Source organism: Nipponia nippon, unplaced genomic scaffold (assembly GCF_047370975.1).
Source record: "Nipponia nippon isolate SJK-2023a ecotype South Korea unplaced genomic scaffold, ASM4737097v1 scaffold_11, whole genome shotgun sequence".
NCBI lineage: Eukaryota > Metazoa > Chordata > Aves > Pelecaniformes > Threskiornithidae > Nipponia > Nipponia nippon.
Genome location: NW_028262302.1, coordinates 32,514,714 through 32,586,176, shown reverse-complemented (window position 1 = coordinate 32,586,176; position 71,463 = coordinate 32,514,714). Strand labels below are relative to the sequence as shown.

Genomic DNA, 71,463 nt, shown 5'->3' with positions numbered 1-71,463 from the left:
CCGAGGGGCCCCATGATCACCAAGAGCTACGGAAACATCAAGACCCGAGAAAGCCAGGGTACGAGACACAGAAGACAGACTACGCAAAAGCAGAACACACAGACACAGGATGGAACCGCCCTGCCCAGCCAACGTCAGCAGCGTGCTAAGAACAGTAACCCGGTCCTTTTCCCTTCCCAAAGGAGACTGCTCCTGGACAGGCCTCTCCCCGACACCAACTTTATAACCCCTCCCTGCAATTCCTATCCTTGATACCTCCTCAGCCCTCACCCCGCAACTGAGCTTTCAGAGGGCCAGGGATCTGAATCCACCCTCAAAAAAGAAAAAAAGAAAACCACCACACACCTAACTAGAACATTCCTGCACTTACTCCGCTCCTCCTCATCATGTCAAAAAAACCAAAAAAACAAAAAACAAAAAACCCCAAAACCTCCCAACCCAAAAACCCACAGCACACTAACCAACTAAAACACAGTGCTGGTATTCAGCATCGGTCTGGTTACTGCCAACCGCTTCTGCGACACCCTCCTCCTCAAAAGCACCGCACCGCTCTGCTCCCCTGCTCCACGCCTGTTCTCAAGAAAGATGCTCCGGCTGTCGCTCGGTGCACCTAGGATGCCAGGAGACACAAAGTTCCCGTGGCGCTCGGGTGAAATAGCCAGCCCCGTGTGCCTCCCCTCTACCACCCAGCTCACCTCAACTTCTCGGCCGATTCTCAAGGCAGCCAGCACAGCTCCCACAGAACCAAACGGGAAATGATTAACCAACATGCCATTTCATACTTTACTATTAAATGACGACCCGGCTGACAACCACCTCGCCTCCTCCAGCCGCTCCTCAGCGGGAAGCTACGCCCCCTCCGAGGCTGTTAAAAGGGAGGACCCTAAGGAAAGAGAACAACTCCTTGAAAACTAAAGACAGGGAACGGGATAAAAGCAAAAAACTTCAATAATGACGGGAATTAGGGCAACAAAGAGAAAAAAATGAAAACCGGGGACAGTGAACTAAAAGAGAGACGTAGGAAGACAATTGAAGAAGCAAAGGTACTAATAGAGACAAGGAAGAATTAAAAAAGGGAAACGGCAAACGGAATACGAGTAGACAGAAGCTTTTGTCGTGGTTTAACCCCAGCCAGCAGCTAAGCACCACACAGCCGCTACGGGGGAGAAAATTGGAAGGGTGGAAGTCAGAACACTCGTGGGTTAAAGGAAGAACAGTTGAACAATTGAAGGAAAAGACAACAGAATAGTAGTAATAGTACTAGCAGTAATAATAATAAACCAATAACAGTATACAAAGCAAGCGATTCACTCTACAGGTGCTCACCACTCGCCGACCGATGCCAAGCACGTCCCCGAGCAGCGATCGCTGACTCCTGGCCAACGACCCCCCGTTTCCCTACCGAGCGTGACGTCACACGGGAGGGAATAGCGCTTCGGCCGGCGCGGGTCAGCTGAGCTGGCTGTGGCGCCTCCCAGCTTCTGGCGCACCGGGCAGAGCACGGGAAGCTGAAAGGTCCTTGAGCGGTGTAAGCGCTACTTAGCGACAAACAAAACGTCAGTGCGTTACCAACATTGTTCTCGTCCTCAATCCAAACCGCAGCACTGTGCCAGCTACTTGGCCCAGCCCCATCTTCGCTTCATGGGTCCCACCTGGGCTGCCCTAGCTGGAACCCATCAGGAACTGAGGCCATCACCCCAGCCCCACAGCACATCACTGCGTCCCCTGGACCCAACCGCAGCCGCTCACCCAGAGGCCAGGGGCTGGAAACACATCTGGGGTCACAAAGGAGGCAGCAAATGTTTGTTCCTTCACGCCCATCAGAAATCCCAGCAACGAGCTGGTTACGAGGCTCGGTGCCCAAAGGCAGCGGGACAGAGGGAAAAGAGGGACGAGGAAAGCAGAAGGAAGGATGGAGGGAGGTAGAGAAGAGGGGTAGGACAGGGAGCCAGAAAACGGGATACTGGGAACAAGAGAGGGACGGGGAACCGCACAAGGGTGTTGAGAGAGAGAGAAATGGAGTGCAGCGAGGAGGAGGATGGGGAGATCCCACAGGAACAGGGAGCAACAGGGGGCAGGGGAGAGAGACAGAAGGGACCGAGCGGGACAACAGGAACAGCAGAGAGGGACAGAGAGAATAAGAGACACGCAGGCAGCGGCGGGGCGGGGCGGATAGAGGGAAGTACAAAAGGGGGAAAAAGCAAAAAGAATTAAAAAAAAGTGACAGGAAGTTGGATAGAGGCAGTCACAGAAATAGAAATTAAAAAGCAACAAACATAGGCAAGAATTAAAAATTAGAGAATGTAAGACAGAGCGAGAAATAGAAAGGGAACAGGACAGAGAGGCAGGACATGTAAAAAATTGTTAAAGGGAGCTACGTAGAGGGAGATTTGAAAGGGAAAATAAAAACCAATGGACTACAGGAAACACAGGAAAGAAAAATGGGACAGGGAACTAGATAAATGGAGACCTAGAAATAAGACGTTAAAAGCAACATGGTACGTGACAGGAAAGCATTAAGAATAAGGGAAAGGGAACTAGATAAATGGAGACATAAAAAGAAAATTGTAAAAGCGACAGGGTAAGGAAAACCAGAAAAAATTAAAAACAGGGAGAGCAAACTGCGTAAAAGATGAGAGAGAGAAAAATTCAAAAAGGATGGGACAGGAAAGAATTAAAAAACCAGGGATAGGGACCTTGATAAAAGTAGACCTAGAAGGAAACTTGAAAATGCCAAGAGGTACAGCACAGTCAGCAAAGAACTAAAAACAGGGACAGCAAACCAGATTACATATGGAAACAAAATTTTAAAAGCCGAGGGATAAAGAGAGGGGAAAATGAAAAAAATAGAGATGGCAATCTAAAGAGAGACATACGAAGAAAAGAGATGAAGTGAAGCACAGGCTGGAGGACAGACAGGAAAGCATTAACAAATAAGCGCATTGGATGGGATAAAATTAGACATCGGAAAAATAAAAGCCACGTCTCTTAGGAAAGACAAGAAAAAACTACCAAATAAAGAAAGGGGGACAAAGAGAGAGACGCATACAAAGTAAATTTTAAAAGCAACGGGGTACACAACAGACCGAAAACTATTAAAAAGTAAGGATTGGGAGCTTGATCAAAGTAGATGTAGAAAGAAAATTTCAAAAGCAACTGGGTAGAGGACAAACAGAAAGAAAATTAAACACAGAGGCAGCAAACGAGATAAAAGTAGACACAGAAACAAAAATTTTAAAGCCGAGGTACTAAGACAGGAAAGAATTAAAGAAATAGCAACAGCGAACCAAACAAATGCAGAGAGACAGAAATTGTAAAAAGCGACCGCGCTAAGGAAAGATGAGAAATAATTAAAAAATAATGACAGTGAACGGAATAAAGGTAGAAAATTTTTAAAGCAACAGAGTTTAGGGAAATAGAGGAAAAAATTTAAAAGTAGGGGCACTGAACTGAAACGGGGACATAGGAAGAAAATTGAAAATCAAAGGCACTAAGGAAATAATTAAAAATAAAGACATCGAAGGGAAAAATGTAGACAGGGAAAGAACGTTTTAAAAGTGATGGGTATGAGGGAAATAAAGGGAAAAATTAAAAGATAGGGACAGCGAACTAAAACAGATGTGGAAAGAAAATTTAAAAAGCAACGGCACGAATGAAAGAAAAAGAAATAATTTTTTAAACAACAGCAAAGGGAATAAAAGTGGGCATAGAAAGAACATTTAATAAGCAGAGGGGAACTAGGGGAATAAAGGGGGAAAATTGAAAAATAGGGACAGCAAACTCAGAGATGGAGAAAGAACATTGAAAAAGCGAGGGCACTAAGGACAGACAAGAAATTATGAAAAGAAAAGACAGCAAAATAAAGACTGCAAAGGGAATAAACGTAGACAATTTTAAAAGCGACAGGGATTAGGGAAATCAAGGAAAAATTATGAGATAAGGAGAGCAAACTAAAACAGAGATGTAAAAATAAAATCTTTAAAGTGACGGCACTAAGACAAGAAATTATTAAAAAAATTCAAAGGTAATAAAAGTAGGCATAGAAAGAAGATTTAATAAGCAGAGGGGAATTAGGGAAACAAAGGGAAAAATTATGAAATAGGGACAGTGAACTAAAATAAATGCAGAAAGAAACTCTAAAAAGCAAGGGCACTAACCAAAGACAAGAAATTATTAAAAGACAAGACAGCAACATAAAGACAGTGAACGAGGTAAAAGTAGAAAAATCTGAAAAGCAAGGGGGATTAGGGAAATAAAATAGAAAAATTTAAAAATAGGGACTGAACTAAAACCGAGATGTAGAAAGAAAAGAAATAATTAAAAAATAAAGGCATCAAAAGTAAGAAAAGTAAGCATAGAAAGAACATTTTCAAAGGGGGCGATAAGGGAAAAATTAAAACATAGAGACAGCAGGCTAGAACAGATTAAAATAGAACATCTAAAAAGCAAAGGAATTAAAGAAAGGCAAGAAGTAATTAAAAGAACAGCATAATAAAGACTGGGAACGGCATAAAAGAAAATTTTAAAAAGTAACGGGGATTAGAGAAATAAATGGAAAAATTAAAAAATAGTGGCAGTGAACTTAAAGAGATGGAGAAGGAAAATTTAAAAAGTGAGGGCACTATGGAAAGACAAGAAATAATTGAAACATAAATACAGGGAAATAATGACAGCTACTGGAACAAAAGGAGACAGAAAACTTTAAAAGAAACTGTGATTAAGGAAATAAGGATAACATTCAAAAATAGCATCACTGAACTAAAATGGAGATGATGAAAGAAAACCTAAAAAGCGATAGCACTAAGGAAAGACAAGAAAGGACAATCAAAAACTAACAGCAGCAAACGGGATAAAAGTAGAACATTTTAAAAGCCAAAGGACGGAGAAAGGAAAGAACTAAAAAATAGCAGCAGTGAACTACAATGCAGAAATAAAAAAAAAAAAAACGCACTAAGGAAATACAAGAAATCATTCAAAACTACAGATGGTGAACAGGAGAAAAGTGGGCAGAGAAAGAAAATTTGCAAAGCCATGAGCATTAGGGAAGAGAAGGGGAGGGAACTAAAAACTAGGGACAGCCAACTAAAGGCAGAGCAAGAAAATTTAAAACGGGAGGGCCCTAAGGAAAGACAAGAAATAATTAACTAGAGCACAATAAAGACAGCAAAGGGGATAAAAGGAGACAGAAAATTTAAAAGCAATGGAGATTAAAGCCATATTGAGCAAATGAAAAAACGGCGATGGCAAACTATAAGGAAAATAAGGAAAAAAAATTAATCGAAACTGTGAACTAAAAGAGAGATGTAGAATTAAAAAATTGTAAAAGCAATGGCAGTAATGAAAAACAAGAAAAAATAATTAACATCTCATGACAGCAAAGGAGATAAAAGTAGAAAATTTTAAAAACCAATGATCAAGATTAAGAAAGGAAAAAAGGAAAACCCAAATATTAAGATTAAGAAAGGAAAGCACTAAAAAATAGTGACAGCTAACTACAACACAGACATAAATAGACATTTTAAAAAGCAAAGGCACTAAGGAAAGACAAGAAATCATTAAATAATAAAGACAGTGAACAGGATAAAAGTAGGCATAGAAAGAAAACTAAAAGAAAAAGAAAACAAACTAAGAGAGAGCTGTGGAAAGAAAATTTTAAAAGGTAGGGCACTAAGGAAAGACAAAAAAATAATTAAAGATAAATACATCAAAATAAAGACAGGAAATGGTATAAAAACAGACAAACTTTTAAAAGCAATGGTGATTAAGGAAATAAGGAAAAAATTTTAAAATCCCATTGGTGAACTAAAATGGAGATGGAAAAGAAGATTTAAAAAGTGATGGCACTAAGGAAAAACAAGAAAGAATAATTAAAAGTTAATGACAGCAAACAAGATGCAAGTAGAAATTTTAAAAGCCAAAGGATTAAGAGAGGAAAGCAGTACAAAGTAGCAACATTGAACTACAATGCAGACATAGACAGAAATTTTTAAAAGCGACAGTGCTAAGGAAAGACAAGAAATCATTCAAAATAAAGACAGTGAACGGAATAAAAGGAGGCATAGAAAGAAAACTTAAAAAGCAATCAGCATTAGGGACAGTGCACTAAAACAGAGATGCAGAAACAAAATTTTAAAAAGCAAGGGCACTAAGGAAAGACAAGAAATAATTGGGAAAATTAAAAAACAGGACAGCGAACTAAAGGGACGGAGAAGAAAAATTCAAAAAACGAGGGCCCTAAGGAAAGGGGGCAACAGGAGACAGGAGAGTGCTTAAAGGAAGCGGCGATTAAGAACATCAGGAAGTGATTTAAAAGCCCGCCTCGGTGAACTAAAACGGAGACGGAAAAAACGGAAAAAGACAGAAAATTATTTTTGAATCATTTATATAATACAGCAGATATAGGTTTGTATTTGGAAATCCTTCTTTTTATATATATATATGAATTCTGTATATATACATATATATATATATACATATGAATATTATTTTTATATATATATATATATATATATAAAGGCGAGAGATTTTTCTCTACTGCAATGCCTCACACCCGTATTTACAGTTTTGAACGTTTTTAATCACACACACGAATTTTCGAGGCCGATTCCTCCTCTTTTGTCCACGTCTCTCCTTGGACCTGGCTCGCTTTTAGTACGGACGCTAGTATCTCAGTAAGCTTTTCAAGGACTACTCTAAGATATTTTCAAAACTTATTGACTGAAAAAGCACACAGCTTCTATGACGAAAACAAAGCCTGTTTCTTCTGAACGCCTGAACTCTTACAAACGGCGTCTTTCCTCTTTTAGGACGCAACTATTTTCCCAATATCATTTCCTAGTAAGCGCACAGAAACAGAAGATTGCGCTTTCAGGAAGGCAAAATAAACGGAGGGAAGTCGGCTTTGCACAGGCAGAACACGCTCCAGCGCAGACCTTCTTTTCCTTTTAGGATCTGCGTTAAAATAGTTCCTAGAAAAACTACAGAAGGAAGGAGAGCTGGCGCATTCTTGACGTTAACTTTGAAGTCCATGCTACAAGCGCCTTAGGAAAAACGCGGACACGCATCGCGGACGTACCTTGTACTCGCAGACCGCTACGCTGCCTTTCCGTCCGTCTTGCGCTTTCACGGCAGAAGAAAGGGCGACCACGGTGAAACGGCGGCAGCTGACGCTCTGCTGAGAGAGGAAAAAAGACCTGTAGCATAAAGCTGGGGAGGAGTCCCACGCTGCCCGGTTTTGTGAAGTCTTGCGAAGGCTACAGCCGAGCAAAGGAAAAAATAGCCGTTTGGAACATAGTGCCAAACAACACTCGGCAATAAAACTCGGAGGCGTTTGACACGCGCCCATTTTTTGGTAACTTGCTATTTGCTTCCTGTTATCGTTGTTCTTCCTTCAGAACCTCTACTTGGAGCCAACTTCTTTGCTATCCGTTCAAGCGTTTCCCTTCCTGGTATTACTAGCACACGGGCCCAGGCAAGTCCCTGAACTGCTCTTCCGAACTTCTCCAAACGACAATTACAGCCACAAAAGAGGACTTCAAGAGAGGAAAAGGAGAGGCCGGGAAGCAAAAGAGCTCTGCAGGCTGCCACCAGTCAACATTCCACTCTTTTTTTTTTCTTTTTTTTCTTTTAAATCCACCCCCCCGCCCCCAAATACAAACAAAAAAACCCCATGACCTTGTATTTTTTTTCCTTTGGGAGCTCACCCCTGTCTCAGCACAGTGTCCTCCACAGAGCAGGAAGCGCAGACGATCTGTATCCCGATTTGCACGCGACGAACCCGTGTTCAGAAGAAATAGGCCAGATCTGTAAGACCGGTGTTATTTTGGGGGTTTTAACAATCACAACGCAATTGCATCGACCGACGCATTTGTGAGAAAACTCCTTAACTTCTAAACGTAGCACCTCCTTGGGTAAAAAAACGTGAGCGAGATTGAAAAAAAGGGATGATTCAGAGCTCCCGCTTACAATGGAGCCGTGCGGGCAGGAATGAAAGTGAAGACAAACAGCAGCAACAGGAAGTGAAATTCGGCTTTAATTCTGAGCACGTGCTTAAGAGACTCTCCAAGCCCACACCTCAATCCTAGGAGCGACTAGCCCTTTTCTGGAAGGACAAACTTTGTTACTTCAAAGTCCTAGACCGAAGGCTCCACGGAACAGAACGTGCACCGAGCCACAGGCCACCGTGCCATCAACGCTCTGATGGCAAAGAAAAACCAAGGAAAACTAAAGTTTAAAGATCGGTTTCCATCGCGTTTCATTCCTTACGTTTCCACTGGCACCTAGGTGCTCCAAAATGAACTCTACTGACCCCGCATGTTACTAACAATTTAGTTCTGCGTATCAAAACAACAGGCTAGTTCCAGCTCGCCCATCAAAGTAGCACGACCGACCAGAAGAGAAACACCGGACCCTAAAGAAGGGAACAGGCAGCTCTTCATTTCTCCTAGAGGAAAGTCTGTTCTTTTGCCCGGAAGGCAAACAGCCGAAACTGCCAAGGGAGCACTGCAGGAACGCGGCGCGCTCTCTCAGCTGCAATTTGTCATCGGCTTTTCTGCACGGGCAGCGGCTTTGCCTTTCCTCTGGCTTTGATGTGGCGCCCCTGGAGCGTCCTTGACCCGGCAAGGGTTTCTCCCCGCTCCCGCAGCCCCAGACACGCGATTACCTGAGCGCCGAGCGGAATCACCCACGCGGGATTTTCTTCCCGGGACGCAGAAGGTGACGCTGGGAAAGGAGGAGGCAAAAAACGAAGCGGTTTGTCCGGCAGCCACGGCCCTAGAAACTACACCTCCCGGCATGCCCCGGGGAACCAACGTGGCCGACCAAAAGCCCCGGATGCCAGGGGACGCAGCCCTCCGTGCTTTGGGATCCTGCGGGGACACCGTTCACCGCGCCACCGCCGCACGTGGAAGCCCCGCCGAGCCCCCAGCGCGGCTCCCCACCGCCGCCCGGCCCCGGAGCGGAGCGGCGCGGCTCGGCGCGGCGCCCCCCGCCCCGCACCGGCGCGGCGCCCGCCCAACTCCGGGCTCACCTCGCCACCGGCCCCGACCCGACGCGCCCCCCTCGCCCGGCTCCGGGAAGCCCCGCCCGCCCGGCTCCCACACGGCACCGAACCCTCCCCGCTCCGTGCCTCCCGCCGGCCCGCCGCTCCCCCGCAGGCAAGGGAAAGGAGGAGGCAAAAAAGGAAGCGGTTTGCCCGGCAGCCACGGCCCTAGAAACTACACCTCCCGGCATGCCCCGGGGAACCAACGTGACCGACCAAAAGCCCCGGATGCCGCGAGACGCAACCCTCCGTGCTTTGGGACCCTGCGGGGACACCGTTCCCCCCGCCGCCGCCGCACGTGGAAGCCCCGCCGAGCCCCCAGCGCGGCTCCGGGCAGCCCCCGCCAACACCTCCGGCTGCCCGCCCCCGCCCGGCGCCGACGCGGCGCGGCGCCCCCCCGCCGCCCGGCCCCGGAGCGGCGCGGCTCGGCGCGGCACCCCCCCGCCCCGGAGCGGCGCGGCTCGGCGCGGCACCCCCCCGCCCCGGAGCGGCGCGGCTCGGCGCGGCGCTCCCCCGCTGCCCAACCCCGGCGCGGCTCGGTGCGGCGCCCCCCCGCCGCCCGGCCCCGGAGCGGCGCGGCTCGGCGCGGCGCCCCCCGCCGCCCGGCCCCGGAGCGGCGCGGCTCGGCGCGGCGCCCCCCGCCGCCCGGCCCCGGAGCGGCGCGGCTCGGCGCGGCGCCCCCCGCCGCCCGGCCCCGGAGCGGCGCGGCTCGGTGCGGCGCCTCTCCGCCGCCCGGCCCCGGGCCGGCGCGGCGCCTGCCCAGCATCGAACCAGTGCGGCTCAGATCGGCGCGGCGGCCCCCGGCGCCCGGCCCCAGAGCGGCGCGGCTCGGCGCGGCGCCCGCCCGGCCCCGGACCGGCGCGGCTCGGCTCGGCGCGACGCTCTCCCGCCGCCCGGCCCCGGCGCGGCTCGGCGCTGCCCCGCCGCCCGGCCCCGGCGCGGCTCGGCGCTGCCCCGCCGCCCGGCCCGCACCGGCGCGGCGCCCGCCCAGCATCGAACCAGCGCGGCTCAGCTCGGCGCGGCGCCCCCCGCCGCCCGGCCCCGGAGCGGCGCGGCCCCCCCCGCCGCCCGGCCCCGGGAAGCCCCACCCGCCCGGCTCCCACACGGCACCGCACCCTCCCCGCTCCGTGCCTCCCGCCGGCCCGGCCGCTCCCCCCAGGCACCGCCGCCCTTCTCGGGACTTTCCCCGCTCACCTCCTCCCTGCCTGCAGCCGCAGCCGGGCTCCCGCTGGCCCCTCCGCGGGGGGAAGCTCCACCCACGGCGCGATGCCCGCCCCCGATGCACCTCGCAGGCGCTGGCGAAGCTCCGCCCTCCCAGCGGAAAACCCCGCCCTCTGCAGCCAAGCTCTGCCCTGCACACAGCACGCATGCGCCGGTGAAGCTCCGCCCCCTCGGCAAAGCTCCACCCTCCCATGGCAAAGCTCCGCCCCCCCGCAGCAAAGCTCCGCCCCTGAGACAGCGCGCATGCGCAGACAAAGCTCCGCCCTTCACAGCAAACCTCCGCCCTCCCACGGCAAAGCTCCGCCCCCCCGCAGCAAAGCTCCGCCCCTGAGACAGCGCGCATGCGCATACAAAGCTCCGCCCTTCACAGCAAACCTCCGCCCTCCGACGGCAAAACTCCGCCCCCCCGCGGCAAGGCTCCGCCCCCGACGCATCGCGCATGCCCTGGTCAAGCTCCGCCCTCACCCGGCAAAGCTCCGCCCTCACCCGGCAAAGCTCCGCCCCCCCGCGGCAAGGCTCCGCCCCCGACGCATCGCGCATGCGCTGGTCAAGCTCCGCCCTCACCCGGCAAAGCTCCGCCCTCACCTGGCAAGGCTCCGCCCCCCCGCGGCAAAGCTCCGCCCCCGAGGCAGCGCGCATGCGCGGCAAAGCTCCGCCTTTCACATCAAAGCTCCGCCCCCACGGCAAAACTCCGCCCCGAGACAGCGCGCATGTGCCGGTTAAGCTCCGCCCTCACACGGCAAGCTCCGCCCACCCGCGGCAAAGCTCCGCCCTTCAGCGCAAAGCACCGCCCCCCCCTCGGCAAGGCTCCGCCCCCGAGACAGCACGCATGCGCCAGTGAAGCTCCGCCCTCGCACGGCAAAGCTCCGCCTTACCACCGCTAGGCTCCGCCCCCCCGCGGCTAAGCTCCACCCCAACACAGTGCGCAGGCGTGGTCTCCAGGGGCGGGGCCTGTCGCTAGGGGTGGTGCCCTTCCCCTGCCCGGGGGCATCCAGGGGCGGGGCCCGGCGCTAGGGGCGGGGCCGCTCCACACCAGGACCGGGGCATTCGGCGGGGCGGGGCTGCAGCGGAGGCGGACGCCGCGGGGCGGGGCTGCAGCGGAGGCGGACGCGGCAGTGCTAGCAGCGGCAAGCGCCTCCCGTGCGGCGAGAGCGGCGCTTCCTTACCGGGAGGCAGCAACGGCTGCGGCGGCAGCACCCCGCGGCCACCGCGCTGTCGCATGCCCGTTACCGGCCACCGGCACCGGCGACCACGGGGACGCCACCGCCCCTGCGCGGCTCCCGCCCTGCAGTACCCGCTTTTGGCCGCCAGGCGGCAGCACCACACCAAGCCCGGCGCTCCGACCGCGCCCCGCGGGGAGAAAGGACTCGCCCCCCGGCCCGCCTGGGGCCGCCCGCAGCCGCCGCCGCTGCCGCCGCCGCCGCCGCCTTACGGGGGGGCGGGGGGTGTCACAAGCCTCGTCCTTCTCTGCCCCTGCTCCCGCTCACAGCCCACGCAGCCACAGCCACCGCCTCGCCACCAAAAAGCACCCAAGCGGCTCGAGCATTTCAGTCCTCTGCACTTGACAGCTTGCAGCGGCTGCTGGCCCTTTCTCTCCGCGCCCCCCACCCCAGCACCCAGCCGGGGGACGCAGCACAGGGAACCTGGTCAATACCTTTGCCTTGCCTCGGCTTTTTTGCCCCCAGAAAAAGCCCCCGGGAGTGCTGGATTCATCTGCATGTGGCATCAGGGGTGGGAGAGTGACACCAGCGAGTCAACAGACCCTGGAGAGATTTTAGTAAAAAAAAAAAAAAAAAGAAAAAAAAAGAAAATAAAAGCGACACCGATGGCATCCTCAAGGCACTGAAAGCTGCTTTGCGTCAGAGGGGCAGCTACGATTATCAGGAAGCGGTGCATGCGAGCAGACCACGGGCAAGCGCGCGATCTGCGAGCGAGCGATACGCTGGCGCCCCTCGGGCTCTGCTGCGGTGCCCGCCCTCTGCTCATCCTGCACACGCACCGGGCTTCCCGCGCAGGGCTTGCCGCTTAAACAAGACGCTGCGCCATGTTACTTACCGCCCTGCCCTGCGGCGTGCAAAGGAATGAGACGTGAAACAGGGAAAGCAAAGGGGCACGGCGGCCCCTCAGCTGGCCGCACCAGACGGCCGTAGAGCCCTGCCAGTTCCCTCGCTGCTCTGGACGGCAGCGCAGCTCCGCGCTCCCTGCCGCTCCCGCCAGCACGCGCGGCGCCCGCGCTTGGCCGCCTGCAGCGCGCGAGACTCGGGAGGCTGGAGGGGCCGCTCGCCTCCTTCGGCTGCTTCATTTGCCGCCTTAAAACAATCGCTTCCACGCTCCCTTTCTTCATTTCAGACCCCTCTCCACATCTCCTGGCCTGCAAGCCATTTGCAGCAAGCAACACGGCTGAAATCCTGTGCTGCTAGACACCTAGCTGTCATCTTGCTCCCACGCCCAAAGGCTTTGGGAACCTGAACCCCCTGCTTGGTTGGGCATCGAGACCGCGAGGCGAGAAACACGCCTGGACTCCACCAAGCCAGGCGCCTGCCACATCGCTCAGCACGGTGCTACGCGGCTGCCTGACCGACACCTTCTGCCGCTAAAACCAGAGCGCGGTTCCCTTCTGAAGAGTCACCGGCAGCGCGGAGAGTCCCTCGCCTTTCCCTGCGCCAGGTCCCCCGGGAACAGCGTCTCAGTCGGACTGGAGCGTGCAGCAGCCTCCGGTCGTCCCAGCCCCTCGCCCGTCCAGAAAGCGCCTGCCTGTAGCAGCGGCAGAACCGCTGCTGCCCAGAGGGGAAAGGAATGGCTCGGGGCAAAGCTCCCCAGGCTGCCCGTGTCCCGTGCGGAGCTGGGGGTCCAGAAGCAAAGGAGCTATGGGAGGGGGGAGCAGGGGAGCGGGGGCACGAGACTGGAGGGCAGGGGACGCGGGGGGCACGTCACGGGGCAGAAAAAAGCCGCACGGGGGGAAAAACCTTGTGTGGGGGGACGTTTGGGTGGAGAGGACTTGGGAGGGCGCAGCGACAGGCAGAGGGGGAGCGGGGGGCGGAGACGGACACGGACGGACAGCGGCTGTGTGTGGGTAGAAAGGTGCACGGGGGGACACGGGTGGGGATGACCTGCACCAGGGGGTCCGCCCGGCATAATCCACAGCAGATAACTCACCTGGGATAAGCCGCAACGGATAGTCCGCTCCGGAGAAGGAATCCACGCCAGATAATCCCCAGCAATGCCCCTCAAACTGCCAGCGGTTCACCCCAAATTTGGCCCAAATTGGTGCGGGTTTTGCGTTTGGGTTTTTTGGTTTGTTGGCTTGTTTTTTTGTTGTTGTTCTTTTTTGTTTTTTCTTTTACATCATACAAAACTTGGGGGTTTCTGCTTTTCAAAACTATTCAGTTCTGGGGTTTTCCGGCGCTTTTCCACATCATAACAATGGGTCATTTTTGGTTTTCTGCGTTAAAATGTAGGGGGGGGGTGTGGGTGTGTGCGCGCGCGCTTGCTTTCCAGCTGCACAAATCCAGGCGGATTCGGCTTTCCTGGGAGCCCCAAACCGTGTTGCTCTTGGATATTTTGCTCTTGGACTTGGATATTTTGACACTTTGGTATCTTAGACTTCGGTATCTACTTACAATTCTGTCTATTTAGACTTAGTTATCTGTTTACACTTCCATAGAACCTTTACTTCCATTACACAGACAACCTACTTTGGCTTACTCGGTGACACACGGTAAGCGTAGATACCTCTACCTATCCAGACTTTCTTCTGTTTTAAATTCCTTCATCTACATCATCTCTTTTTGCATTTTAAACTCCTTTATTTCTTCACATATAGACAAGTTCTTTTTTATTTTAAAACCCTATCTATCTCCATTTAGATTTTTTAATAATTTCTAGAACGTAGCAGGTACAGGTTTGTATTTTGAAATCCTTTTCTCTCTCTATATATATAGAAATGAATATTATTTTTCAATATATATATATATAAAGGCGAGAGATTTTCCTCTACTGCAATGCCTCGCACCCGTATTTCCAGTTTTTAACAATTTTAATTACACACACACACACACACACACACGAGTTTTCAGGCATTTTGGGGCTGTGACCCCCTCCTCTGGGGGGAACCTCCCCGTGACACCTTCATCCCCCACTCACCTGCTCCTCTGTTTCATCATCACACCCCCCGCCCCCAGGGACGTTGGGGTGCCCCAAATGACATCATCACCCCCCAGGCCCCTCCAACACTTTTTCATCACCCCCCCAAAAAAGGCACAAAACAAGGAAAACAGCCCCGACCGGCAGCTCGCTACTTTAATAATGCCGTTTACATATGTAGGCGCCCCCCGAAAAGGGGAGCTCCGCCAGAGAAATAAAATGCGGGCAGCCCCCCCCAGCCCCTGTCCCGCAAGCCGGCGGCTGCCCCACGCCGCGGGGGGAGCCTGCCAGGGGACGGTGACGCACCTCTCGCTCAGGCTCTGCTCTGCCGTGCTCCCCCTCCGTTCCCGCGCTGGGACGGGCTCCCCGGGGCAGCGAACCTCCCCGCTCCCTCTTGGCCCGGCACTCTCCCCACCAGACAGCCCTCGCTGACGCACCCGCGGGGCACCCGCCGGAGACAGAGCCAGGAGCCTCCAGGCACGGGGCCGGCCCCTTACCCTCGGGACGCTTCACGACCGGCAGGCCAACCTGGGCCGGGGGGGACCTAGCGAGCATCACGAGACGCTTGCAACGAGACACCTGAAAAACAGAAATCCCAAGCGATATTTCCGCATGTGAAAAAAATAGCACAGCAGCGAGTAGAGGAATTCAGTCAGAGCAAGGGAGGGGAGAGCAGTTGAGCTCAAGGAGGATTCGAGGTAAGCAGGTCAGCTCAAAACACAAGACGTCCTTTAAAAGCTAGAGCGACCTGAACGCTTCCAATCAGCATGAAGACTAACCGGTACGATTCCAAACACGTTCTTCGCGTAAAAGTACGCGCTCTTGCCGGCGTTGGAAAACGTCTCACCCCTTCCTTACGGCACGGCTGCAGGGAGACAACCCTGCGAGGCTGCAGGACAAGGGCGTACCGCAATCAGAATCTACGCTTACAGATCCGCCGCAACAGCTACGGCCCTCGCGCTCCTGCGCATCTTGCTGGCTCGGTCGATAAAGCTGGAAGCGAAGCGTAACGCTTTCGAGGGTAAAAGGAAAACCAGAGGACAAATCGCAGCAATTCGCTTCCTACTAAAAAAGCTGTGCGTGTGCTTACAGACATCCAATAAAAATACTTCTACTGGAGAAGGGCTGGATTTTCCTTTTGCATTAATTTAACTTGCACAGCTGTGAATCGATACCAGCAGATTATCTGTCTCCAAGATACGCAGTTATCATTTGACCAGGGGTTTTTTGCGCCTTACGTCATTAGGAGCGACATCTGGCCAGCCGCGCTGCCCGAGAGAGATGCTACTGAACTGCCAGGGAAACGCACCCTTGAAAGCCAGACAGAAAGAAAAGTACTTCAGAGCACTCCGTCAAACGAGCACGGGGGGGGGGGGGGGAAACCCGTAACGTTCAGTTGCCTCTCCTGGTCAACGTTTAGAACAAATACCTAACGGCTCAAATACACCTAAGCAATTGTACGCCACAGCTAGTTGGCAGTTAAAGTTGAAACAACGCCACAGCTAGTTGGCAGTTGCAGGTGAAACAATGCAAGGCAGTTTGTATAGACAATTTTAACTTTTTTTTTTTCCTAAAGTTACATCTAGGGTAGAAAAATCAGTGAGAGAAGAGATCCCCCATACGGTTTTACTTTGCGGGCGGAATCCAATCCCCGGGGCTGCAATGCCTAAGGCTACCAGAAAGGACCGGCAGATTTGCTAACGCTTTTGGCTGCACCGAAGCACGCAGAGGAACGCGTGTTGATGACATCTCGGCTGTTGCAACTGAGAACCAGCGATGCCATCAACTTCCGGAAGACGTGCTGTGCTCGGGTCTTTGGAAGCAAACGGACTTTTCTTTCTTTTTTTTTTTTTTTCTTTTTTTTTTTTTTAAGAGAGCGGAAAGTCTCGCTGCTGCTGACTTCTACTGCCAAGCGCATCATCTCTGAAGATCCCCACTCTGATGGGGAGTTCATAAAACACAACTTCTTTGAATGAGAAAGACTTCCATTCTGGAAAATCTCTTTCCAACTGAAGTAAGAAACCACACGCTGTAGGTTAAGGAAAAAGGACGCTGCCGAAGCAGTAACTCACCAAAACCACGTCAGGACTCGCTGTCGCTACTTACAAGGCTGGCAATGCTTCTCGGGAAAGCGACGCCGATTCCTCCTCTTTTGTCCACGTCTCTCCTTGGACCTGGATCGCTTTTAGTATGGGTGCCAGTATCTCAGTAAGCTTTTCAAGTACTACTGTAAGATATTTTCAAAACTTACTGACTGAAAAAGCACACAACAGACGATCCCTCAGAAACATCTGTAACGCGACGCTTCCCGGACACGTCCGCGCTTTAAGCTACGACGGCAAGATAAGCAGGGCTCAAGAAACGCCATGCCGATGAGGCGACGCGTTCGAGACCCTCGGGAGGCTTACCGAGGGGCCCCATGATCACCAAGAGCTACGGAAACATCAAGACCCGAGAAAGCCAGGGTACGAGACACAGAAGACAGACTACGCAAAAGCAGAACACACAGACACAGGATGGAACCGCCCTGCCCAGCCAACGTCAGCAGCGTGCTAAGAACAGTAACCCGGTCCTTTTCCCTTCCCAAAGGAGACTGCTCCTGGACAGGCCTCTCCCCGACACCAACTTTATAACCCCTCCCTGCAATTCCTATCCTTGATACCTCCTCAGCCCTGACCCCGCAACTGAGCTTTCAGAGGGCCAGGGATCTGAATCCACCCTCAAAAAAGAAAAAAGAAAACCCCCACACACCGAACTAGAACATTCCTGCACTCACTCAGTTCCTCTTCATCATCTCAAAAAAAACCAAAAAAACAAAAAACAAAAAACCCCAAAACCTCCCAACCCAAAAACCCACAGCACACTAACAAACTAAAACACAGTGCTGGTATTCAGCATCGGTCTGGTTACTGCCAACCGCTTCTGCGACACCCTCCTCCTCAAAAGCACCGCACCGCTCTGCTCCCCTGCTCCACGCCTGTTCTCAAGAAAGATGCTGCGGCTGTCGCTCGGTGCGCCTAGGATGCCAGGAGACACAAAGTTCCCGTGGCGCTCGGGTGAAATAGCCAGCCCCGTGTGCCTCCCCTCTACCACCCAGCTCACCTCAACTTCTCGGCCGATTCTCAAGGCAGCCAGCACAGCTCCCACAGAACCAAACGGGAAATGATTAACCAACATGCCATTTCATACTTTACTATTAAATGACGACCCGGCTGACAACCACCTCGCCTCCTCCAGCCGCTCCTCAGCGGGAAGCTACGCCCCCTCCGAGGCTGTTAAAAGGGAGGACCCTAAGGAAAGAGAACAACTCCTTGAAAACTAAAGACAGGGAACGGGATAAAAGCAAAAAACTTCAATAATGACGGGAATTAGGGCAACAAAGAGAAAAAAATGAAAACCGGGGACAGTGAACTAAAAGAGAGACGTAGGAAGACAATTGAAGAAGCAAAGGTACTAATAGAGACAAGGAAGAATTAAAAAAGGGAAACGGCAAACGGAATACGAGTAGACAGAAGCTTTTGTCGTGGTTTAACCCCAGCCAGCAGCTAAGCACCACACAGCCGCTACGGGGGAGAAAATTGGAAGGGTGGAAGTCAGAACACTCGTGGGTTAAAGGAAGAACAGTTGAACAATTGAAGGAAAAGACAACAGAATAGTAGTAATAGTACTAGCAGTAATAATAATAAACCAATAACAGTATACAAAGCAAGCGATTCACTCTACAGGTGCTCACCACTCGCCGACCGATGCCAAGCACGTCCCCGAGCAGCGATCGCTGACTCCTGGCCAACGACCCCCCGTTTCCCTACCGAGCGTGACGTCACACGGGAGGGAATAGCGCTTCGGCCGGCGCGGGTCAGCTGAGCTGGCTGTGGCGCCTCCCAGCTTCTGGCGCACCGGGCAGAGCACGGGAAGCTGAAAGGTCCTTGAGCGGTGTAAGCGCTACTTAGCGACAAACAAAACGTCAGTGCGTTACCAACATTGTTCTCGTCCTCAATCCAAACCGCAGCACTGTGCCAGCTACTTGGCCCAGCCCCATCTTCGCTTCATGGGTCCCACCTGGGCTGCCCTAGCTGGAACCCATCAGGAACTGAGGCCATCACCCCAGCCCCACAGCACATCACTGCGTCCCCTGGACCCAACCGCAGCCGCTCACCCAGAGGCCAGGGGCTGGAAACACATCTGGGGTCACAAAGGAGGCAGCAAATGTTTGTTCCTTCACGCCCATCAGAAATCCCAGCAACGAGCTGGTTACGAGGCTCGGTGCCCAAAGGCAGCGGGACAGAGGGAAAAGAGGGACGAGGAAAGCAGAAGGAAGGATGGAGGGAGGTAGAGAAGAGGGGTAGGACAGGGAGCCAGAAAACGGGATACTGGGAACAAGAGAGGGACGGGGAACCGCACAAGGGTGTTGAGAGAGAGAGAAATGGAGTGCAGCGAGGAGGAGGATGGGGAGATCCCACAGGAACAGGGAGCAACAGGGGGCAGGGGAGAGAGACAGAAGGGACCGAGCGGGACAACAGGAACAGCAGAGAGGGACAGAGAGAATAAGAGACACGCAGGCAGCGGCGGGGCGGGGCGGATAGAGGGAAGTACAAAAGGGGGAAAAAGCAAAAAGAATTAAAAAAAGTGACAGGAAGTTGGATAGAGGCAGTCACAGAAATAGAAATTAAAAAGCAACAAACATAGGCAAGAATTAAAAATTAGAGAATGTAAGACAGAGCGAGAAATAGAAAGGGAACAGGACAGAGAGGCAGGACATGTAAAAAATTGTTAAAGGGAGCTACGTAGAGGGAGATTTGAAAGGGAAAATAAAAAACAATGGACTACAGGAAACACAGGAAAGAAAAATGGGACAGGGAACTAGATAAATGGAGACCTAGAAATAAGACGTTAAAAGCAACATGGTACGTGACAGGAAAGCATTAAGAATAAGGGAAAGGGAACTAGATAAATGGAGACATAAAAAGAAAATTGTAAAAGCGACAGGGTAAGGAAAACCAGAAAAAATTAAAAACAGGGAGAGCAAACTGCGTAAAAGATGAGAGAGAGAAAAATTCAAAAAGGATGGGACAGGAAAGAATTAAAAAACAGGGATAGGGACCTTGATAAAAGTAGACCTAGAAGGAAACTTGAAAATGCCAAGAGGTACAGCACAGTCAGCAAAGAACTAAAAACAGGGACAGCAAACCAGATTACATATGGAAACAAAATTTTAAAAGCTGAGGGATAAAGAGAGGGGAAAATGAAAAAAATAGAGATGGCAATCTAAAGAGAGACATACGAAGAAAAGAGATGAAGTGAAGCACAGGCTGGAGGACAGACAGGAAAGCATTAACAAATAAGCGCATTGGATGGGATAAAATTAGACATCGGAAAAATAAAAGCCACGTCTCTTAGGAAAGACAAGAAAAAACTACCAAATAAAGAAAGGGGGACAAAGAGAGAGACGCATACAAAGTAAATTTTAAAAGCAACGGGGTACACAACAGACCGAAAACTATTAAAAAGTAAGGATTGGGAGCTTGATCAAAGTAGATGTAGAAAGAAAATTTCAAAAGCAACTGGGTAGAGGACAAACAGAAAGAAAATTAAACACAGAGGCAGCAAACGAGATAAAAGTAGACATAGAAACAAAAATTTTAAAGCCGAGGTACTAAGACAGGAAAGAATTAAAGAAATAGCAACAGCGAACCAAACAAATGCAGAGAGACAGAAATTGTAAAAAGCGACCGCGCTAAGGAAAGATGAGAAATAATTAAAAAATAATGACAGTGAACGGAATAAAGGTAGAAAATTTTTGAAGCAACAGAGTTTAGGGAAATAGAGGAAAAAATTTAAAAGTAGGGGCACTGAACTGAAACGGGGACATAGGAAGAAAATTGAAAATCAAAGGCACTAAGGAAATAATTAAAAATAAAGACATCGAAGGGAAAAATGTAGACAGGGAAAGAACGTTTTAAAAGTGATGGGTATGAGGGAAATAAAGGGAAAAATTAAAAGATAGGGACAGCGAACTAAAACAGATGTGGAAAGAAAATTTAAAAAGCAACGGCACGAATGAAAGAAAAAGAAATAATTTTTTAAACAACAGCAAAGGGAATAAAAGTGGGCATAGAAAGAACATTTAATAAGCAGAGGGGAGCTAGGGGAATAAAGGGGAAAAATTGAAAAATAGGGACAGCAAACTCAGAGATGGAGAAAGAACATTGAAAAAGCGAGGGCACTAAGGACAGACAAGAAATTATGAAAAGAAAAGACAGCAAAATGAAGACTGCAAAGGGAATAAACGTAGACAATTTTAAAAGCGACAGGGATTAGGGAAATCAAGGAAAAATTATGAGATAAGGAGAGCAAACTAAAACAGAGATGTAAAAATAAAATTTTTAAAGTGACGGCACTAAGACAAGAAATTACTAAAAAAATTCAAAGGTAATAAAAGTAGGCATAGAAAGAAGATTTAATAAGCAGAGGGGAATTAGGGAAACAAAGGAAAAAATTAGGAAATAGGGACAGTGAACTAAAATAAATGCAGAAAGAAACTCTAAAAAGCAAGGGCACTAACAAAAGACAAGAAATTATTAAAAGACAAGACAGCAACATAAAGACAGTGAACGAGGTAAAAGTAGAAAAATCTGAAAAGCAAGGGGGATTAGGGAAATAAAATAGAAAAATTTAAAAATAGGGACTGAACTAAAACCGAGATGTAGAAAGAAAATTAAAAACAAAGGCACTAAGGCAAGACAAAAAATAATTTTAAAATAAAGACGGCCAACAGAATAAAAGTAGACAGAAAATATTAGAAGCAAATAGAATTAAGGAAATAAAGAAAAAAATAATAGCGACGTTAAACTACAACAGGGAAGTAGAAAGAAACAAAATCTAAAAAATGATGGCAAAGAAGCAAGAAAAAAAATCATTTTTAAAAGACAGTGAAGGGGAAAAAAAGTAGGCATAGAAAGAACTTTTAAAAAGTGAGAAGGATTCAGGAAATCAAGGGAAAAACTAAAAAATAGGGACAGAAAACTAAGATGGAGACGTGGAAAGAAAATTTAAAAAGCGACAGCACTAAGGAAAGACAAGAAATAATTAAAAAATAAAGGTAGACAAATAAAGACTGTGAATGGGGTAAAAGTAGACCAAAAAATATTAACAAGAAAGGTGATTAAGAAAATAAGGAAAACATTAAAAAATAGTAGCATCGAACTACAAAAGAGACATAGAAAGAAAATTTTAAAAAGGAGATCGCACTAAAGAAAAAAAATAAAAAATACGAACGAGATAAAAGTAGAAAATATTAAAAACCGAAGGATTAAGAGAGAAAAAAACCTAAAAAATTGAAATGGCGAAATAAAAGGCATACATAGATACAAAATTTTAAAGGCAGCGGCACCAAGGAAAGAGAAGAAATAATTAAAAAATAAAGGCATCAAAAGTAAGAAAAGTAAGCATAGAAAGAACATTTTCAAAGGGGGCGATAAGGGAAAAATTAAAACATAGAGACAGCAGGCTAGAACAGATTAAAATAGAACATCTAAAAAGCAAAGGAATTAAAGAAAGGCAAGAAGTAATTAAAAGAACAGCATAATAAAGACTGGGAACGGGATAAAAGAAAATTTTAAAAAGTAACGGGGATTAGAGAAATAAATGGAAAAATTAAAAAATAGTGGCAGTGAACTTAAAGAGATGGAGAAGGAAAATTTAAAAAGTGAGGGCACTATGGAAAGACAAGAAATAATTGAAACATAAATACAGGGAAATAATGACAGCTACTGGAACAAAAGGAGACAGAAAACTTTAAAAGAAACTGTGATTAAGGAAATAAGGATAACATTCAAAAATAGCATCACTGAACTAAAATGGAGATGATGAAAGAAAATCTAAAAAGCGATAGCACTAAGGAAAGACAAGAAAGGACAATCAAAAACTAACAGCAGCAAACGGGATAAAAGTAGAACATTTTAAAAGCCAAAGGACGGCGAAAGGAAAGAACTAAAAAATAGCAGCAGTGAACCACAATGCAGAAATAAAAAAAAAAAAAATGCACTAAGGAAATACAAGAAATCATTCAAAACTACAGATGGTGAACAGGAGAAAAGTGGGCAGAGAAAGAAAATTTGCAAAGCCATGAGCATTAGGGAAGAGAAGGGGAGGGAACTAAAAACTAGGGACAGCCAACTAAAGGCAGAGCAAGAAAATTTAAAACGGGAGGGCCCTAAGGAAAGACAAGAAATAATTAACTAGAGCACAATAAAGACAGCAAAGGGGATAAAAGGAGACAGAAAATTTAAAAGCAATGGAGATTAAAGCCATATTGAGCAAATGAAAAAACGGCGATGGCAAACTATAAGGAAAATAAGGAAAAAAATTAATCGAAACTGTGAACTAAAAGAGAGATGTAGAATTAAAAAACTGTAAAAGCAATGGCAGTAATGAAAAACAAGAAAAAATAATTAACATCTCATGACAGCAAAGGAGATAAGAGTAGAAAATTTTAAAAACCAATGCTCAAGATAAAGCAAAAAAGGAAAACCCAAATATTAAGAAAGGAAAGCGCTAAAAAATAGCGACAGCTAACTACAACACAGACATAAATAGACATTTTAAAAAGCAAAGGCACTAAGGAAAGACAAGAAATCATTAAATAATAAAGACAGTGAACAGGATAAAAGTAGGCATAGAAAGAAAACTAAAAGAAAAAGAAAGCAAACTAAAAGAGAGCTGTGGAAAGAAAATTTTAAAAGGTAGGGCACTAAGGAAAGACAAAAAAATAATTAAAGATAAATACATCAAAATAAAGACAGGAAATGGTATAAAAACAGACAAACTTTTAAAAGCAATGGTGATTAAGGAAATAAGGAAAAAATTTTAAAATCCCATTGGTGAACTAAAATGGAGATGGAAAAGAAGATTTAAAAAGTGATGGCACTAAGGAAAAACAAGAAAAAATAATTAAAAATTAACGACAGCAAACAAGATGGAAGTAGAAATTTTAAAAGCCAAAGGATTAAGAGAGGAAAGCAGTACAAAGTAGCAACATTGAACTACAATGCAGACATAGACAGAAATTTTTAAAAGCGACAGTGCTAAGGAAAGACAAGAAATCATTCAAAATAAAGACAGTGAACGGAATAAAAGGAGGCATAGAAAGAAAACTTAAAAAGCAATCAGCATTAGGGACAGTGCACTAAAACAGAGATGCAGAAACAAAATTTTAAAAAGCGAGGGCACCAACGAAACAGAAAAAATAATTAAATATAAAGACAGCAATTGGAATAAAAGCAGACAGAAAAATTTAGAAGCAATGGTGATTAAGAAAATAAGGAAAGGTTAATAAACAGTGACGGCAAACTAAAACAGAGATGTAGAAATACAATTTTTAAAGTGAGGGCACTGAGAAAAGCGAACAAATAATTAAAAGTAAAGACATCAAAGGGAAAAAAGTAGGTGTAGAAAGAACATTTTTAAAGCAATGAGGATTAGGGAAATGAAGGGAAAAATTAAAAAATAGGGACAGCAAATTAAAAGAGATGAAGAAAGAAAATCTGAAATTTTTTTTAAGTTAAAATACGCATGGAAATGTAACTTCAAAAGTGACAGGGTACACAACACAGGAATAAATTAAAAAATATGGATCGGAATCTTTATAAAATAGACATAGAATGAAAATTAAAAAAACAACAGGGTTCAGGACAGACGGAAAAATTTAAAAATAAAGACAGTAAAATGGTTAAAGTAGACACAAAGAAAATTATAAAAGCAACTGGGTAAAGGACAATCAGAAAAAAATTAAAAATGGGTAAAAAAAATGGTTAAAAGTTGACATAGAGAGAAAATTTTAAAAGCAAAGGCATTAAGATGTGAAAAAAAATTAAAATAAGGGTAGGGTGAGAGAGAGAGAGAGAGACATAGGAAGAAGATTATAAAAGCGGAGGCATTAAGGAAAGACAAGGGAAAAGTTACAAAATAAAAATAGGGAGAAAAATACAGAGAGACATAGGAAGAAAATTTCAAAAGCAATTAGGTGCAAACAGACGAGAAACAAATAAAAAAGACAGTGGATTGGTTAAAGGAGACATAGAAAGAAAATTTTAAAAGCTACAGGTACAGGATAGACAGCAAACCATAAAAAATAGGGACAGCAAAGTAGATAAACTTTGACGTAGAAAGAAAATTTAAAATGTGATGGCTTTAAGGAAAGACAGGAATAAATCAAAAACTAAGAATGGGAAAAAAATAGAGACACACATAAAAATAAATTTTAAAGTCAACAGGGTACACAACACAGGAAAGAATTAAAAACTGTGGATAGGGAGCTTGATAAAAGCAGACATAAGAAGAAAATCAAAGAAGCAACAGGGTACAGGACAGACAGGAGAGAATTAGAAAATAAAGACAGTGAACTGGCTAAAAGTAGCCATAGAAACAAAATTTTAAATTGACGGAGGATAGTATCGACAGAAAAAAAATAAAAAGAAGAACAGGAAACTAAATAAATGGAGACATAGAAAGAAATTTTTTACAGCAACTGGGTACAGGACAGAGAGGGAGGAATTAAAAAATAGGGACAAGGAATCGGATAGCGGGAGACATAGAAAGAAATTTTTAAAAGCAACAGGCTACAAGAAATACAGGAAAGAATTAAAAAATAGGAACGGGGATGACAATAGAAGGAAATATTGAAAGGAAATTTTAAAAGCGAGGAGGTATGCAGATGAAAGGGAGGACTTAAAATTCAGGGAAAGGGAGCCAGGTAACAGGAATTCTTGAAAGAGACATCAAATAGCAATGGGGTACAAGAAATAGAGGGAAGAATTTTAAAAATCAAGAAAGGAAGCCTGATAGAGAGAGACCTAGAAGGAGTTTTAAAAAGCAACTAAGTACAAGAAACATAGACAAGAATTAAAACATTGGGACAGGGAGATGGATAGAGGACAACATAGAAAGAAAATTTAAACAGTGATCAGGCACAAGAAATGGGAATATTAGAAAAGCAGGGACAGGGAGATGGATAGGAGGAACCATAGAAAGAAAATTTTAAAAGCTATGGGGTGCAGGACAGAGGGAGGAATTAAAAAATAGGGACAAGGCACTGCAGAGACGGAAATGTAGAAAGAGAAATTAAAATGCAACGGGGTACAAAAAATACAGGAAAGCATGAAAAAATAGGGAGAGGGAGCCGCAAAGAGGGAAACAGAAAAAAATTACTAGGTGAAGTGGTACAGGGCAGAGTTCACAGAAGAATAACAAGCTTTGGGGAGCCAGACAGGTAGGTGGGCCAGCAGAGAGGGAGACAGAAGCAGAGACAGGCAGGGAGGCAGGCAGGCAGGCAGAGATCCGGGGAAGGGCAGCAGAGGTGGACCAGGATGCACACGAGAGAACACGCGACTCGACGCAGCTCCTGGCACCGGCAAGAGACCTTCGCTGCCCTAATGCTTTTCTGTCTGCCTCGGCAGCAGGTGCCTCAACGCTCCTCCACCACCAAGCTTCCCGGCGGCTCTCCCGTGCAGCCGATGGAGGTGCTGAGCTCCCAGCACTGTGTGCTGGTAAGGCGCTCTGTCAGGGACACTCAGAGGGATGCTTCCTCGCTGCAGGCACTGGTCATTCATTGCTGGAGGCAACTGCCTGCAGGACTCCCTTGGATTCCTTCCTTGGACAGTTCCCCTTCATCGGCTCCCTCAGGCAGGCATGCCTGGACAGACCCTTCCCTGACCAAAGGGGCGGATTAAAAAAATAGGGACAGTAAGCCGCATAGTGGGAGACATAGAAATAAAACTAAAAAAGCAATGGGGTACAGGACAAATAGGAAAACGTTAAGAAATAATGACAGGGAGACAAATAATGGGATACACAAAAAGAGCAAGTGGCGGGGTACAGGAAACACAGGAAAGAATTTTAAAATAGGGACAGGGTGGAAGATAGAGGGACAAATAGAAAGAAAATTCAAAAAGCAATGGGGTACAAATCGCACAGGCGAGAACTAAAAAATAAGGCCACGGAGCTGGCGAGAGAGATACGTACGTATAAAGGAATTTTAAAACAAACAGGGTGAAGGAAAGAGTGAGCAGAAATAAAAAATAGGAAAATGGAGCCAAATAGAGGGAGGCATAGAAAGAAAGTTTGAAAAGCAATGGGGTACAGAGCAGAGGGAGATATTAAAAAAACATAGGGTCAGGGAGCTGGATAGGGAGGAGATATAGAAATGAAAATTTAAAAGTAATAGGCCACAAGGCAGTGCAGAAAAACTGAAAAATAGGGAGAGGGAGCTGGCTAGAGAGACACATAGAAAAAATTTAAAATGCAACGGCGTATTCTCCAGAGTTGGCAGAAGCATAACAAGTTTTGGGGAGCCATGCAGGTAGGTGGGCAGAGAGGCAGACGGAGGGAGGGAGGCAGGCAGACATCTGGAGAAGGGTGGCAGAGATGGGCCAGGATACAGAGGAGAGGACACGTGACTCACCACAGCTCCTGGTGCCGGCAGGAGACCTTCACCGCCTCGACGCTTCTCTCTCTGCCTCTGCCCCTTCCTCCTCTGCAGTGCTGCACGCCGGACCCTCGCCCATTCAGCAGCATGCAGCGGGCACCTCCATGCTCCTCCTCCGCAAGGCTTCCTCAATACCTGGTGGCTCACCCACGTAGCCAACAGAGGCACTGAGCTCCTAGCACTGCGTGCTGGTGTCTGCCCTGTCGGGGACGGCTCGGAGGGATCCTTCCTCGCCACACAGACTGGCCGTTCCTTGCAGGAGGCACCTGCCTGCAGGACTCCCTCCTCAGCCCGTTCCCCTTCATCAGCTTTCTCAAGCAGGCATGCCCAGGCAGCCCCCTTTACAGCTAGAGCCCGTTCACACAGCAGGGCCAGCCCCATCCTCAGCCTCACTGGCCACACCTGGGGCTGCCCCAGCTGGAGCCCATCAGCAATAGGGGCCATTGCCAAAGCCCCACAGCACATCACCCCCTCCCCTGCACCTCTCCACAGCCACAGGCTCTGCACCCAGGGGCTGCAAACACATCCAGGGGCACAGACGAGGCAGGAAAAGTTTATTCATTAATGCACGTAAGAAATCTTGGCGGCGAGTTGGCTGCAAGGCTCAGTGCCCAAATGCAGCAGGACAGAGGGAGAAAAGAGAAGAGAAAAGCAGGCGGAAGGACAGAGGGACACAGAGGTGTGGGACAGAAAACGGGATGCTGCGAACAAGAGAGGGACAGGGAGCAGGACAACTGTGTAGAGAGAGGAGAGCAGAAGAAAGACTGCGGGGGTGAACAGGGACAGAGAGATGGAGGAATAAATAAGAGAGACAGGGAGCAGGAGAGAGAGGCAGAAGGGACCAGCAGGACAACAAGACAGACAAGACAAGGGACAGGGAAAATTCTGAAGTGACAGGGGAAAGGAAACATAGCCAAGAAAAAAAAAAATAGAAACAGCGGGATAGAGGTAGATGTAGAAAGAAAATTTTGTAAAAGCAACAGGGTACAAGAAACATAGGGAAGAACTAACACATAGGGACAGGGAGCTAGAAAGAGGGAGATGTAGAAAGTGTGAAAAGTGACAGGGTAGAGGACAGAGAGGGAAGAATTATCAATTAGAGACAGGAAGATGGATAGAGGGAGACATAAACAGATTTTACAAGCAACAGTATACAAGAATCCTACACGAGAATTAAAAAAACAGGTACACGGAGCTGCAGAGAGGGAGAAATAGGAAGAAAATCTGAAAAGCAACGGGGTACAAGAAACACTGGCAAGAAATTAAAATTAGGTCAGGGAGACAGAAAGGTAGCAAGAAAATTTAAAAAGCAACTGGGTTTGAGAAACCTATGCAAGAATTTAAAAAATAAGGATGGAGAAGTAGAAAGAAAGTTTCAAAAGCGATGCGGTACAAGAAACATAGGCAAGAATTGAAAAATAGGGACAGGGAACCTGACAGAAGGGAACTGGGGTGGGTTGACCTCGGCTGGCCACCGGGTGCTCACCAAGCCACTCTGTGGCTCCCCCTCCTCAATAAGACAGGGGGACAAAATACAACAAAAAAACTTGTAGGTCGACAAAAGGACAGAGGGTCACTCACCAATTACTGTCACAGGCAAAACAGACTCAGCTTGGGGAAATTAATTCCATTTATTGTCAATCAAAATCAAGAGTAGGACAAGATTTGTTCTTATCTTATTTTGTTTTATTTGTTCTTATCTTATCAACAAATAAGAACAAATCTAAAAACCGCCTTGCTCTTTTTTCCTGGGCTCATCTTCATGACTCCTGACTTTCCCACATCCCACCCCTGAGCAATGCAGGGGGACAGGGAGCAGGGGTCGCACTCAGTTCATCACACATCATCTCTGCCGCTCCTTCCTCCTCATGCTCTTCTTCTGCTCCAGTGTGGGCTCCTCTCCACAGGGCCACAGGTGCTGCCAGGAGCCTGCTCCAGCGCAAGCTCTCCATAGGGTCACAGCTTCCTTCAGGCACATCCACCTGTTGCGGCACGGGGTCCTCCATGGGCTGCGAGTGCATGTCTGCTCCACCGCGGACCTCCACGGGCTCCAGGAGGATGACCTGCCTCACCGTGGCCTTCACCACAGCCTGCAGGGGAATCTCTGCTCCGGTGCCTGGAGTACCTCCTCCCCCTCCTTCTTCACCGACCTTAGTGTCTGCAGGGCTGTTTCACACTCACGTTTTCTCTATCGCAGCATCTGCGCAGCATTTTTTACCCCCTCTTAAATGTCCGTTCCAGAAGCACAACCAGCATTGCCGATGGGCTCAGCTTGGACCGGCTGCAGATCCATCTTGGAGCTGGAAGTGGCTGTGCCTGACATGGGGGCAACTCCTGGTGTCTTCTCGCAGAACCCCCCCCTGCAGCCCCTGCCCTGCCCCACCTAACAAAACCTTGCCACGTAAACCCAATCCAACAGCGATCGCCTGCAGGACAGAGAAGGGGGACTGAAAAATAGGGAAAGGGAGCCACAGAGGGAGAGGTACAGGGGGGGAAAAAATAGCGATGGGCTACAGGCCAGAGAGGAGGAAGTGACAGGGAATCAGCCTGAGAGAGATGGAGAAAAACAAAGAATAGCGATGGGCCACAGGGCAGAGAGGGAGGATTTTAAGAAGGGGACAGTGAGGTGGACAGAGATAAACTGAGAAATGCCAAAAAACCTTGATGAGCTGAAGGGGAAAGACTGAAGCTGAAGGGGAATTAAAGAATAGGGACATGGAGCCAGACAAAGAGAGAACGATAAAGACAAAAAGCAGCTATGGGACAGAGAGGGAAGAAGTTAAAAGACAGGGACAGGGACCTGGAACGAGAGAATTTAAGAAAGAAAAAGTCTATCTAGAATACAGAGCAGGGACAGAGGAATTAAAAAATAGGGACATGAAGACAGAGAGGTGAGAGGTGGGAATTGTGAAGGGCTAAAGGGCAGGCGAGGAAAAATTTAAAAAGTTGGGATAGGAAGACAGACATAGATGAAGAAAGACAAAAAGAGTTATGGGCTGCAGGACACAGACAGAGGATGAAAAAAGGACAGGGAACAGGACAGAAGCGCAGAGAGAGAAAGAAAACATAGGGGTAGAACAACAGATAAAGAGGGGGACTTGGAGAATGAGGGAGGGAGAGGTGCGGGGAAGTAGAAAAAAATGACAGCAGCAAGAGAAAGAGAAGGCGGGGCAGGGAAGGACCAGGATGCAGAATAGGGACGACACGGCCCCAAGGGTCCAGGACTCCCTGCAGCTCCCGCTCTCCAAGCCGCTTGGAGAACTGGACACCTCGGACGTGTCTTTCTCTCTCTCTCTCTCTCTCTCTCCTGGCCCCGTAGCTCCGGTTGCTTGACTGTCATCCACCTAAGAGAACAGACTGGTGTCTTACAGCTCTTACAATACAAGGCCTCCCAGATACATAGCCTCGCACGTGCACGTGTTACCTGGCTGTACTGTGCTTCCAGCTACGCATACGGACCCTGCAATGCACGTTGGCAATTGGATCTGCTGAGGGCTATGCTAAGAGGGATCCTTCCTCACACTGAGAGGCAGGCTGTCTCCTGTCTGCAGCTGGAGGCAGCTGCCGGCTGGCTCCTCTTTATTTTATTCTTCAGCTGCTTTACCTTTTTCCGACTTCTCCAGCTTCAGCTGCGGCAGCTCCTGTCCACAGCCAGGAAGCGTCCAGCTGTCCATTTTTGCCCATGCCACTAGGAAAATGAGGCCAAAGGCAAGCCACACAAACCTGAGCCAGCTGCAATCACCAGCGTCCCTGGAGAGGAACCGCCAACCGAGTCCTCAGTGCTGCCTCTGGGAGAGGGAAAGAACAAGCAACCAACCATTATCCACAGGGATGACTGCAGCTCTCCTCAGGCAGGAACCCCTCCTTCTGCAGGAGCTGCTGGAGACGCCGCTCTTTCCCTGAACTGAAGCTAATAGCACCTGCATTTAAGGAGAATAAATCATATTCAAGGGCCAGCTTGCTGCCACGAGGACAGGGTTTGGGGGCGGTCCATGCCTACAGGACAGGCTTCAGGGGAGGTGCTGGAGCTGGGGGCAGCTGCCTGGGGCGAGCAGGGCTGGAGGAGTTTTGGTGAGTTGGAGAGGCACCCAGCGCCTTTTCCAGAGGGTGGGGGCAGCCATCTCCTGCCCCTCTTCCTGCATCCTCTCCACCAGCTCTCAGAATATCCCTGGACCTGCCCTGATGGGGCCTGACTCCAACTGACTTCAGCCTGTTGCACTGGTGGGTTGGAAACATCCTCGCGACTTGTCGGCATTCTCCAGCAGGCATGCCCCAGCAGCACCATCCCCTGGGGCTGCAGCCCTTTTACACAGAGGGGCCATCACCATCAGCCTCACCGGGCCCCCTGGGGCTCCTCCGGCCGCAGCCCACAGCTGCGGCCATGGCCCCTGACACCCACCGTGTAACCTGCTCCCCTGGACTCTCTGACAGCCACTCACCAAGTACAAAGGAGTACAACCACAGCCGTGAGTGCAAAGGAGACAGCAAGTGCTTATTCGTTAATGCATATAAGTCCCGGGAGTGAGTCTGCTATGGGGTTCGCTGCCTGTACACTCATCCTTCCCCTGGGACAAGTTGGCAGTTGTTACTGGAGCAGCAGATACAAAAAATGAAAATACAACGATAGGGAGCAGGACAGAAGAACAGAAAGAGGAAAAGTAAAATGAGGGAGGACTGAGGAGCAGAGAAAGAAAGGTACAGGGAAAAGGACAGGGAGATAGATAAGTCGATAAAAAAGGGGATGAGGAGCCCTGCAGGGACATGGCAGAAGAAAAACAGGGTCAGGGAGCAGGACAGAGGAAAAGAGAGAGAAAATGATGAGCAAGGAGCCAAACAGACAGATCAAGAGAGAAATCAAATGAGAGGAATAAGGGAGGGAGGGAGACAAAAAGACAGGGAACAAGCCAGAGGAATTGAAGAGAAAGAGAGAGAGAGAGAGATTGGGACAAAGAGAGGGAGAAAGAAAAACCATCGCTGGGCTGCAGGATGAGAAAAAAGGGAGCAGAACAGAGGGGAATAATGGGACAGCGAGCCGGGCAGGGGCAGTATAGTGAGAAACAATGGGAGAACAAGTGCTATGGAGATATACAAGGAGTTACAGGGAAGATGGAGGACAGAGAGAAAAGAGAAAAGGGGCATGGAGCAGGGAAGAGATGGTGAAAGAAACACTAGAGACAGAGAGAGGAGGAGAGTGACAGCAGCAAGGCAGAAAGACGACGAAAGAACAAACCAGTGATGGGTAGCAGGCCAGAGGGACGAGGAAAGACTGGAGGAAGGACAGAGCGATCTAGGAAACAGGTGAGGGACAGGGAGCCAGAAAGTGGGATACTGCAAGAGAGAGAGGGACAGGGAGCAGGATGCTGTGATGGAGAACAAACGAGAACAACAGAAAGAACTACAGAGAGGTGGACCATGAGAACAAACAGGAACAGAGAGGGGAAGCAATAAAAAACAGGGACAGGGAGCAGCACAAAGGGTCAGAAAGAGTAAGAGATGAACAGGAAGGAGGACAGGGACAGTGAGATCCGGAATACAAAAAAAACCAGCAACAGTGAGCAAGACAAGGGGATAGAGAAAGGAAGGGAAGAAGGGAGGGAGGAGAGACATAGGAAGGCAGGGACACAGAGCGGCATGTACAGGTGCAAAGAGGAAAAGAACATCAGGGAACAGGACAGAGAAAGAGATGGATTCAGATCAGGACAAAAAGATGGAAAAGGGAAAAACAACAATGGGCTGCAGGACAGAGACAGAGGATAACAAAAGAAAGGAGAAGGAGCAGGCCAAAGGCGCAGAGAGAGAAAAAAAGCAGGGGGTGGTAGAACAAGATGGATAAAGGGAGAGAGGAAAAGGGAGCAGTGCAGAAAAACAGAGAAAAGAGAACGGGTACAGGGAAGAACAAAAAAAGAAAAATCACAGCAGCATGCAAAAGAGAGAGGGCCAGGGAAGGGGCAGGGAGGGACCGGGGCACAGACAAGGGGTGACAGGTCCCCAAGGGCCCGGGACTCACCACAGCTCTCGCTCTCGGTGCTGCTGGGAGAACTGGCCAGTTGAGATGCTTCTTCCTCCTTCTCTCCTCCCTTCCTCTTCTGTAACTCCAGTCACTCGGCTGTCCTCCACCTAAGAGAATACGTGGATATCTTACAGCTCTTATGAGACAAGGTTTCCTAGACATGTAGCCTCGCTTGCTCGTGCACTACGCGGCTGTACCACACTTTGGGTTATGCATACAGGCCCTGTGGTGCACATCGGCTGTCTGGCCTGCAGTGCACTACAAAGAGGGATCCCTTCCCACCCAGAGGGGCAGGGTCTCTCTTGCCTGCAGTGGGAGGCAGTGGTCAGCCAGATGGCCTTCCGTTTCTTCTTCTTTACCTTTCTCCAGCCTCTCCGGCTTCAGCCGTGGCAGCTCCTGTCCACAGCCAGTAAGCGCTCCGCCTGTCCCTTTTCACCCCCGCACCGCAAAGAGAGTGAGGTCAGGCAGAGACAACCCATGCAAGCCTGAGGCAGGTGCTGTCAGCAGCATCCCCACGGGAGGAATGGACAACCGCGTCCTCAGCATGGCCTCTAGCACAGGGAAAGAAGAAGCGGCGACCGTTATTACCATAGATCACCCCTGGCCTAAGCCCTTCCTTCTGCAGAGGCTTCTGGAGACACTGCTCCTTCCCCGCACTGCTGGTAACGGCACCCGCGTTAAGGGACAATCCAGCCCACTTGAGAGCCAGCTTGTGGTCTTCACAACAGGGCTTGGGGGCGATCTGGTGCTATGGGACAGGCTTCAGGGGAGGTGCTGGAGCAGGGGGCAGCTGCACGGGGTGAGCGGGGCCAGGAGAGGCTCAGGGGGAGCTCTGGTGAGTTGGGGAGGTGCCCTGCCTCTGCGCCTAGGGGATATCCGCCTCCTTCCCCTCTTCCCTTCTATCAGCTTTTAGGTAACTCCCTGGGGCTGCCCTGGCCCAGCTCGCCTCCAGCAGACCAAGAGCCTGCCGCAGCGGGCAGGTTGAAGCTTCCTGTCCCACCACCCCTGGGCAGCCAGCAGGCAGGAGACACCCCTGCACACGCAAAGGAGCTCGCTCACCTCCCTGGTGCTCCTGGCCCTTACCCACCACCGCCAATCGTGCCCGGCATGCCACCACACTGTGGTAACAGCGAAGAAGGCGGCGTTGGCGGCAACAGCGAGCACCCAGCGCGCAGCGATTGCCCACGGGCGGCGGCAGCGCTGCCATCTGCATTTTGCACGCCAAGCACCTGCCGACAGCACGCCCGCGGGGCGGAAGCGGCGTTTCCTTACCAGCAGGCAGCAACGAGCGCAGCGGCATGACTCCGCAGGCACCGCAGCATCCTATTGCCGTTACCGGTGCCGGCAGCATGGATCATGTGGGCTGCACCGCGCCTGCACAGATCCCGGGCGGCAGCTCCGAGAGTCGGGAGGCGCGCTGCTTCTTGGGGAGTAGCCATAGCTGGAAGCCCGCAGAAAAACACACAAAACCTGCAACAAAACTGCACCTAGTGCCGCAGGGGCCGCGGCGATAGCAACGACTACGGTGCACCGAAAGCGCCCGAGAGCAATGCGGCTTCCAGGCACCCACGTCCATATATACTACACCTCCCAGCATGCCCCGGGGACCCAACATGGCTGACCGAAAACCCCGTGCAGCAATCCATGCTTTCTGACCCTGCGGGGACACCGTTCCCCTCGCCGCTGACGTACTCGGAAGCCCTGCCGAGAACCCCCGCGGCTTCGAGCACCCCCACCGCCGGCAACGACCCAGGGCGGCACCAACCTGCCCGGCTCGGGGCAGCCCCTCCCGCCCGGCTCCGGCCACCGGCGCCCTCACACTGCCCAGCCCCGACGCGGCTCGGCGCCCGGCCCCGCACCGGCGCGGTGCCCCCCCGCCGCCCGGCTCCGGACCGGCGCGGCGCCCCCCCCACCGCCCGGCTCCGGACCGGCGCGCCCCCCCCTCGCCCGGCTCCGGGAAGCCCCGCCCGCCCGGCTCCCACACGGCACCGCACCCTCCCCGCTCCGTGCCTCCCGCCGGCCCGGCCGCTCCCCCCCAGGCACCGCCGCCCTCCTCGGGGCTTCCCCGCTCACCTCCTCCCTGCCTGCAGCTGCAGCCCAACGACCGCTCCGCTCTGCCCCGGGCTCCCGCTGGCCCCTCCGCGGGGGGAAGCTGCGCCCACCGCGCGATGCCCGCCCGCGACGCACCGCGCATGGTCTGGGAGGAATTCCAGTTTAATCTCTGTGGGCTGGACGACCTTCTGTATCATCCAGGGGACTTCTCGTTTCACCTCTATGCTCTGGAGGGCCTTCTCGATGGTCTGGGTGGACTTTCGGTGTCATCTCCATGGTCTGCGGAGCCGCCCTATACTCCGGGAGGACTTCCGCTTGCATCTCGATGGTCTGAAGGACAGTCTTTAGAATCTGGGAGGACTTTCTGTCTCCTCTCTATGGTCTGGAGGACCCTCTCGATGGTCGGGGTGGACTTTCGGTGTCATCTCTGTGGTCTGCGGAGCCGCCCTATACTCCGGGAGGACTTCCGCTTGCATCTCTATCATCTGAAGGACAGTCTTTCGAATCTGGGATGACTTTCTGTCTCCTCTCTATGGTCTGGAGGACCCTCTCGATGGTCTGGGTGGTCTTTCCGTGTCATCTCCATGGTCTGCGGAGCCGCCCTATACTCCGGGAGGACTTCCGCTTGCATCTCGATGGTCTGAAGGACAGTCTTTAGAATCTGGGACGACTTTCTGTCTTATCTCTATGGTCTGGACGACCTTCTCTGTGATCCGGGAGGACTGTGTCGGCCATTTTAGTGGTTTGGACGAGTTATTTTTTTGCCGGGGGGGGTTTGTTTTTTTAAGCTTTTGTGTGCTCTGTGCAGCCGCAGCCCAACGACCGCTCCGCTCCGCCCCGGGCTCCCGCTGGCCCCTCCGCAGGGGGAAGCTCCACCCACGGCGCGATGCCCGCCCCCGATGCACCTCGCATGTGCTGGCGAAGCTCCGCCCCCCCAGCGGCAAACCCCGCCCTCTGCAGCAAAGCTCTGCCGTGCACAAAGCACGCATGCGCCGGTGAAGCTCCGCCCCTCGACAAAGCTCCGCCCTCCCATGGCAAAGCTTCGCCCCCCCGCAGCAAAGCTCCGCCCCTGAGACAGCGCGCATGCGCAGACAAAGCTCCGCCCTTCACAGCAAACCTCCGCCCTCCCACGGCAAAGCTCCGCCCCCCCCCGCAGCAAAGCTCTGTCCCCAACTCATCGCGCATGTGCCGATGAAGCTCCGCCCTCACACAGCAAAGCTCCGCCCTCACCCGGCAAAGCTCCGCCCCCCCGCGGCAAGGCTCCGCCCCCGACGCATCGCGCATGTGCTGGTCAAGCTCCGCCCTCACCCGGCAAAGCTCCGCCCTCACCTGGCAAGGCTCCGCCCCCCCCGCAGCAAAGCTCCGCCCCCGAGGCAGCCTGCATGTGCGGCAAAGCTCCGCCTTTCACATCAAAGCTCCGCCCCCACGGCAAAGCTCCGCCCCAAGACAGCACGCATGCGCCAGTGAAGCTCCGCCCTCGCACGGCAAAGCTCCGCCTTACCACCGCTAGGCTCCGCCCCCCCGCGGCTAAGCTCCACCCCAAGACAGTGCGCAGGCGTGGTCTCCAGGGGCGGGGCCTGTCGCTAGGGGTGGTGCCCTTCCCCTGCCCGGGGGCATCCAGGGGCGGGGCCCGGCGCTAGGGGCGGGGCCGCTCCACACCAGGACCGGGGCATTCGGCGGGGCGGGGCTGCAGCGGAGGCGGACGCCGCGGGGCGGGGCTGCAGCGGAGGCGGACGCGGCAGTGCTAGCAGCGGCAAGCGCCTCCCGTGCGGCGAGAGCGGCGCTTCCTTACCGGGAGGCAGCAACGGCTGCGGCGGCAGCACCCCGCGGCCACCGCGCTGTCGCATGCCCGTTACCGGCCACCGGCACCGGCGACCACGGGGACGCCACCGCCCCTGCGCGGCTCCCGCCCTGCAGTACCCGCTTTTGGCCGCCAGGCGGCAGCACCACACCAAGCCCGGCGCTCCGACCGCGCCCCGCGGGGAGAAAGGACTCGCCCCCCGGCCCGCCTGGGGCCGCCCGCAGCCGCCGCCGCCGCCGCCGCCTTACGGGGGGGCGGGGGGTGTCACAAGCCTCGCCCTTCTCTGCCCCTGCTCCCGCTCACAGCCCACGCAGCCACAGCCATCGCCTCGCCACCAAAAAGCACCCAAGCGGCTCGAGCATTTCAGTCCTCTGCACTTGACAGCTTGCAGCGGCTGCTGGCCCTTTCTCTCCGCGCCCCCCACCCCAGCACCCAGCCGGGGGACGCAGCACAGGGAACCTGGTCAATACCTTTGCCTTGCCTCGGCTTTTTTGCCCCCAGAAAAAGCCCCCGGGAGTGCTGGATTCATCTGCATGTGGCATCAGGGGTGGGAGAGTGACACCAGCGAGTCAACAGACCCTGGAGAGATTTTAGTAAAAAAAATAAAAAGATCAGAACCAGAAGGGTAAAACTGAGAAAATTCACGGATTGAGATAAAACCAGTTCAACAACCACAGCCACCATTACAGAAAAGAGGAAAACTAAAAATCTAAGAGAAAAACAAAAGCCAATGCAGACAAGCCATACAAATGAAAACAATTGCTCACCACCAAGCGACTGATGCTCCGCCAGTCCCTGAGCCGCAGCCCCCCGCCAGCCTCCCCCCTCATTTTATGGCTGGACGTGACGCACACGGTGCGGGATGTCCCCTTGGTCGGCCAGGGTCCGCTGCCCCAGCCCCCTCCCCTCCCAGCTCTCTGTGCCCCCGCCTGCTCGCCGGCGGGGCAGGGTGAGGAGCAGAAAGGGCCTTGACTCTGTGCAAGTGCTGCTCGGTGACTAAAACATCCCTGCGTGTGTTATCAACACTTTTTCCAGCACAAATCCAAAACACAGGGGCAGGGAGAGTGGGATGGGAGCAGGGTGCAGGTGGTGTCTTGCGGAAACAGTAATTTTCCAATTAGCAAAACTGCTAACTGCTTGTGCCTTGGGAACGGAATTTGGGAGGGAGCTCAAAGAGATGAAAGTGTTTGTGTAAGTAACAAACTGTGGGCAACTAACGGCTCCAGCCTTGAGGAAGAGCTCACAGACCGATAAAAGGGAGCATCTCGGCACCAAAGACTGGACGGTGGCCAGAGAAGCGTGAAGTTTGATCAAACTGCAGAAAGTGGGTGAAAGGTAAACGTGGCGAGGGGAGATCGTGACCGCCGACTCAATTCAGGACCGAAAAGACTTGCCCCCCCACCTGAAAGGAGCACGCCTGCTAATTTACATAGCAAGCGAGGCTAATTTAAGTACAGCAAACCAATAGTGTATGAAATGTTAATCACCAGCCGATAAGTGTAAATTTAGGCAGGTTTATACCGATCTTGTAACCTGACAAATACACTGCCGGTTTGTGTGAGGGTGTGCCTGACTTGTGGGAAATCGCCAAGCACCCAGCTTTGCGCAGACCTGAAATAAGTGATCAATGTCTCTCCTGAGTGGGTGGTTATTGGGCCGTTGCACACCGGGCAAAGGATCCGCCTTTCGGACAAGAGTTTTGGCGACCACGGTGGGACAGCCGTGAAGCCTTGCCTTGCCCAGAGCGACTCGCCGGCCACCAGAGGGGAGAAGCTGTTCTTCGGATTCCAGCGTGCGCCGACCTGTTTGTTCGGGGACTCTGCGAGTGCTCTCCCTGTCCGGAGCGGGCAAGCGACTCAAAGGTGCAGCGCGTAAATTAGAGACACTGTAAGGGGAGCTGTATAAACGGTAAAAGTACGAGTTATTCGTGAACGCTTGACAGTGATGACTGGAGTGCCTGAAAAAGGGGATAAGACCATTCTTTTTGGGTAAAAATATGGGAGCGGGACAAGGGGCAGGAAAGTCTGCTGAACCTCCCCTTTGCTCTCTGTTAGGATACATCCTGCAATACCGGAATAAGTTTGGTGGGGATCCCCTAAGTAGAAGAAAGTTAAAAGAATACTGCAGTCAATGGTGGCCGATGTATAAATTGGATGATGGGGAAAAATGGCCGGATATGAGAACTCTGAATTATAATACTATTTTGCAGCTGGTTATTTTGTAGAAGGCAGGATAAATGGGATGAAATACGTGGATTTGTTCTTTTCTTTAAGAAATGATTATAAGACAACAAGAAAATGCAAATTGTTGGTATCTGATTCAAATGTCTTGATGACGGAGTATAAAAATAAATTGCCTCGGTGTTGTTCTGCTTCTAGCATTGGGAAAAGGTGTTTGAAAGTGGAAGCTGGAGAAGAGGATGCGCAGCTGATGGTGTCCCCGGGAAGGGAAGGGGACAGTGTTGGTGGCAGGGAGAGAAGCAGCGAAGGACGTGAGTCCCATTGTGGGCAGAAGTCGGGCGCAGCAGAACCCAGTAATTCGGGCTCCGTTGCGCCAGACGGTAGGACCGGACGGAACGCCTGTCTCTGTTACAGTACCTTTTTCAGCCTCAGAGTTAATGAATTGGAAGGAGTCTGCTGGGTCATATCGGGAAAATCCGGAAAAAATGTATCGGTCCTTTAAATTGATAATTGAAAATCATAACCCGGATTGGAAAGATATGCAGGTGTTGCTTAATACTTTATTTCTCCCTGAGGAGAAGAGAATGGTGTTAGGAAAAGCTCCAGAGGACAATATGAGGTTAAATACCAGGGGCGGTCCGGGTCATTTTATGCCAATACAAGAACCAGATTGGGATCAGAATATTAGTGCGGACAGACTGATGATCAAAAGGTATCAGCAGTTAATTTTGTATGGGGTAAAGCAGGGGGTACCTAGACCCAAAAATCTTGCAAAGTTGTATCAGGTGGTTCAGAGTAAAAATGAAGACCCTTCTGCTTTCTATGAGAGGCTGTGTGAAACTGCTAGAAAATGGATGGATTTGAATCCGGATGATGAAGCAAATGGGAGGATGTTCAGTATGGTGTTTATTGGGCAGTCGGTGCAGGATATAAAGAGACTGTTACGGAAAGTCGATGGGGACAGGGGTATGTCAATAACTGGGATGAGAGAGAAAGAAAAGAGAAACAGAATAGAATGCGCCCTCACACTGCCCAGCCCCGACGCGGCTCGGCGCCCGGCCCCGCACCGGCGCGGTGCCCCCCCGCCGCCCGGCTCCGGACCGGCGCGGCGCCCCCCCCACCGCCCGGCTCCGGACCGGCGCGGCCCCCGCCCGACTCCGGGCTGATCTCGCCACCGGCCCCGACCCGGCGCGCCCCCCCTCGCCCGGCTCCGGGAAGCCCCGCCCGCCCGGCTCCCACACGGCACCGCACCCTCCCCGCTCCGTGCCTCCCGCCGGCCCGGCCGCTCCCCCCCCAGGCACCGCCGCCCTCCTCGGGGCTTCCCCGCTCACCTCCTCCCTGCCTGCAGCCGCAGCCCAACGACCGCTCCGCTCCGCTCCGCCCCGGGCTCACGCTGGCCCCTCCGCGGGGGGAAGCTGCGCCCACCGCGCGATGCCCGCCCGCCCGCGACGCACCGCGCATGGTCTGGGAGGAATTCCAGTTTAATCTCTGTGGGCTGGACGACCTTCTGTATCATCCAGGGGACTTCTCGTTTCACCTCTATGCTCTGGAGGGCCTTCTCGATGGTCTGGGTGGACTTTCGGTGTCATCTCCATGGTCTGCGGAGCCGCCCTATACTCCGGGAGGACTTCCGCTTGCATCTCGATGGTCTGGAGGCCATTCAGAAGCAAAGGGGTTATGGGAGGGGGGGAGCAGGGGAGCGGGGGCACGAGACCGGAGGGCAGGGGACGCGGGGGGCGCGTCACGGGGCAAAAAAAACCCCGCACGGGGGGAAAAAACCTTGTGTGTGGGGACGTTTGGGTGGAGAGCACTTGGGAGGGCGCAGAGACAGGCAGAGGAGGACGGGGGGCAGGAGACGGACACGGACGGACAGCGGCTGTGTGTGGGTAGAAAGGTGCACGGGGGGACACGGGTGGGGATGACCTACACCAGGGGGTCTGCCCGGCATAATCCACAGCAGATAACTCACCTGGGATAAGCCGCAACGGATATTCCGCTCCGGAGAAGGAATCCACGCCAGATAATCCCCAGCAATGCCCCTCAAACTGCCAGCGGTTCACCCCAAATTTGGCCCAAATTGGTGCGGGTTTTGCGTTTGGGTTTTTTGGTTTGTTGGCTTGTTTTTTTGTTGTTGTTCTTTTTTGTTTTGTTTTATTTTTTCTTTTACATCATACAAAACTTGGGGGTTTCTGCTTTTCCAGAATATTCACTTCTGGGGTTTTCCGGCGCTTTTCCACATCATAACAACAGGTCACTTTTGGTTTTCTGCGTTAAAATGTGGGGGGTGGGGGGTGGGGGTGTGTGCTTGCTTTCCAGCTGCACAAATCCAGGCAGATTCGGCTTTCCTGGGAGCCCCAAACCGTGTTGCTCTTGGATATCTTGCTCTTGGACTTGGATATTTTGACACTTTGGTATCTTAGACTTCGGTATCTACTTACAATTCTCTCTATTTAGACTTAGTTATCTGTTTACACTTCCATAGAACCTTTACTTCCATTACACAGACGACCTACTTTGGCTTACTCGGTGACACACGGTAAGCGTAGATACCTCTACCTATCCAGACTTTCTTCTGTTTTAAATTCCTTCATCTACATCATCTCTTTTTGCGTTTTAAACTCCTTTATTTCTTCACATATAGACAAGTTCTTTTTTATTTTAAAACCCTATCTATCTCCATTTAGATTTTTTAATAATTTCTAGAACGTAGCAGGTACAGGTTTGTATTTTGAAATCCTTTTCTCTCTCTCTCTCTATAGAAATGAATATTATTTTTCAATATATATATATATATATAAAGGCGAGAGATTTTCCTCTACTGCAATGCCTCGCACCCGTATTTCCAGTTTTTAACATTTTTAATCACACACACACACGAGTTTTCAGGCATTTTGGGGCTGTGACCCCCCCTCCTCTGGGGGGGAACCTCCCCGTGACACCTTCATCCCCCACTCACCTGCTCCTCTGTTTCATCATCACACCCCCCGCCCCCAGGGACGTTGGGGTGCCCCAAATGACATCATCACCCCCCAGGCCCCTCCAACACTTTTTCATCACCCCCCCAAAAAAGGCACAAAACAAGGAAAACAGCCCCGACCGGCAGCTCGCTACTTTAATAATGCCGTTTACATATGTAGGCGCCCCCCGAAAAGGGGAGCTCCGCCAGAGAAATAAAATGGGGGCAGCCCCCCCCAGCCCCTGTCCCGCAAGCCGGCGGCTGCCCCACGCCGCGGGGGGAGCCTGCCAGGGGACGGTGACGCACCTCTCGCTCAGGCTCGGCTCTGCCGTGCTCCCCCTCCGTTCCCGCGCTGGGACGGGCTCCCCGGGGCAGCGAACCTCCCCGCTCCCTCTTGGCCCGGGGCTCTCCCCACCAGACAGCCCTCGCTGACGCACCCGCGGGGCACCCGCCGGAGACAGAGCCAGGAGCCTCCAGGCACGGGGCCGGCCCCTTACCCTCGGGACGCTTCACGACCGGCAGGCCAACCTGGGCCGGGGGGGACCTAGCGAGCATCACGAGACGCCTGCAACGAGACACCTGAAAAACAAAAATCCCAAGCGATATTTCCGCATGGGAAAAAAATAGCACAGCAGCGAGTAGAGGAATTCAGTCAGAGCAAGGGAGAGGAGAGCAGTTGAGCTCAAGGAGGATTCGAGGTAAGCAGGTCAGCTCAAAACACAAGACGTCCTTTAAAAGCTAGAGCGACCTGAACGCTTCCAATCAGCATGAAGACTAACCGGTACGATTCCAAACACGTTCTGCGCGTAAAAGTACGCGCTCTTGCCGGCGTTGGAAAACGTCTCACCCCTTCCTTACGGCACGGCTGCAGGGAGACAACCCTGCGAGGCTGCAGGACAAGGGCGTACCGCAATCAGAATCTACGCTTACAGATCCGCCGCAACAGCTACGGCCCTCGCGCTCCTGCGCATCTTGCTGGCTCGGTCGATAAAGCTGGAAGCGAAGCGTGACGCTTTCGAGGGTAAAAGGAAAACCAGAGGACAAATCGCAGCAATTCGCTTCCTACTAAAAAAGCTGTGCGTGTGCTTACAGACATCCAATAAAAATACTTCTACTGGAGAAGGGCTGGATTTTCCTTTTGCGTTAATTTAACTTGCACAGCTGTGAATCGATACCAGCAGATTATCTGTCTCCAAGATACGCAGTTATCATTTGACCAGGGGTTTTTTGCGCCTTACGTCATTAGGAGCGACATCTGGCCAGCCGCGCTGCCCGAGAGAGATGCTACTGAACTGCCAGGGAAACGCACCCTTGAAAGCCAGACAGAAAGAAAAGTACTTCAGAGCACTCCGTCAAACGAGCGGGGGGGGGGGGGGAAACCCGTAACGTTCAGTTGCCTCTCCTGGTCAACGTTTAGAACAAATACCTAACGGCTCAAATACACCTAAGCAATTGTACGCCACAGCTAGTTGGCAGTTAAAGTTGAAACAACGCCACAGCTAGTTGGCAGTTGCAGATGAAACAATGCAAGGCAGTTTGTATAGACAATTTTAACTTTTTTTTTCTTCCTAAAGTTACATCTAGGGTAGAAAAATCAGTGAGAGAAGAGATCCCCCATACGGTTTTACTTTGCGGGCGGAATCCAATCCCCGGGGCTGCAATGCCTAAGGCTACCAGAAAGGACCGGCAGATTTGCTAACGCTTTTGGCTGCACCGAAGCACGCAGAGGAACGCGTGTTGATGACATCTCGGCTGTTGCACCTGAGAACCAGCGATGCCATCGACTTCCGGAAGACGTGCTGTGCTCGGCTCTTTGGAAGCAAACGGACTTTTCTTTCTTTTTTTTTTTTTTTTTTTTCTTTTTTTTTTTTTTTAAGAGAGCGGAAAGTCTCGCTGCTGCTGACTTCTACTGCCAAGCGCATCATCTCTGAAGATCCCCACTCTGATGGGGAGTTCATAAAACACAACTTCTTTGAATGAGAAAGACTTCCATTCTGGAAAATCTCTTTCCAACTGAAGTAAGAAACCACACGCTGTAGGTTAAGGAAAAAGGACGCTGCTGAAGCAGTAACTCACCGAAACCACGTCAGGACTCGCTGTCGCTACTTACAAGGCTGGCAATGCTTCCCGGGAAAGCGACGCCGATTCCTCCTCTTTTGTCCACGTCTCTCCTTGGACCTGGATCGCTTTTAGTATGGGTGCCAGTATCTCAGTAAGCTTTTCAAGTACTACTGTAAGATATTTTCAAAACTTACTGACTGAAAAAGCACACAACAGACGATCCCTCAGAAACATCTGTAACGCAACGCTTCCCGGACACGTCCGCGCTTTAAGCTACGACGGCAAGATAAGCAGGGCTCAAGAAACGCCATGCCGATGAGGCGACGCGTTCGAGACCCTCGGGAGGCTTACCGAGGGGCCCCATGATCACCAAGAGCTACGGAAACATCAAGACCCGAGAAAGCCAGGGTACGAGACACAGAAGACAGACTACGCAAAAGCAGAACACACAGACACAGGATGGAACCGCCCTGCCCAGCCAACGTCAGCAGCGTGCTAAGAACAGTAACCCGGTCCTTTTCCCTTCCCAAAGGAGACTGCTCCTGGACAGGCCTCTCCCCGACACCAACTTTATAACCCCTCCCTGCAATTCCTATCCTTGATACCTCCTCAGCCCTGACCCTGCAACTGAGCTTTCAGAGGGCCAGGGATCTGAATCCACCCTCAAAAAAGAAAAAAAGAAAACCACCACACACCGAACTAGAACATTCCTGCACTCACTCAGTTCTTCTTCATCATCTCAAAAAAAACCAAAAAACAAAAAACAAAAAAACCCAAAACCTCCCAACCCAAAAACCCACAGCACACTAACAAACTAAAACACAGTGCTGGTATTCAGCATCGGTCTGGTTACTGCCAACCGCTTCTGCGACACCCTCCTCCTCAAAAGCACCGCACCGCTCTGCTCCCCTGCTCCACGCCTGTTCTCAAGAAAGATGCTGCGGCTGTCGCTCGGTGCGCCTAGGATGCCAGGAGACACAAAGTTCCCGTGGCGCTCGGGTGAAATAGCCAGCCCCGTGTGCCTCCCCTCTACCACCCAGCTCACCTCAACTTCTCAGCCGATTCTCAAGGCAGCCAGCACAGCTCCCACAAAACCAAACGGGAAATGATTAACCAACATGCCATTTCATACTTTACTATTAAATGACGACCCGGCTGACAACCACCTCGCCTCCTCCAGCCGCTCCTCAGCGGGAAGCTACGCCCCCTCCGAGGCTGTTAAAAGGGAGGACCCTAAGGAAAGAGAACAACTCCTTGAAAACTAAAGACAGGGAACGGGATAAAAGCAAAAAACTTCAATAATGACGGGAATTAGGGCAACAAAGAGAAAAAAATGAAAACCGGGGACAATGAACTAAAAGAGAGACGTAGGAAGACAATTGAAAAAGCAAAGGTACTAATAGAGACAAGGAAGAATTAAAAAAGGGAAACGGCAAACGGAATACAAGTAGACAGAAGCTTTTGTCGTGGTTTAACCCCAGCCAGCAGCTAAGCACCACACAGCCGCTACGGGGGAGAAAATTGGAAGGGTGGAAGTCAGAACACTCGTGGGTTAAAGGAAGAACAGTTGAACAATTGAAGGAAAAGACAACAGAATAGTAGTAATAGTACTAGTAGTAATAATAATAAACCAATAACAGTATACAAAGCAAGCGATTCACTCTACAGGTGCTCACCACTCGCCGACCGATGCCAAGCACGTCCCCGAGCAGCGATCGCTGGCTCCTGGCCAACGACCCCCCGTTTCCCTACCGAGCGTGACGTCACACGGGAGGGAATAGCGCTTCGGCCGGTGCGGGTCAGCTGAGCTGGCTGTGGCGCCTCCCAGCTTCTGGCGCACCGGGCAGAGCACGGGAAGCTGAAAGGTCCTTGAGCGGTCTAAGCGCTACTTAGCGACAAACAAAACGTCAGTGCGTTACCAACATTGTTCTCATCCTAAATCCAAACCGCAGCACTGTGCCAGCTACTAGGAAGAACCTTAACTCTCTGCCAGCCGAAAGCAGGAGGCTTTGAACAGCAAGGGCGATGGAAGAAATAAGGAAAAACTTAATCAATAGTGACAGGGAGCTCCCTCGGAGAAGGAAAATTTAGAAAGCGAGGGCACTAAGGGAAGAGAAGAAACAATTAAACCCAACTAAACCCCAAGGGGAAAAGTCAACATAGAACACTGAAAAAGCAACAGGGATTAGGGAAATAAATGGGAAAATTAAAAAACAGGACAGCGAACTAAAGGGACAGAGAAGGAAAATTCAAAAAATGAGGGCCCTAAGGAAAGACAAGAAAGAATTAAAACATAAATACAGGGGAATAAAGGCAGCAAAGAGGACAACAGGAGACAGGAGAGTGCTTAAAGGAAGCGGCGATTAAGAACATCAGGAATTGATTTAAAAACCCGCATCGGTGAACTAAAACGGAGACGGAAAAAACGGAAAAAGATAGAAAATTATTTTTGAATCATTTATATAATACAGCAGATATAGGTTTGTATTTGGAAATCCTTCTTTATATATATATATATATATGAATTCTGTATATATACATATGAATATTATTTTTCTATATATATAATATATATAAAGGCGAGAGATTTTTCTCTACTGCAATGCCTCACACCCATATTTCCAGTTTTGAACGTTTTTAATCACACACACGAATTTTCGAGGCCGATTCCTCCTCTTTTGTCCACGTCTCTCCTTGGACCTGGCTCGCTTTTAGTACGGACGCTAGTATCTCAGTAAGCTTTTCAAGTACTACTCTAAGGTATTTTCAAAACTTATTGACTGAAAAAGCACACAGTTTCTATGACGAAAACAAAGCCTGTTTCTTCTGAACGCCTGAACTCTCACAAACGGCGTCTTTCCTCTTTTAGGATGCAACTATTTTCCCCGATATCATTTCCTAGTAAGCGCACAGAAACAGAAGATTGCGCTTTCAGGAAGGCAAAATAAACGGAGGGAAGTCGGCTTTGCACAGGCAGAACACGCTCCAGCGCAGACCTTCTTTTCCTTTTAGGATCTGCGTTACAATAGTTCCTAGAAAAACTACAGAAGGAAGGAGAGCTGGCGCATTCTTGACGTTAACTTTGAAGTCCATGCTACAAGCGCCTTAGGAAAAACGCGGACACGCATCGCGGACGCACCTTGTACTCGCAGACCGCTACGCAGCCTTTCCGTCCGTCTTGCGCTTTCACGGCAGAAGAAAGGGCGACCACGGTGAAACGGCGGCAGCTGACACTCTGCTGAGAGAGGAAAAAAAACCTGTAGCATAAAGCTGGGGAGGAGTCCCAAGCTGCCCGGTTTTGTGAAGTCTTGCGAAGGCTACAGCCGAGCAAAGGAAAAAATAGCCGTTTGGAACATAGTGCCAAACAACATTCGGCAATAAAACTCGGAGGCGTTTGACACGCGCCCATTTTTTGGTAACTTGCTATTTGCTTCCTGTTATCGTTGTTCTTCCTTCAGAACCTCTACTTGGAGCCAACTTCTTTGCTACCGGTTCAAGCGTTTCCCTTCCTGGTATTACTAGCACACGGGCCCAGGCAAGTCCCTGAACTGCTCTTCCGAACTTCTCCAAACGACAATTACAGCCACAAAAGAGGACTTCAAGAGAGGAAAAGGAGAGGCCGGGCAGCAAAAGAGCTCTGCAGGCTGCCACCAGTCAACATTCCACTCTTTTTTTTTCTTTTTTTCTTTTAAATCCACCCCCCGCCCCCAAATACAAACAAAAAAACCCCATGACCTTGTATTTTTTTTCCTTTGGGAGCTCACCCCTGTCTCAGCACAGTGTCCTCCACAGAGCAGGAAGCGCAGACGATCTGTATCCCGATTTGCACGCGACGAATCCGTGTTCAGAAGAAATAGGCCAGATCTGTAAGACCGGTGTTATTTTGGGGGTTTTAACAATCACAACGCAATTGCATCGACCGACGCGTTTGTGAGAAAACTCCTTAACTTCTAAACGTAGCACCTCCTTGGGTAAAAAAACGTGTGCGAGACTGAAAAAAAGGGATGATTCAGAGCTCCCGCTCACGATGGAGCCGTGGCGAAAGGAAGGAAAGTGAAGACAAACAGCAGCAACAGGAAGTGAAATTCGGCTTTAATTCTAGGCACGTGCTTAAGAGACTCTCCAAGCCCACACCTCAATCCTAGGAGCGACTAGCCCTTTTCTGGAAGGACAAACTTTGTTACTTCAAAGTCCTAGACCGAAGGCTCCACGGAACAGAACGTGCACCGAGCCACAGGCCACCGTGCCATCAACGCTCTGATGGCAAAGAAAAACCAAGGAAAACTAAAGTTTAAAGATCGGTTTCCATCGCGTTTCATTCCTTACGTTTCCACTGGCACCTAGGTGCTCCAAAATGAACTCTACTGACCCCGCATGTTACTAACAATTTAGTTCTGCGTATCAAAACAACAGGCTAGTTCCAGCTCGCCCATCAAAGTAGCACGACCGACCAGAAGAGAAACACCGGACCCTAAAGAAGGGAACAGGCAGCTCTTCATTTCTCCTAGAGGAAAGTCTGTTCTTTTGCCCGGAAGGCAAACAGCCGAAACTGCCAAGGGAGCACTGCAGGAACGCGGCGCGCTCTCTCAGCTGCAATTTGTCATCGGCTTTTCGGCACGGGCAGCGGCTTTGCCTTTCCTCTGGCTTTGATGTGGTGCCCCTGGAGCGTCCTTGACCCGGCAAGGGTTTCTCCCCGCTCCCGCAGCCCCAGACACGTGATTACCTGAGCGCTGAGCGGAATCACCCACGCGGGATTTTCTTCCCGGGACGCAGAAAGTGACGCTGGGAAAGGAGGAGGCAAAAAAGGAAGCGGTTTGTCCGGCAGCCACGGCCCTAGAAACTACACCTCCCGGCATGCCCCGGGGAACCAACGTGGCCGACCAAAAGCCCCGGATGCCGCGAGACGCAACCCTCCGTGCTTTGGGACCCTGCGTGGACACCGTTCCCCCCGCCACCGCTGCACGTGGAAGCCCCGCCGAGCCCCCAGCGTGGCTCCGGGCAGCCCCCGCCACCGGCTGCAGCCGGCCCCCCACGACCGGCGCCGACCCGGCGCCCTCCCACTGCCCAGCCCCGACGCGGTGCCCCCCCGCCGCCCTGCCCCAGACTGGCGCGGCGCCTGCCCGGCCCCGGCGCGGCGCCGCTCGGCACGGAAGCCCCCCGCCGCCCGGCTCCGGACCGGCGTGGCCCCCGCCCGACTCCGGGCTGACCTCGCCACCGGCCCCGACCCGACGCGCCCCCCCGCCGCCCGGCCCCGGGAAGCCCCACCCGGCCGGCTCCCACACGGCACCGCACCCTCCCCGCTCCGTGCCTCCCGCCGGCCCGGCCGCTCCCCCCCCAGGCACCGCCGCCCTCCTCGGGACTTTCCCCGCTCACCTCCTCCCTGTCTGCAGCCGCAGCCCAACGACCCCTCCGCTCCGCCCCGGGCTCACGCTGGCCCCTCCGCGGGGGGAAGCTGCGCCCACCGCGTGATGCCCGCCCGCGACGCACCGCGCATGGTCTGGGAGGAATTCCAGTTTAATCTCTGTGGGCTGGACGACCTTCTGTATCATCCAGGGGACTTCTCGTTTCACCTCTATGCTCTGGAGGGCCTTCTCGATGGTCTGGGTGGACTTTCGGTGTCATCTCCATGGTCTGCGGAGCCGCCCTATACTCCGGGAGGACTTCCGCTTGCATCTCGATGGTCTGGAGGACAGTCTTTAGCATCTGGGAGGACTTTCTGTCTCCTCTCTATGGTCTGGAGGACCTTCTCGATGGTCTGGGTGGACTTTCGGTGTCATCTCCATGGTCTGCGGAGCCGCCCTATACTCCGGGAGGACTTCCTCTTGCATCTCTATCATCTGAAGGACAGTCTTTCGCATCTGGGATGACTTTCTGTCTCCTCTCTATGGTCTGGAGGACCTTCTCCATGGTCTGGGTGGACTTTTGGTGTCATCTCCATGGTCTGCGGAGCCGCCCTATACTCCGGGAGGACTTCCGGTTGCATCTCGATGGTCTGAAGGACAGTCTTTAGAATCTGGGACGACTTTCTGTCTTATCTCTATGGTCTGGACGACCTTCTCTGTGATCCGGGAGGACTGTGTCGGCCATTTTGGTGGTTTGGACGAGTTATTTTTTTGCCGGGGGGGGGTTGTTTTTTTAAGCTTTTGTGTGCTCTGTGCAGCCCCAGCCCGACGACCGCTCCGCTCCGCCCCGGGCTCCCGCTGGCCCCTCCGCGGGGGGAAGCTCCACCCACGGCGCGATGCCCGCCCCCGATGCACCTCGCATGTGCTGGCGAAGCTCCGCCCCCCCCAGCGGCAAACCCCGCCCTCTGCAGCCAAGCTCTGCCCTGCACACAGCACGCATGCGCCGGTGAAGCTACGCCCCCTCGGCAAAGCTCCGCCCTCCCATGGCAAAGCTTCGCCCCCCCGCAGCAAAGCTCCGCCCCTGAGACAGCGCGCATGCGCAGACAAAGCTCCGCCTTTCACATCAAAGCTCCGCCCCCACGGCAAAGCTCCGCCCCAAGACAGCGCACATGTGCCGGTTAAGCTCCGCCCTCACACGGCAAGCTCCGCCCACCCGCGGCAAAGCCCCGCCCTTCAGAGCAAAGCACCGCCCGCCTCGGCAAGGCTCCGCCCCCGAGACAGCACGCATGTGCCGGTGAAGCTCCGCCCTCACACGGCAAAGCTCCGCCTTACCACCGCTAGGCTCCGCCCCCCGCAGCTAAGCTCCACCCCAACACAGTGCGCAGGCGTGGTCTCCAGGGGCGGGGCCCGTCGCTAGGGGTGGTGCCCTTCCCCTGCCCGGGGGCATCCAGGGGCGGGGCCCGTCGCTAGGGGCGGGGCCGCTCCACACCAGGACCGGGGCATTTGGCGGGGCGGGGCTGCAGCGGAGGCGGACGCGGCAGTGCTAGCAGCGGCAAGCGCCTCCCGTGCGGCGAGAGCGGCGCTTCCTTACCGGGAGGCAGCAACGGCTGCGGCGGCAGCACCCCGCGGCCACCGCGCTGTCGCATGCCCGTTACCGGCCACCGGCACCGGCGACCACGGGGACGCCACCGCCCCTGCGCGGCTCCCGCCCTGCAGTACCCGCTTTTGGCCGCCAGGCGGCAGCACCACACCAAGCCCGGCGCTCCGACCGCGCCCCGCGGGGAGAAAGGACTCGCCCCCCGGCCCGCCTGGGGCCGCCCGCAGCCGCCGCCGCCGCCGCCGCCTTACGGGGGGGCGGGGGGTGTCACAAGCCTCGCCCTTCTCTGCCCCTGCTCCCGCTCACAGCCCACGCAGCCACAGCCATCGCCTCGCCACCAAAAAGCACCCAAGCGGCTCGAGCATTTCAGTCCTCTGCACTTGACAGCTTGCAGCGGCTGCTGGCCCTTTCTCTCCGCGCCCCCCACCCCAGCACCCAGCCGGGGGACGCAGCACAGGGAACCTGGTCAATACCTTTGCCTCGCCTCGGCTTTTTTGCCCCCAGAAAAAGCCCCCGGGAGCGCTGGATTCATCTGCATGTGGCATCAGGGGTGGGAGAGTGACACCAGCGAGTCAACAGACCCTGGAGAGATTTTAGTAAAAAAAATAAAAAGATCAGAACCAGAAGGGTAAAACTGAGAAAATTCACGGATTGAGATAAAACCAGTTCAACAACCACAGCCACCATTACAGAAAAGAGGAAAACTAAAAATCTAAGAGAAAAACAAAAGCCAATGCAGACAAGCCATACAAATGAAAACAATTGCTCACCACCAAGCGACTGATGCTCCGCCAGTCCCTGAGCCGCAGCCCCCCGCCAGCCTCCCCCCTCATTTTATGGCTGGACGTGACGCACACGGTGCGGGATGTCCCCTTGGTCGGCCAGGGTCCGCTGTCCCAGCCCCCTCCCCTCCCAGCTTTCTGTGCCCCCGCCTGCTCGCCGGCGGGGCAGGGTGAGGAGCAGAAAGGGCCTTGACTCTGTGCAAGTGCTGCTCGGTGACTAAAACATCCCTGTGTGTTATCAACACTTTTTCCAGCACAAATCCAAAACACAGGGGCAGGGAGAGTGGGATGGGAGCAGGGTGCAGGTGGTGTCTTCTGGAAACAGTAATTTTCCAATTAGCAAAACTGCTAACTGCTTGTGCCTTGGGAACGGAATTTGGGAGGGAGCTCAAAGAGATGAAAGTGTTTGTGTAAGTAACAAACTGTGGGCAACTAACGGCTCCAGCCTTGAGGAAGAGCTCACAGACCGATAAAAGGGAGCATCTTGGCACCAAAGACTGGACAGTGGCCAGAGAAGCGTGAAGTTTGATCAAACTGCAGAAAGTGGGTGAAAGGTAAACGTGGCGAGGGGAGATCGCGACCGCCGACTCAACTCAGGACCGAAAAGACTTGCCCCCCCACCTGAAAGGGGCACGCGTGCTAATTTACATAGCGAGCAAGGCTAATTTAAGTACAGCAAACCAATAGTGTATGAAATGTTAATCACCAGCCGATAAGTGTAAATTTAGGCAGGTTTATACCGATCTTGTAACCTGACAAATACACTGCCGGTTTGTGTGAGGGTGTGCCTGACTTGTGGGAAATCGCCAAGCACCCAGCTTTGCGCAGACCTGAAATAAGTGATCAATGTCTCTCCTGAGTGGGTGGTTATTGGGCCGTTGCACACCGGGCAAAGGATCCGCCTTTCGGACAACACAGGGAGCGGGTGGGGGGTGTCAGAGTTTGGGTGGGGGCAATGGGCAGATGGGGGGTGCAGGCAGCGCCCCAGGGGTCCAGAAGCAAAGGAGCTATGGGAGGGGGAGCAGGGGAGCGGGGGCACGAGACCGGAGGGCAGGGGACGCGGGGGGCACGTCACGGGGAAAAAAAAAACCCGCACGGGGGGAAAAACCTTGTGTGGGGGGACGTTTGGGTGGAGAGCACTTGGGAGGGTGCAGAGACAGGCAGAGGAGGACGGGGGGGCGGAGACGGACACGGACGGACAGCGGCTGTGTGTGGGTAGAAAGGTGCACGGGGGGACACGGGTGGGGATGACCTACACCAGGGGGTCCGCCCGGCATAATCCACAGCAGATAACTCACCTGGGATAAGCCGCAACGGATAGTCCGCTCCGGAGAAGGAATCCACGCCAGATAATCCCCAGCAATGCCCCTCAAACTGCCAGCGGTTCACCCCAAATTTGGCCCAAATTAGTGCAGGTTTTTCGTTTGGGTTTTTGGGTTTGTTCGGTTTTGGGGTTTTTTTGCTTGTTTTTGTGGGGTTTTTTTTGTTTGTTTTTTTGTTTTGCTTTGACATCATACAAAACTTGGGATTTTCTGCTTTTCCAAAATATTCAGTTCTGGGGTTTTCCAGCACTTTTCCACATCATAACAACGGGTCATTTTTGCTTTGGGTTTTCTGTGTTAAAATGTAGGGGTGGGGGTGGTGGTGCTTGCTTTCCAGCTGCACAAACCCAGGCGGATTCGGCTTTCCTGAGAGCCCCAAACTGTGTTGCTCCCTGCCCTCCAAATTGTGTGGCTCCACAGGGGAAAGTCCCCATTTGGGGGAAATTGGCCCCAAAGCGGGATGGGAAAAGGGGGAAGGGACAGCTTTGGAAAGTGCTTTTATATCTTCAAGAGAGATTCGAGGGGGAGGTCGAGTTTTTAAATCTTTTCTATAAATAGGGTTTCTTTCCATTTTAGAAACCTTCTGTAGCATAGATGTTTACACTTACGTAGCTAGTTACACATACATATCTTCAGGCAACAGATACCTTTGAGGCATATTACCTGTTTACACTGATATCTACTACATGTACGTACCTATTTACACTTTCATATATTCACACTTATATATCTACTGACACATACGTGCCTATTTACACTTATTATATAGAACATCTATTTAGATTAGCTAGCTGTTTAGACTTGGATATTTTGACACTTTGGTATCTTAGACTTCGGTATCTACTTACAATTCTGTCTATTTAGACTTAGTTATCTGTTTACACTTCCATAGAACCTTTACTTCCATTACACAGACGACCTACTTTGGCTTACTCGGTGACACACGGTAAGCGTAGATACCTCTACCTATCCAGACTTTCTTCTGTTTTAAATTCCTTCATCTACATCATCTCTTTTTGCGTTTTAAACTCCTTTATTTCTTCACATATAGACAAGTTCTTTTTTATTTTAAAACCCTATCTATCTCCATTTAGATTTTTTAATAATTTCTAGAACGTAGCAGGTACAGGTTTGTATTTTGAAATCCTTTTCTCTCTCTCTCTCTATAGAAATGAATATTATTTTTCAATATATATATATATATAAAGGCGAGGGATTTTCCTCTACTGCAATGCCTCGCACCCGTATTTCCAGTTTTTAACATTTTTAATCACACACACACACGAGTTTTCAGGCATTTTGGGGCTGTGACCCCCCCTCCTCTGGGGGGGAACCTCCCCGTGACACCTTCATCCCCCACTCACCTGCTCCTCTGTTTCATCATCACGCCCCCGCCCCCAGGGACGTTGGGGTGCCCCAAATGACATCACCACCCCCCAGGCCCCTCCACACTTTTTCATCACCCCCCCAAAAAAGGCACAAAACAAGGAAAACAGCCCCGACCGGCAGCTCGCTACTTTAATAATGCCGTTTACATATGTAGGCGCCCCCCGAAAAGGGGAGCTCCGCCAGAGAAATAAAATGGGGGCAGCCCCCCCCAGCCCCTGTCCCGCAAGCCGGCGGCTGCCCCACGCCGCGGGGGGAGCCTGCCAGGGGATGGTGCCGCACCTCTCGCTCAGGCTCTGCTCTGCCGTGCTCCCCCTCTGTTCCCGCGCTGGCTTGGACTTATCCACAGGCTGCAGTCCCTTAGGGGTTTACCCGCTCCACGTGGAGGCTTATCTATGAGCCAGTCTCTCCAGGAGTATACCTGCTGCGGCACAGACTTCTGCACAGTCACTTAGAGGTGCACCTGTTCCAGCGTGGCCTTCTCCACGGGCCACAATGCTTTCTGAGATATACTTGCTCCAGCATGGCCTTACCCACAGCGACGTTCTCTTCAGAAGTAAACCTACTCCAACATGGCCTTACCCGTGGCCACATGCTTTGAGGTGCTCCAGCATGAGCTCATGCACAGCCACCAATGCTTCAAGGTGTACCTGCTGCAGCGCAGACTCATCCACAGCCACAGGTGCTTCGAGGGGTACTTTCTCCAGCGTGGCCTTCTCCTTCAGCCACAATCCCTTCAGAGGTATACCTGCTGCGGCACAGACATAACCATGGCCACAGACGCTTCGAGACATACCTGCTCTGGCACAGGCTTACCACGTCCACAGATGCTTCGGGGTGTCCTGCTCCCACGTGGACTCATCCACAGGTCGCAGTCCCTCTGACTCAAGGTCAGCTGTCCTGGCCGTGCCCCCTCCCAGCTTCTTGTGCACCTGGCAGAGCATGGGGACCTGAGAAGTCCTTGACTAGTATAAACACTACTCAGCAACAAACAAAACATCAGGGTGTTATCAACATTATTCTCATCCTAAATCCAAAACACAGCACTATACCAGCTACTAAGAAGAAATTTCACTCTATCCCAGCTGAAACCAGTACAAGTCCTTGCACTGCTGCTGCACATCTTGCTGGCTCAGTCGATACAGCTGGAAGCGAAGTGTAACGCTTTTGAGAGCAAAAGGAAAACCAAAGGACAAATCGCAGCAATTCGCTTCATACTAAAAAAGCTGTGCATGTGTTTATATACATCCAATAAAAATACTTCTACTGGAGAAGGATTGGATTTTCCTTTTGCATTAATTGAACTTGCACAGCTGTGAATTGATACCAGTAGATTATTGTCATGGTTTAACCCCAGCCAGCAACTAAGCACCACACAGCCGCTCGCTCACTCCCCACCAGTGGGATGGGGGAGAGAATCAGAAGGGTAAAAGGGAGAAAACTCGTGGGTTGAGATAAGAACAGTTTAATAATTGAAGTAAAATAAATTAGAACAGTTAAGCAGGCAAAGCAAAAACTGTGCACGCAAACAAAGCAAAACAAGGAATTCATTCACTACTTCCCATCGGCAGGCAGGTGTTCAGCCATCCCCAGGAAAGCAGGGCTCCATCACGCGTAACGGGGACTTGGGAAGACAAATGCCATCATACCCAATGTCCCCCCTTCTTTCTTCTTCCCCCAGCTTATATACTGAGCATGATGTCATATGATATGGAATAACACTTTGGCCACCCTGGGTCAGCACCCCCGCCCCGGCTGTGCCCCCGTCCCAGCTTCTTGTGCACCCGGCAGACCAGAGGAAGCTGAAGAGTCCTTGATCAGTGTGAGCGCCACTTAGCACCTATTTAGCAACAGCTTGGCGCTACTTAGCAAGAACCAAAGCATCAGTGTAACATCGACATTGTTCTCATCCTAAACCCAAAACACAGCCCCATACTGGCTACCGAGACGAAAATTAACTCTATCCCAGCTGAAACCAGGACAATTGTCGATCTCCAAGATACGCAGTTATCATTTGACCAGGGTTTTTTTGCGCCTTACGTCATTAGGAGCGACATCTGGCCAGCCGCGCTGCCCGAGAGAGATGCTACTGAACTGCCAGGGAAACGCACCCTTGAAAGCCAGACAGAAAGAAAGTACTTCAGAGCACTCCGTCAAACGAGCCGGGGGGGAAAAAAACCCGTAACGTTCAGTTGCCTCTCCTGGTCAACGTTTAGAACAAATACCTAACGGCTCAAATACACCTAAGCAATTGTACGCCACAGCTAGTTGGCAGTTACAGTTGAAACAACGCAAGGCAGTTTGCATAGACAATTTTAACTTTTTTTTTTTTCCTAAAGTTACATCTAGGGTAGAAAAATCAGTGAGAGAAGAGATCCCCCATACGGTTTTACTTTGCGGGCGGAATCCAATCCCCGGGGCTGCAATGCCTAAGGCTACCAAAAAGGACCGGCAGATTTGCTAACGCTTTTGGCTGCACCGAAGCACGCAGAGGAACGCGTGTTGATGACATCTCGGCTGTTGCAACTGAGAACCAGCGATGCCATCAACTTCCAGAAGACGTGCTGTGCTCGGGTCTTTGGAAGCAAACTGACGGGTTTTTTTTTTTGTTTGTTTTTTTCTTTTTTTTTTTTTTTAAGAGAGCGGAAAGTCTCGCTGCTGCTGACTTCTACTGCCAAGCGCATCATCTCTGAAGATCCCCACTCTGATGGGGAGTTCATAAAACACAACTTCTTTGAATGAGAAAGACTTCCATTCTGGAAAATCTCTTTCCAACTGAAGAAAGAAACCACACGCTGTAGGTTAAGGAAAAAGGACGCTGCCGAAGCAGTAACTCACCGAAACCACATCAGGACTCGCTGTCGCTACTTACAAGGCTGGCAATGCTTCCCGGGAAAGCGACGCCGATTCCTCCTCTTTTGTCCACGTCTCTCCTTGGACCTGGATCGCTTTTAGTACGGACGCTAGTATCTCAGTAAGCTTTTCAAGTGCTACTGTAAGATATTTTCAAAACTTATTGACTGAAAAAGCACACAGCTTTTATGACGAAAACAAAGCCTGTTTCTTCTGAACGCCTGAACTCTCACAATCGGCGTCTTTCCTCTTTTAGGACGCAATTATTGTCCCAATATCATTTCCTAGTAAGCGCACAGAAACAGAAGATTGCGCTTGCAGGAAGTGCACCTCTAAACAACCTTGGGCTCCGTACGATTCCCAAGTTTCACCTTCTGTTACGGCGAGCCGAAGGCGACGCTTCGCTACGTGCGCCAGTCCAGCCTCCGGCACCCGCAAAACACAACAGAAGTAACTGTGGCACCTGTCTACAGCTGCTTGCCTTGAGATGGCCTCTACACTCTTTGCCTCCAGATACTGTACAAATGGACATAGCACCATAAGGCTATGCTACCCCCATCTCCAATATTGCTACGCTCCTGGGCAGAGCAGCTCCAACCCCGACACACAGACAGACACTGCACACAAACACCACAAATGACGTGACCTTGAGACCCGAGAAGATCGCGAGCGGGAACGACTCCGGTAGGGAAGATGCCTCCGGCACGGAACCCCTACGGTGCCTGCCATGGCCCATGAGATGAAACTACCATCTCAAAAAGATAAATGGATGCATGACAAGCCAGGAGTTAAGACCTAAGACCATTAACGAACCAGGGATGAAACCCCTGAAGACGACCGTAGAAACATAACTCTCAAAAGCAGACCTGCGGAGACCGCCCGGCTGGCCACTGCAACAGACGATCCCTCAGAAACATCTGTAACGCGACGCTTCCCGGACACGTCCGCGCTTTAAGCTACGACGGCAAGATAAGCAGGGCTCAAGAAACGCCATGCCGATGAGGCGACGCGTTCGAGACCCTCGGGAGGCTTACCGAGGGGCCCCATGATCACCAAGAGCTACGGAAACATCAAGACCCGAGAAAGCCAGGGTACGAGACACAGAAGACAGACTACGCAAAAGCAGAACACACAGACACAGGATGGAACCGCCCTGCCCAGCCAACGTCAGCAGCGTGCTAAGAACAGTAACCCGGTCCTTTTCCCTTCCCAAAGGAGACTGCTCCTGGACAGGCCTCTCCCCGACACCAACTTTATAACCCCTCCCTGCAATTCCTATCCTTGATACCTCCTCAGCCCTGACCCCGCAACTGAGCTTTCAGAGGGCCAGGGATCTGAATCCACCCTCAAAAAAGAAAAAAAGAAAACCACCACACACCGAACTAGAACATTCCTGCACTCGCTCAGTTCCTCTTCATTATCTAAAAAAAAAAAACCGAAAAACAAAAAACAAAAAAACCCAAAACCTCCCAACCCAAAAACCCACAGCACACTAACAAACTAAAACACAGTGCTGGTATTCAGCATCGGTCTGGTTACTGCCAACCGCTTCTGCGACACCCTCCTCCTCAAAAGCACCGCACCGCTCTGCTCCCCTGCTCCATGCCTGTTCTCAAGAAAGATGCTGCGGCTGTCGCTCGGTGCGCCTAGGATGCCAGGAGACACAAAGTTCCCGTGGCGCTCGGGTGAAATAGCCAGCCCCGTGTGCCTCCCCTCTACCATCCAGCTCACCTCAACTTCTCGGCCGATTCTCAAGGCAGCCAGCACAGCTCCCACAAAACCAAACGGGAAATGATTAACCAACATGCCATTTCATACTTCACTATTAAATGACGACCCGGCTGACAACCACCTCGCCTCCTCCAGCCGCTCCTCAGCGGGAAGCTACGCCCCCTCCGAGGCTGTTAAAAGGGAGGACCCTAAGGAAAGAGAACAACTCCTTGAAAACTAAAGACAGGGAACGGGATAAAAGCAAAAAACTTCAATAATGACGGGAATTAGGGCAACAAAGAGAAAAAAGTGAAAACCGGGGACAGTGAACTAAAAGAGAGACGTAGGAAGACAATTGAAAAAGCAAAGGTACTAATAGAGACAAGGAAGAATTAAAAAAGGGAAACGGCAAACGGAATACAAGTAGACAGAAGCTTTTGTCGTGGTTTAACCCCAGCCAGCAGCTAAGCACCACACAGCTGCTACGGGGGAGAAAATTGGAAGGGTGGAAGTCAGAACACTCGTGGGTTAAAGGAAGAACAGTTGAACAATTGAAGGAAAAGACAACAGAATAGTAGTAATAGTACTAGTAGTAATAATAATAAACCGATAACAGTATACAAAGCAAGCGATTCACTCTACAGGTGCTCACCACTCGCCGACCGATGCCAAGCACGTCCCCGAGCAGCGATCGCTGACTCCTGGCCAACGACCCCCCGTTTCCCTACCGAGTGTGACGTCACACGGGAGGGAATAGCGCTTCGGCCGGTGCGGGTCAGCTGAGCTGGCTGTGGCGCCTCCCAGCTTCTGGCGCACCGGGCAGAGCACGGGAAGCTGAAAGGTCCTTGAGCGGTCTAAGCGCTACTTAGCGACAAACAAAACGTCAGTGCGTTACCAACATTGTTCTCATCCTAAATCCAAACCGCAGCACTGTGCCAGCTACTAGGAAGAACCTTAACTCTCTGCCAGCCGAAAGCAGGAGGCTTTGAACAGCAAGGGCGATGGAAGAAATAAGGAAAAACTTAATCAACAGCGACAGGGAGCTCCCTCGGAGAAGGAAAATTTAGAAAGCGAGGGCACTAAGGGAAGAGAAGAAACAATTAAACCCAACTAAACCCCAAGGGGAAAAGTCAACATAGAACACTGAAAAAGCAACAGGGATTAGGGAAATAAATGGGAAAATTAAAAAACAGGACAGCGAACTAAAGGGACAGAGAAGGAAAATTCAAAAAACGAGGGCCCTAAGGAAAGACAAGAAAGAATTAAAACATAAATACAGGGGAATAAAGGCAGCAAAGAGGACAACAGGAGACAGGAGAGTGCTTAAAGGAAGCGGCGATTAAGAACCTCAGGAATTGATTTAAAAACCCGCATCGGTGAACTAAAACGGAGACGGAAAAAACGGAAAAAGATAGAAAATTATTTTTGAATCATTTATATAATACAGCAGATATAGGTTTGTATTTGGAAATCCTTCTTTATATATATATATATATGAATTCTGTATATATACATATGAATATTATTTTTCTATATATATATATACATAAAGGCGAGAGATTTTTCTCTACTGCAATGCCTCACACCCGTATTTCCAGTTTTGAACGTTTTTAATCACACACGAATTTTCGAGGCCGATTCCTCCTCTTTTGTCCACGTCTCTCCTTGGACCTGGCTCGCTTTTAGTACGGACGCTAGTATCTCAGTAAGCTTTTCAAGGACTACTCTAAGGTATTTTCAAAACTTATTGACTGAAAAAGCACACAGCTTCTATGACGAAAACAAAGCCTGTTTCTTCTGAACGCCTGAACTCTTACAAACGGCGTCTTTCCTCTTTTAGGACGCAACTATTTTCCCGATATCATTTCCTAGTAAGCGCACAGAAACAGAAGATTGCGCTTTCAGGAAGGCAAAATGAACGGAGGGAAGTCGGCTTTGCACAGGCAGAACACGCTCCAGCGCAGACCTTCTTTTCCTTTTAGGATCTGCGTTAAAATAGTTCCTAGAAAAACTAGAGAAGGAAGGAGAGCTGGCGCATTCTTGACGTTAACTTTGAAGTCCATGCTACAAGCGCCTTAGGAAAAACGCGGACACGCATCGCGGACGTACCTTGTACTCGCAGACCGCTACGCAGCCTTTCCGTCCGTCTTGCGCTTTCACGGCAGAAGAAAGGGCGACCACGGTGAAACGGCGGCAGCTGACACTCTGCTGAGAGAGGAAAAAAAACCTGTAGCATAAAGCTGGGGAGGAGTCCCAAGCTGCCCGGTTTTGTGAAGTCTTGCGAAGGCTACAGCCGAGCAAAGGAAAAAATAGCCGTTTGGAACATAGTGCCAAACAACATTCGGCAATAAAACTCGGAGGCGTTTGACACGCGCCCATTTTTTGGTAACTTGCTATTTGCTTCCTGTTATCGTTGTTCTTCCTTCAGAATCTCTACTGGGAGCCAACTTCTTTGCTACCGGTTCAAGCGTTTCCCTTCCTGGTATTACTAGCACACGGGCCCAGGCAAGTCCCTGAACTGCTCTTCCGAACTTCTCCAAATGACAATTACAGCCACGAAAGAGGACTTCAAGAGAGGAAAAGGAGAGGCCGGGCAGCAAAAGAGCTCTGCAGGCTGCCACCAGGCAACATTCCACTCTTTTTTTTTTTTTTTTCTTTTAAATACATCCCCCCCGCCCCCAAATACAAACAAAAAAACCCCATGACCTTGTATTTTTTTTCCTTTGGGAGCTCACCCCTGTCTCAGCACAGTGTCCTCCACAGAGCAGGAAGCGCAGACGATCTGTATCCCGATTTGCACGCGACGAACCCGTGTTCAGAAGAAATAGGCCAGATCTGTAAGACCGGTGTTATTTTGGGGGTTTTAACAATCACAACGCAATTGCATCGACCGACGCGTTTGTGAGAAAACTCCTTAACTTCTAAACGTAGCACCTCCTTGGGTAAAAAAACGTGTGCGAGACTGAAAAAAAGGGATGATTCAGAGCTCCCGCTCACGATGGAGCCGTGGCGAAAGGAAGGAAAGTGAAGACAAACAGCAGCAACACGAAGTGAAATTCGGCTTTAATTCTAGGCACGTGCTTAAGAGACTCTCCAAGCCCACACCTCAATCCTAGGAGCGACTAGCCCTTTTCTGGAAGGACAAACTTTGTTACTTCAAAGTCCTAGACTGAAGGCTCCACGGAACAGAACGTGCACCGAGCCAGGAAAGAAAGAAAATATAGAGTTAGGGAGCTTGATAAAAATAGACATAGAAAAAAAATTTGAAAATCCAAGGGATTAAGAGAGGAAATTAAAAATAGGGACAGCGAACTAAATAAACAAAGACATAGACAGATAATTTAAAAAGCGAGGGCACTAAGGAAATGCAAGAAATAATAAAAAATAAAGACAGTGAACTGGATAAAAGCAGACAGAAAGAAAATTTAAAAGTGATGTGTTAAATGACAGACAGGAAAGAATTAAAAACTAAGGATTGGCGTGTTGATAAAAGTGGTCATGGAAAGCAAATTTTAAAAGCAATGAGGTACAGGACAGGCAAAATGTAAAATAGGGACACCAAAGTAGATAAGAGTAGACATAGAAACAGAATTTTAAAAGCCAAGGGGTTAAGAGATGAAAAGATTAAAAAGTACAGACAGCAAACTAGAACGGAGACATAGAAATAAAATTTTAAAAAAGGTGGCACTAAGGAAGGACAAGAAATAATTCAAAACTAAAGACATCAAACGGGATAAAAGTAGACATAGAACATTTTAAAAGTGACAAGGACTAGGAGAAGTAGAGAGCAAAAATTAAACAATATGGACAACAAACTAAATAAATGCAAACATACAAAATAAATTCTTAAAGCTACAGGGTACATGAAAGGCAGGAAACAAACAAAAAATAGGGATAGGGAGCTTGACAAAAGTAGGCATAGAAGGAAAATTTAAAAAGCGATGAAGTACAGGACAGGCAAGAAAGAACTAATAGAGACAGCAAACTAGATAAAAGTAGACATAGAAGCAACATTTTAAAGCCAAGAGATTAGGAGAGGAAAGAATTAAACAATGTTGATAGTAACTGAAAACAGACATAGAAAGAAAATTTTAAGAGTGAGGGCACTAGGGAATGACAAGAAATAATGAAGACATTAAAACAGCAAATGGGATAAAGGTAGAAAGAAAGAATGATTAATGAAAAGGAAAAAATTAAAAAATAGCAATGGCAAACTAAAATGAAGACATAGAAATAAAATCTGAAAAACAACAGCAGTAAGAAAAGACAAGAAATAATAAAAAAAGATAGCAAAGGGAATAAAAGTAGGCATAGAAACAACATTAAAAAGCAATAGGCGTTAGCAAAATACAGGACAAAAATTCTGAAATCGGGATAGCAAACTCAAACAGATGGAGAAAGAAAATTTAAAAAGCGAGGGCGCTAAGGAAAGACAAGAAATAATTAAACAGGGAAGGGAATAAAAGTAAGCATGGAAAGAACATTTAAAAAGTGGGGGCGATTAGGGAAATAAAGGGAAAAAATTAAATAGGGACAGCGAACTAAAACAGAGAGTTAGAAAATCTTAAAAGCAAGAGCACTAAAGACAGACAAAAATAATTAAAAAATAAAGACAGTGAAATAAAGACAACAAATGGGATAAAAGTGGACAAAAATTCTAAAAGCAACAGGGAATAAGGAAATAAGGAAAAAAAAATTAAAAATAGCAAAGGTGAACTAAAACAGAGAAAGAATATCTAAAAAAGTGTCAGCACTAAGAAAAGACAACAAATAATTAAAAAAAGGTAGTGAATGGAAAAGAAGTAGGGGTAGAAAGAATATTTAAAAAGCAATAGGCAATACAGAGATAAAGAGAAAAATTTAAAAATAGGGATAGCAAACTAAACCAGAGATGTGTACAGAAAATTTAAACAGCAAAGGCACTAATAAAGACAAGAACTAATTAAAAAAATGAAGACAGCAAACGGAATAAAAGTAGACAGTAAATTTTAGAGGCAAATTGGATTAAGGAAATAAGAAAAAAAATTAATACGTAGCCACGGCAAACTAAAACAGAGATGTAGAAAGAAAATTTAAAAAGCAATAGCACTAAGGAAAAACAAGAAAAAAATAATTAAAAAATTACAACAGAGAACGAGATAAAAGTAGTAAATTTTTGAAGCCAAAAGATTAAGAGAGGAAAGAACTAAACCATAGCAACTGCGCACTAAAACACAGACGTAGATAGAAATTTTAAAAAGCGGTGGCACTGAGGAAAGATGAGAAATGATTAAAAAATAAAGACGAGAACTGATTAAAAAATAAAGACAGCAAAACAAAGACAGCAAATGGCATAAGAGTGGACAGAAACTTTTAAAAGCAACGGTGATTAAGGAAATAAGGAAAAAATTGAAAAATATCAACGGCAAACTAAAATGGAGACGTAGAAAGAAAATTTTAAAAGTGATGGAACTAATGAAAGAGAAGAAAAATTTAAAAAGAAAGACATCAAAGGGAAAAAAGTAGGCATAGAAAGAACATTTTAAAAGCAAGGAGGATTAGGGAAATAAAGGGAAAAACTAAAAAATAGGGACAGCAAACTAAAACTGATGTAGAAAGAACATTTAAAAAGCAATGGCACTAAGGAAAGAAAAGAAATAATTTTAAACAGCAAAGGGAATAAAAGCAGGCATAGAAAGAACATTTAACAAGCGGGAAAATTAGGGAAATAAAGGGGAAAATAAAAAAAACAGGGGCAGCAATCTCAAGAGATGGAGAAAGAAAATTTAAAACTAGAGGGCTCTAAGGAAAGGCAAGAAATCATTAAAAGACAAGACAGCAAAATAAAGACAGTCAATGGGATAAAAGTAGACAATTTAAAAACCAATGGGGATTAGGGAAGCAAAGGGAAAAATAAAAATAGGGAGAGCAAACTAAAACGGAGATGTAGAAAGAAAATCTAAAAATCGAGGGTACTATGGAAAGAGGAGAAATAATAAAGAATAAAGCCATCGAAGGGAAAAAAGTAGGCATAGAAAGAATATTTAAAAAACAAGGGGGATTAGGGAAATAAAGGGGAAAATATAAAAGAGGGACAGTGAATTAAAACAGAGATGAAGACAGAATATCTAAAAAGCGAGGGCACCAAGGAAAGAGAAGAAATAAAAAAATGAAATGCAGATGCAATAAAAGTAGGCAGAAAGTTCAAGAAGCAAATAGGGTTAAGGAAATAAGGAAAAAGTTAAATATAAGCAACATTGAATTAAAATGCAGAAGTAGAAAAAAATTTAAAAAGTGATGGCACTAAGGAAAAACAAGAAAAAATAATTAAAAAATAAAGACAGCAAATGAGATAAAAGTAGAACATTTTAAAAGGAACAGGGATGAAGGAAATAAGGAGAAATTAAGAAATAGCAATGGTGAACTAAAATGGAGAGGTAGACAGAAAATCTAAAAAGCAACACCACTGAGAAAAGACAAAAACTAATTAAAAAAAAGACAGCGAAGGGGAAAAAAGTAGGCATAGAACAACATTTTTAAAGTGATAGGCATTAGGGAAATCAAGGAAAAAATATAAAATAGGGACAGCAAACTAAAAGAGATAGAGAAAGAAAATTTAAACAGCGAAGGCATTATGAAAAGACAAGAAATTATTAAGAAATAGAGACAGCAAATTGCATAAAAGTAGACAAAATTTTAAAAGCAATGGCGATTAAGGAAATAAGGAAATAAAGACAGTGAATAGGTTAAAGAAGATATAGAAAGAAAATGTCAAAAGCAACATGGTACATGAGCCAGGAAGGAATTAAAAAACAGCGATACGCAGCTTGAGAAAAGTAGATATAGAAGGAAAATTTAAAAAGTGATTTGGTACAGGACAGATGGGAAAAATTTAAAAAACAGTGACACTGAACCAAAACTGAGAAATAGAAAGGAAATTTAGAAGCGACAGGGCACAGGACAGAGAGAAAAAAATTAAGGTATAAAGACAGTGAACTGGATAAAAGTAGACATTCAAAATAAAATTTTAAAAGCGACAGGGTACACGACAGACAGCAAATAAGTAAAAAATAGCAATAGACAGCTTCATAAAAGTGGACATCGCCTCACGGTTTAACCCCAGCTGGCAGCTAAGCGCCATACAGCTGCTCACTCACTCCCCCACAGTGGGATGGGGGAAGAATCGGGAGGGTAAGTGTGAGAAAGAAACTTGTGGGTTGATATGAAAACGGTTTAATAATTAAAAAGAAATGTAAAAAAAAAAAAAAAAAAAGTAAGAGGGGAAAACAAAACCCCAGACAACAAAGAGAGAGGAAACTAAAACCCAAGAAAAACAAGCGATACAGATAAAACAAAAAATAATTAAAAAACTAATGACAGCAAATGAGAAAAAAAGTAGAACATTTTAAAAGGAAAAGGATTAAGAGAGGAAAGCACTACAAAATGGCGACAGCAAACTAAAATGCAGACATAGAAATTTTAGAAAGCAATGGCATTTAGGAAAGACAAGAAATAATTAAACAAGGGCAGTGAATGGGATAAAAGTAGGCAGAAAAATTTAAAAGCAACAGTGGTTAAAGAAATAAGAAAAAAATTTAAAAGTAGTGATGGTGACCTAAAATGGAGATGTAGAAAGAAAGTTTAAAAAGCCAAGGGATTAAGAACAGAGAGGAAAAAAATAGGGTCAGCAAACTAAATAAAGATATTTAAACAAAATTTTAAAAGTGTTGAAGTAGAGGACATGCAGGAAGAAATAAAAACCACAGACACGGAACTGGATAAATGGAGACAGAGAGAGAAACTTTAGGAAGCAATGGGGTACTGGCCATACGGGTAAGAAGTTAAGTATCAGGAGAGGGAGCCAGATCAACAGCCTCAGGAAAAGGACATGGGAAGAGCGATGGGGTGCAGAGCAAAGGGAGTCACTGAAAACAGAGACAGGTCGCTGGGTAGAGGGAGACCTAGAAATGCACTTTTCACGAGCAATTGGGAAAAAGGCAGTGTGGGAAGAATGAAACAGTAGCGGATGAGAAGCCAGAAAATGAGAGGCACAGAAAAGAAATGGAGAAGGCAACGGTGTACAGGACAGTGCTAGCAGAAGAGCAAAAAGCTTTGGGGAGCTGGATGGCCCGAAAGGGAGACAGAGGCAGGGACAGGCAGATATGTGGAGAAGCACGGCAGGGATGGGCGCGGACACACAGAAGGGGACGTGCGACTCACTGCACCTCCTGGCGCCGGCAGACCTTCGCCGCCCTGAGACTTCTCTCTCTCTGCCTCTACCCCTTCCTCCTCCACAGTGCTGGCTGCCCGACCCTTGCTCACCCAGGAGTAGGCAGTGGGTGCCCCAACGCTCCTCTCCCGTGAGGCTTCCCAGGTGCACAGTGGCTCACATGTGAGGTCAATGGAGGCACCGAGTGCTGGGGGTGCGCTTGGTCAGGGATGGCTGGGAGGGATCCTTCTTTGCTGTGGGGACCGGCCATTCCTTGCTGGAGGCAGCTGCCTGCGGAAGCCCCTTTGTTTCACTCCTCAGCCAGCTCCTGCAGGCAGATGTACCCGGGCAGCTGGATAGAGGCAGTCATAGGAGGAGAAATTGAAAAGCAACAAACACAGGAAAGAAAAAACAGAGAACGTAAGACGGACAGAGCGAGAAATAGAAAGGGAACAGGACAGAGAGGCACGAAATGTAAAAAATTGTTAAAATGAGCTATGTAGAGGGAGATTCGAAAGGGAAAATAAACAGTGGTGGGCTACAGGAAAGAAAAAAATGGGACAGGGAACTAGATAAATGGAGACATAGAAATAAAATTTTAAAAGCAACATGGTACAGGAGAAAAAAGTATTAAAAACAAGGGAAAGGGAACTAGATAAATGGAGACATAAAAAGAAAATTTTAAAAGTGACAGGGTAAAGAAAATGGAAACAAAATGTAAAATAGGGAGAGCAAACTGAATAGAAGATGAGAGAAAGAAAAATTCACAAGCGATGGGACAGGAAAGAATTTAAAAATAGAGATAGGGACCTTGATAAAAGTAGACATAGAAGGAAACTTGAAAATGCAGTGAGGTACAGGACAGTCAGCAGAGAACTAAAAACAGGGACAGCAAACTAGATTACTGGTACATATAGAAATAAAATTTTAGAAGCCAGGGGATTAAGAGAGGAAAAAATGAAAAATCTGAGATGGCAATCTAAACAAATGGAGACATATGAAGAAAGTTTATAAAGTGAAGCACAGGCTGTAGGACAGACAGAAAAGAATTAACAAATAAACACACTGGATGGGATAAAATTAGAAGTAGAAAAAATAAAAGCCACATCTATTAGGAAAGACAAAAACCTACAGAATAAAGAAAGGGTGACAGAGAGAGAGACACATACAAAGTAAATTTAAAAAGCAACGGGGTAGACAACAGACTGAAAACTATTAAGAAATAAGGATAGGGAGCTTGATCAAAGTAGACATGGAAAGAAAATTTCAAAAGCAACTGGGTAGAGGACAAACAGAAAAAAAATTAAACACAGAGACACCAAACTAGGTAAAAGTAGACATAGAAACACAATTTTTAAAGACAAGGATTGAGACAGGAAAGAATTAATAAATAGCAACAACAAACTGAACAAATGCAGAGAGACAGAAATTGTAAAAAGCGACCGCACTAAGGAAAGACAGGAAATAATTAAGAAATAAAGACAATGAATGGGATAAAAGTAGAAAACTTAAAAAGCCATGGGCATTAGGGAAATAACGGTAAAAATTAAAAAATAAGGACAGTGAACTAAAATGGAGAGGTAGAAAGAAAATTTTAAAAGAGATGGCACTAAGGAAAGACAAGAGATAATTAAAAAATAAAGAGAGCAAAGGGAAAAATGTAGGCATGGAAAGACCATTTAAAAAGCTAGGGGGATTAGTGAAGTAAAGGGAAAAATTAGAAAATAGGGACAGCAAACTAAAGCAGATGTGGAAAAAAGATTTAAAAAGAGAAGGTGTCCTGGTTTCAGCTGGGATAGAGCTGATTTTTTTCTTCCTAGTAGCTGGTATAGTGCTGTGTTTTGGATCTAGTATGAAAATAATGTTGATAACACACTGATGTTTTGGTTCTTGCTCAGCAGTGCTTACACCACTCAAGGACTTTTCAGCTTCCCGTGCTCTGCTCGGTGCACAAGGAGCTGGGGGGGGGGCACAGCCAGGACAGCTGGCCCAGACTGGCCACAGGGCTATGCCATACCATATGGCATCATGCCCAGTATAGAAACTGGGGGAAGAAGAAGGAAGCGGAGGACGTTCGGAGTGATGGCGTTTGTCTTCCCCAGTAACCGTTACGCGTGATGGAGCCCTGCTTTCCTGGGGATGGCTGAGCACTGGCCTGCCCATGGGAAGGAGGGAATGAATTCCTTGCTTTGCTTTGCTTGTGTGCGGCTTTTGCTTTACCTATTAAACTGTCTTTATCTCAACCCACGAGTTTTCTCACTTTTACCCTTCTGATTCTCTCCCCCATCCCACCAGGGGGAGTGAGCGAGAGGCTGGGTGGTGCTTAGTTGCCGGCTGGGGTTAAACCACAACAGAAGGCCCTAAAAAACCCCAAGAAACAATTAAAAAAAAAAGACAGCGAATGGGATAAAAGCAGAAAATTTAAAAAGTGACAGGAATTAGGGAAATGAAGGAAAAAAATTAAAAAATAGGTATAGCAAACTAAAACAGAGACATAGAAAGAAAATCTGAAAACTAAGGGCATCTAAGGAAAGAGGAGGATTAATGTAAAATAAAGACATCGAAGGGAAAAAATTAGGAATAGAAAGAACATTTAAAAAGAGAGGGGAATTTGGGAAATAAAGGGAAAAAATAAAAAATAGGGACAGCTAACTAAAACAGGTATAGAAAGTACATTTAAAAAGCGAGGGCACTGAAAAAAACAAAAAATATTTAAAAGAAAAGACAGTGAAAGAAAGACAGCGAATTGGATAAAAGTAGAAAATTAAAAAAGCGATGGGATTAGGGAAATAAAAGGAATATTTGAAAAATAAGGATGGTGAACTAAAATGGAGACAAAGAAAGAAAATTTTAAAAAAGGGAGCACTAAGGAAAGGCAAGAAGTAATTAAAAGAAAAGTCAGAGATATAAAGACAGCGAATGGGATAAAAATAGAAAATGTGAGAGAAAATATTGTGCTCTGGGTTGTTTGATTAGCCTAAGAAAAAGTGAGCATCTAAATATTCTTCATGCTCTCTGTGCAAGCTTTAGAAGTTTTAGGATGGAGCAATGTGTGAAAGAAGGAAAAGATGAAAGAAGGACCTTGCTAAAGTCAGTGGAAAATTTTAGAAAAATCCTATTTCAGGGTATCCAAGCCCTCATCAATTTTGCTTTACTGAGAAGAAATCTAGGCCATCTACAATGCCTTTTGTTTTACTTCCTTCAAGCTTACCTCATTAGGTGAGTATAACCTGCTGAAAAAGAGCTTGCCTGAATTTACTGATAGATATTATTTCCATAAACAGGAAAAGCTTCAGAACCTTTTTCATATATTCTGCTATGTTTGATCAAGTTTACAGAAAACGAAACCTGGACATCATTTATATTATTCTCATGATGTGCCTTAAAAAATGCAACTTGATTTAAATCACACTGTTGAGAAATGCTAGTTGCCATATTTCTCCTAGGAGTCAAGAGTATTTGCATAGTGTTTTGTATGACCCTTAGCAAACTAGCTAGTTTGTAAAACACAGTGCCTAGGTAATTAGAGGGATATGATCTGACAGAATACAGTCATAATGGATGTTGAACTGGTTTTGTTTGATTACTCATTGCTTTCTGTACACCACTAGATGGGCTGATTTGCTCCACGGAGAAACCAGGAGAAAGACAGTTGCTTTGCCCAGTTGTGGTGCTGGGTAAGGGTGCACCCACAGAGCAAGGGGCGACTGTACCTCTCTGAGTGTCACCACCCCTGAGGAGCACGTGGAGTGCGCAGGGAGGAAGACACTGCCCACTGGAGTCTTGCAGCAGCAGTCTTGCTGCTACTCTTGAAGAGGTAGCAGTGGATGAGCCACCAGCCACAGGGAGAGACCCAGGAGGCTGGAAGGGTGCTTTCCACAGTCCAGAAGCACTGCAGGGTGGCCGGAGCATCTGCAAAGGTGCAATGGAATGCTACAGATATTGTGGTGCTGGCAGCAAAGAACAAATGGATGCTGTGGCTGGCTGCCTGCAGGGCTAGACGAGGTGCAGTTTTTTAGCAATGAGTAGAAAAGATGCTCTAATTATCACAGGAAATAATTAAATTTTTTTCAGGTGCCTTCTGCAATCTGGAACAGATCCAGCCTACCTCTGCACCCTTGAGTAGGGGTCCTCTCAGTGCCATGAGGCTGTGCATTGCTTTTTCTAGTGCTTCCTTGGAGGGATGAGTGTTTGCAGTTGCCCGTGCCTGCAGCTGTAAATACAATGCACAATTACCCTTTCTAATAAGGGTAATCAAAGCATTGATTAAAAACCTCCAGTTAGTCAGTTTAAATTTGTCATAAAATGCTGAAAACTATTGTCATAAGGGTGGAAAAG

At 49.2% G+C, this 71,463-nt stretch overlaps 2 long non-coding RNA genes across 4 annotated transcripts; both read right to left on the bottom strand.

The window, feature by feature from the left end:
* Positions 1–28,566: 28,566 nt before the first annotated feature.
* Positions 28,567–33,315, bottom strand: LOC148056959 (uncharacterized). The gene is made up of 3 exons (XR_015702153.1): positions 33,255–33,315; positions 32,893–33,002; positions 28,567–30,673 (listed from the first exon to the last, which is right to left on the bottom strand). It is a non-coding gene; the product is annotated as an uncharacterized LOC148056959 (long non-coding RNA).
* Positions 33,316–46,770: 13,455 nt separating this feature from the next.
* On the bottom strand, positions 46,771–47,972 carry LOC148056958 (uncharacterized). 3 transcript variants are annotated; one of them, XR_015702204.1, is made up of 3 exons: positions 47,681–47,972; positions 47,085–47,180; positions 46,771–46,986 (listed from the first exon to the last, which is right to left on the bottom strand). It is a non-coding gene; the product is annotated as an uncharacterized LOC148056958 (long non-coding RNA). The 3 variants fall into 3 exon arrangements; XR_015702206.1 differs by having other exon boundaries at positions 47,085–47,183; positions 47,710–47,972; XR_015702205.1 differs by having other exon boundaries at positions 47,710–47,972.
* Positions 47,973–71,463: the final 23,491 nt, after the last annotated feature.